Source organism: Ascidia mentula, chromosome 1 (assembly GCF_947561715.1).
Source record: "Ascidia mentula chromosome 1, kaAscMent1.1, whole genome shotgun sequence".
Classification (NCBI taxonomy): Eukaryota; Metazoa; Chordata; class Ascidiacea; order Phlebobranchia; family Ascidiidae; genus Ascidia; species Ascidia mentula.
The window spans coordinates 12,219,300-12,287,234 of NC_138566.1; the positions used below are offsets into that span (position 1 = coordinate 12,219,300).

Here is a 67,935-nt window from a genome sequence, read left to right on the forward strand (position 1 = left end):
TTTAAAATTTGTGCAATAATATGGCTTTTTTGCACATATATTACGTTGGTGTTTTTGCCTTTTGCACTATCGGTTACCAAGCAGTTCTGTTTGGCCATAGTGCGCTCCACAGTGGTTCGTCGTCTCTGTTGTTCGGTACCTAGTATTGGGTACCCTGCAGATCGACGTTGACCGAAAGGTATCACAAAGTGGAGATTAGTGTGCCTGCTAGTGTGAAAGCTAGCACAGTGCCACTCAACAGCTGCACTGATGAGACCTTGCAGGTTGAAACAGTGCGTGTACACACTCTGTCTGCAGCTTTGAAATTCAAAAATTATTAATTTTGATCTACTAATAACATGAATTATTTGACGTGAAATATTAGCACTACTAAAGAATTCTCACATTGATTTCATTATTTTGTGAAAGGCCTAGTTATTATTTTGTTGTATAATACTACGTGTTTCTTTTAGTTGGGTTCATTCTCGGCTCATTTATTAAAAGGTAGGCCTATTTCCGTTCCAAACGTTCAACGCCAACTCCATTATTGTTTACAGAGTGTTTGCGGTTTTCCCAAAATGAGTGCTCCTTAAATAATGAATTAGATCTGTTGTAACTTCTATAAAATGAGGCTAGCTTTAAATCCTGGTCTGTCGTTCTTGGCTTCTTGTGTTGTACATTTTGTATCTTGAGGTATGTTACTTCACAGCAGAAACTCGCGGACGATAAATTGGAAAAATTCTGTTTTCAAGGTATGTTAGTTCTTGAGGTATGTTAGTTCACAGCACCTGAAGGACCTATATGGGTAATAAATTGGAGAAATCCTGTTTTTAAGGCCCTCTGCTATAATGCATCTGGAGACTGTTCTGCTTGTTAGGGACCTAATATTCTTAAAAGTTGAAAAAAAATTGCCACTGGCTGGGACTGTACAGAGCAAGGACTTCTTCTCCTCCTGGAAGATCTTATGACCAACAGGGGGTATAACCAGCCTTGGGGGATTGCTTAGGCACATTTTCAGCAACTAACTTTGATGCCATTGCATAGAGAAGAGTTGGAACTTACACAAAAACGCAAATGAGTGGGGAGTTAAACGACTTATTTTTTTCTGCAAAATTCAGTTTTATTTTTTGTTGCTCTTTTTACCTAAATATTGACTAACCAGGGGGGTGGTTAAACCATTTTTACTTTGATCAAAATTTGTAGATCTGGATGGATCTTTCATAAAATCACGAATGATTGGCCACTTAAACGATTCATTTGTCGACAAATAGGCCTACAGCCTGAATTTTGTGCTCCATTTTCACCATAATTTTTAGCAGCACCCACCATTGAAATAGCCCCAAATCCCACAAGACTGCCCCAAAACACCCTAAAATTCGCCTTGACAACAACACACGCATGTGCGCTCTTTCAACCGTGACATCGGTCGCGTGACTGGTGCAAACACTTTGCTGAGTAAAGTTTGGTGAAGCCAACTCACCAAGTGAAGTTGTGGTTCGTCTCCGATAATCGGTACCAGCTTTCAACTCTCTTAGTTAACTCTTAGTAACACTTTTTGAGACAAAAACTACTTACATCCGCACTTGCTGTCGCCATCGAGAGTTAGACACCGGATAAAGGAGTAGATGCAGCAAGTTGGACAGACCACCCACACACCAAATATTTAAACTGACATCCATTAAGACAAGCTTGAATTTCTGACAAAAAAATTTGTCTGTAACGAACTCACGCATGTCTACACGGACATTATTGGCATGATTAGCTTCGCGTTATTTAAACTGTTTCAAATTTAAATGTATTACAACGTTTTTCACCATTTTTTAGTATCGTAATTATCTTGATTTTAAAACGTCGAGAAATGTTTAATATTCGTTTGTGTATTCTCAACTTCTGTACGCCATTAATGCTTGGGGGTGGAGAATCAAACCTCTCATTAAAATACTAAACACTATTCATAATAACATACTCCTTGCTTGAAAGAGGATTAGATTTCATAAAAATAAGATACATTATACTCGTACTGACCAAAGTAATGCACGATTTCCATACTAATACTCTACAAACCACTGACAACACCTTATTTGCGACAGTGCATGATTATTTCACAAGAAATGCATCAAGAAAAAACTTATTTCACCCAAGGGTAAGCACCACCCGCGGTTTTGCATGTGCTAAAATTAATGGGCCTAAAATTACGTTTAATAGAAAACTGTGCTTACATTTTACATCCCATCATATTAATACCATACGCAGTTTCCAGTTTCCTCGTCGTATAGTGCGTTTCCATTGTTCTATTTATTATTTGCGTGTTTTATATCTGTGAATTTTGTCAACACCTCTGTGTTTAATACGCCTACATGAACAATATAATGGCGCAGGATCCGTTTCTTGGAACCGTTTGTTTCCGAACTGATGATTTTCTGTCCCTGGTATGAAATTTACTTTTGCAATCTTAGAAAAAAAGTTATACTGGTGCGGTAATTTGCAGTAAAAAACTGCATTTTTACACACACAACTCAAAATTAACGTGTAGGCTAATTGAAATAACATTTAAAATTTCGTATTTGAAGAAAATAGTGGAGAATCATGAGAAACAAAATAAGTTTCGAGATACTTTCACACACTACGCAAATGCAACCTTTTTCTAATTTTTACTCACTATTAGTTGCTCAAATACAATGCCCTAATATTTTTATTAGAGCACACTTAAATACATTTTACAACTACAAACCTAATACTCGGCAAAAAGGATATAGATGGCTGCAAAGTGTCCTGTACATGGAATTTATTCGCATTCGACCTTTGCACAAATACAATTTTATGTAGACATGCGATAAGTACAGAGATCAAATCGAAAAAAGGGAAAAGGAAATGTTACAAAATAGTTCAACTAACTTTATTCTTTCCAGCGAAATTTTACATAGACAATGCGAAACATCAGCACAAATCGTCATAAAGCACTTGTGTCATGCCGCAGGTTTGAGTTATCGTGAGTTTTACGTTCAGCGATTATTGATACGTCATTCTTTTTGAAAAGCATCTTTCCATTGCTTGCTGTGGAACTTTTCGGACGCACTGCTTGCTTTGTCTTTGACAAACTCGATTCTACCGCCGTTTGTGGTCTTTGATTTAAAGTTATTGTCTGGCTTTCATGTTGCTTGATGGTAGAAACATTACGAAATAAGAATGCGCGTTCTTGTGTTTTTGCCGAGTCCAGGGAAGAAATGTTACTGTTACTGTTATTTGCATTGACAGGCGAAAGAGAAGGAGTCTTTCCTACGCTGCCAGTATTTGTAGACGTTGTATCAGACCTTGCCGGCAAATATGAATTGGACCTAATTTCGGTTTGTTTTTGATCGTTTGGTAATGAAAAAAATCTTTTGTTTTTTTCGCTTGTAATGCTTCCGCCTTTAGGTTGCAGAGTCGATCCTGTCACTCCCACAGCGTTGTATTGTTCGTTGTTTTCAATGGATTTGTTTTGTTGTACATGTACTTCTTTTTTATCTAAAATGAATAGAAAAAAAAGACAATAATTCAACGTTATATAAAAATACTTTTTTTACAACTTGCCATTGTGCTTTTCCAACTTTAACTCGCCCAAAATATTTTGCTCAGCTGAAGAATTTGTTTTTAAATGCTGACGTGAGGCCAACTGAGATTCGCCACTTTCGATATTTACTGCCAGCTCTATGGAGTGTTGGCGATAGGTAGCATTTTGGCTGGCATCGAGCTTAGTCTCTCCATGTACATCCATTTCTGTTTGTTGTCTGGTTATTCCCTTCATGCCGTTTACTTTAATCATTTCATCAACTGCACATATATTCATGGGCGATTCTGTGGCGGGTGTTTCATGTAGTTTGTCTAAATCTGCTTCAATACCTTCTTTCCGCTTTTTGCTTGAAAAAGCTTTCCACGCATCCTGTTCGACATAACAATGTATTCTAAATGCAACGCTACCAAAGAAAGGTGTTTCAATACCTGAATAACTTTAGCTGCCCGAATTTGCTGCCTTAAGACTAAGGTCGTGGTATCCGCCTTGAGAGTTTTACGGTTGGGAAAAGATTTCAGAAGCCGTTCCTCCGCTTCAAGTCTCATTTCCTCCGATATTTCAACTTCTCCCAGTATTCTCTTTACCAACGCAAATAACACATCCAAACAATGTACTTTATCTCCATAAAGAACAGGTAGGTCCAAAGCACCAATTTTTACCTACACAAAATTAGAAACGAAATATACTATCGTGATTAAACCGAAACTAGCAAAGTAGCTAGCAAATAAACAAAAACAACAATAGATACCAAGTTTGGCTTCGGTAGTTGAAAAGGTGGATGCAAATCATGAAGAAGGTTTGAAAGTTCTGTAAGCGTTACAAACTGCGTTGCTTTTGGGTCATATCTTCCCCAAACCATATAGAAGGTTTCAAAATCTCCTTGGGAAACTCCACATTCATCTTGTTGAAATATTTCATCAAAATTCTCCAAAATGATTGCAATGTACATGTTTACAATCACTAAACATAAGTTTGCATTAAAAGTAATTATGAAAGAAACTGTACATACCGACAAATTTGTCGTTATATGCTATTTTCTGATCAGTAACGTATAGTTTTCATACCAAGAAACACAACAAAAATGAAAACGACGAAGTAGATGACAGCGCCAACAGGGTCACCGCAATCTGATATTGTCGCATCCGGATTGCAGTTCCTGACATTCATTAATGGTTCAAGTACATCGTTCCAACCAGCGGAAGTTACAAGTCGAAAAAGAACCATCAGTGCGTTGCCGAATGTTTGAAAATTGACTTGGTCATTAAGTGCACCACCTAGCTTAACATGCATAAACATTGTCATTCCTGCAAAAAGTGTGCATATTTTGTTATGGATGTTGTTCATACATTCTAGCTTCAATTTCTACCTTACCTAGTATAGCAAAAATAACCATAAAAACACTTAGCAGCACTGCAATATTGAACAGTGCCGGGATAGATATCATCAGTGTCAGAATGAGCCTGCGAATACCCCTGGCAGCTCGAACGACTCGCAAGACACGAAATACACGAAACACTCGCACAACTCGCAGCAAGGTTGGTGACACGATCAAGGCGATGAGGTTTTCCAAAATAAATCCTAAAGTTAAATACTAGGAGGTCACTTTTCAAAGCTATCATGTTTTGACAACGTCAAATTAATACGTAAATCTTGATTTTATTTTGTCACTTTGAGACAAACCTAAAAAACATTTATCATGTGAGATTTTTATTAGCTAAAACAACGTATGGTTTTGCCTGGTAAGCTGAACAAAAAATGTACTCGAGAAAACATGCATTTTGAGGCGCAAGAATCTACTGGTCATTATCTTAGTGTCACGCAAGAGATGTTTTTTACATTTTATTTTTCCTGTGACGGAATTATGGAAAACTTGCATCTTAAAGTGTCGCTTGGTCGCCTTTTACGTATCATCTAGTCTTTTACAAAAGATACCCACCTGTGATAGACACGACAACCACAAGGAAGTCGAACACGTTGAAGACGTCTCGGAAGTAGTAGTAGCGCATGCCGGTTAGTTTCAAAGCAGCTTCCAATGCAAAAAGTGACGTGAAAGTGATGTCACAAATGCGCAATGAATCTCTCCATAAATCACTCATTTGATAATGTTCCATGCTTAATGTTACCATGTTCAGTACAATGAGCATAAATACGCTCAACTCAAAACGGCTGTTGGTGACCAAGTAAAAGATTCGCAATTGAACACCGTTCTGAACAAAATTAATTAAGTTTTGATTATAGAAAGATAAATTTTGGGAAAAGATACCGTCGGTGGAGGTATAGTTTTTTTCGGTTTTCTGTTTAGCATTGTGCGCATAGTTTTGTAAAACTGCTTCTGAGAATCCGTAAGAAGGGTTTCCACAGCAGAAGAAGACTCAGTCTAGAAGATTCACAGAAGCTAAAGTCACAGGTATATAACAACAAGTGCTTGTAAACAAGATTTAAAATTACCTCTTTGCTAAGTGTATTGAAACTCTCAATGATAACTCCAACGATGAGATTTAATATGAAAAATGACCCGATTAAAACAAAGACCACGTAAAATATCGTGTTGTATTGTGAAGCATCGCGCACTGGCTGGATGTCTTCACCGGTAACATCAGCCGAATCTGCCATTATTTCGATCCAGCCCTCAAATGTTGCCTGAAATGCAAATTAAGGATGAGTACAGCAAGTGACCAAGCTTTCTCAGTTGCCTAAAATACCACTTGGAACAAGGCCACCATTGCATTTCCAACATTGTCAAAATTTATGTTTCTGTTAACCCAGCTGTAGTTGCCAGGACTTGAAAGACACGTGGTTTTATTCACAACGTTCAGGTCGTGCACCATGTTGTCACCGGCATCAACGCACCTGAAAGATTTGTGAAAATATCTGTATACAAACGCAACAAACAATTGCCGAAAAGCAAAAGTCAGCTACATACCTGTAAAATTGACCTTTAAAAAATTGAACCCCAATTATTCCAAAAACAAACCAAATAAGCAGGCACACACATAGGACGTTTGCAATTGACGGAATACAGTGTATTAACGCGTTTACCACAACCTGCGAAAAGGAGTCTTGCTTTTTAAATACAAAATCATTTTTAAAAAACTCTTCACCTTCATTCCTTGCCAACGTGATACAGCTCGAAGTGGTCGGAATGCTCTCAGTGCTCTTAACACACGAAACTGTGCGGCTTGAGCTTTAAGCAATATGCCTGCCCAGGATGCCTGAGGTACAAAGGACCAAGAAAGCAGTTATGATAAATTCAGCAACGATCAGGTCCGAGTTATACATCACAAATAATAGTAACTCACTCTTATGACCATAAAACAAGTTTTCGTTGGCAATAACAGGCTATGTTTGACTTATTTGCAAAAAATAAGATGGAGGGGATTGATATTATTGATTTTTAGTGCCTCTACAGTCTTATAAATGATTTCGCACCTCACACGTTTCTTCCCCGTGTACCAAAGAACACATGAACACGATCTACTGACCAAACACAGTACATTACAAGACATCGAGAAATAGGGTCATTTGGAGTTTTTATTTAGTACCGTGCACAGTTTTTTATAACGTGGCGATGAAAACTGGACTAATGTTTTGTGGAGCTTAAAAAATGTTCTTTGAGTTGTGGAATAGCATTTTCAAAACCAAAAAGGCCCAAGACGGATTAGTCACGGTTTTTGTAAATTATCATTGACCATTCTCAATGCAAAGAAAAACTGGCAGCCCGTAGATTTATTTTCGCCCGCTCTCTCAGTTTCACTTATAGCTTTTTTTTTGTCTTTTCGATGTCGGAAATACTTGAGTACCGTCGCGTATTTAGCGCGTGCGCAATAGTACGTGTGAGCGGAGAAGTGAAAAAAACAGGCCTTTATTTGGACTACTTACTGCAACAATTGCACAATCCAAAATGCACCAAACAGTGGTAAAGTATCTTGTAAGTCCAATTCCTATCCATTTTAGTAACATTTCCATTGTAAACAGTGCTGTAAATACATACTCTAATTTTTGAAGTATGTCTTTTTTTACTTGGTCATCTTCTAAATAAACATCTTCCAAAGTCTGAAACGTATAAAGTATGTTATTATTTTTAATACAAATTATAGAAAAATAACAACTCAGCCTACCAAACAAACTGTACTTCCCAGAATAAGAAACAGTATAAACCACTCAAAGAAGGGATGTTCTACAAGTGCAAAGCATGCTTTTCTCAATGCGTGCCAGTATAAGAAAATCTGGCCTGTTGATGCATGTTGTATGCTGGGAAATCTACAACAATTATTACCGTCCAGTTTACACCACCAACAGAATTAAAATAACATAGTAAAAAAATCACACTTTTCACCTCTGCAGAAAAGGACTTGGTAAACACGGGGGTGGTTCATCATAATTTTCTTCTTCTTTTTCATCATTCGGGTCACCTCTATTTTCCGATTGCTCGCCAATTTCTCCGCGTGCTTCACGGCACAAACAAGAGTCAGGTGGATGATAACAAACTGTAGACTTAGTTTCGTCTTTGGGAGTCAAACATTCTATATGAGTTTGAGATGAAACGTTCATGTCAGAACTATATTGACGATTGTCACAAGGATTTTCTTGTCCAGCGTAAGTAAGTTCAATTTGTTCTTCGACATTTTCAGGAATAGTTTCTACTGCTGAAAGGGCTTTTCGGTTGTGTGACAAGTCTTCATGTGGTCTAAAACGAAAAGTAAGGTTTTTGTTTTTCGCTGCTCTATAACTCAAAGCAAGGAAAATGAACTACATCGTAAACAATCACGTAACACACACATCCGTAACATAACCCACATAAATTCCATAACATAAAAGTTGCATTGTTATGTTCATGAAAACATAGCTGGCTAGGTTTTGTTTAAATTACGTGTCAAAGTTAGAAACAACAAAAACACAAAAAAAATATTTAACTTTTCGCAGCTAGCAAATCGTGTAGAACAGTTGAAACAAAAGCGTGTATTGTCCCGTTTTTTTTGTTGAAGAAATAACATCGTATTTGGCAAAAGACCCATATTATTTTCTCTTTGCCAACGAAAACCCTATGCACCAGATTCCAAATTAATATAAACATATATGTGGTTGTTAATTTCGATTGTGTCGGACGAAGTCCCGAAATATCGTATATTTTAGACGGGAAAAGAATAACACATTAGACCTTTCAGACAAAAACTTTCTTGATTTTAATAGATCAAGAATGTGTCAAAAAGTTATCTCAACGAATTTCAGAAGAAGGATGCGACTATTGCTTACTGTTGGTGTTGTAACGTAATCGCATTGAAAACACTATTTATTACGCATACAAATATAGATCAGAGGGAAATCAAGTACGTGGTCCCACTACATTTATATATGGTAAAGGTGAAGGCACGTAATATTTCGCTTTCATCCACTTCAAACTTTGATATACGCAAGGCAACAACTTTTTGTTGCAAATCAGGGACCTGTTTTTCTCAGATGTTGGGACATAACTGGTTTATTGCTAGCGATAAGGTAAGAGCGGTTAAGATATAATTCCACTTTACTATTTTGAACTTTGAAACGTAAATGCCATGTTCCTGGATAATTACGCAATTACCAAGTACCTGAATGAAGTCACCTGGGCCGTGCGAAATTCGGTTTCTATTTTCTTTCAAAAAATTTTGCATACAGTGTGTCATTTTGATGAGGAAACGTGTATGGATTTGTACATTATTTAATAAAAAGTATTGCACTGACTTATCCATGCTCGTCTGCCTCCTAAGGGGATGTTTTCTGGTTGCGTTCTCCTTTTCAACAGAGAATTCACTTGATGTAGAAACGTCTTCGTCTTTATCTGGTTTTGTCTGCAACTGCTTATCATTGCGTTGCAAGCCAAGTATTTGTGACACGGAAACTGATTCCCTGCGACCACTTTTAGCGACATCAGGTTGTAGATTTGTAGAATTGTTTTGAGAATAACCTGAAATGCGGTAACGACAGTTGTATATTTCTTTAGAATCCAAAAAATTAATAATACTATACCTGTAACTTCGGATTCTACATTTATTTTGTCATTTATTTGTTGAATGCTTGCTACTGAAGAATTCCTCTTTTCTCCAATTTTTGATTCCTTTTGTATGACAAGTTATTAATGTATATGATCAGGCATAACTTTTTAAAGCGCATTGTTCAACACCTACCGGCGAAACAGAACTTTTGTGCGTCTTTTTTGCATTTAAGGTGTCGACACTGAACGAATCGAGAAGAATTGCCGTAAATAGGTTTAAAATCTAAAACATGGTGTTGAATTAAAATGGCGTATTTAGCTCATATAGAAATAATTACCATGAAGTTTGCAAAAAAGGTGATCGAAAGAAAAAGAACAATACACCGACCATCGCCATTGTTAATGTACAAACAGTCATACAAAGGTTCGATCCATTCACCGCACATAACTCTCCAAACCAATAAAAAAGAGTGATAAAAGTCACCAAAATGCCATCTTGGTATTTCGTTGTCCTCAAACAATGATGCACTTTCATTATACTTTTTACTGTACCACTGCTTTCCTGTAGGCATAGTGGACATTTTAAAATTTGATGTTTTTTTCAACAAACAAGTGTAAATCTTACCTATCACAGCAAAAATATACAGCACCAAGAATAGGACGATGGTGAGATAACTAACAGCACTAATGCTTTTCCAAATAATTGTCACCAGCTTGTTCATTGTGTTCCACATTCTTGCCAGCCGAAAAACTCTTAGCTTCAAAGACAAAAAAATCAAATATTACAAAGCTAATGATGCAAGTATCAGTGTTATATTCGCTTGTGTGTGCAGCAACTTTGTCACAAACAAATCATTCTAATGAATGGAGAATAAAAGTAAGATATGTGATAGTACGGATAAAACCACTGTGATGAAAACTTTGGCTGCGCAAATAATTAGGAATAGTACCATATCTAATCTACTTTGGTGCAAATAAGGTTTAATAGTTAGGTGTTACGGAACAATCAAAACAATTCTTACCAATCGTAACGTTCGAAGAACAGTCAAGCCAGTACCGGAGGAAACCGTGTCCAACAAAAATTCTATAATGCTTATCACCACAATAGTAAAATCAAAAACATTCCACAGGTTCTGCATGTAGGTAAAAGGGCTCATGGCAATAATCTTCAAAATAGCTTCAGCCAGAAAAACAAAAGTAAAGACCTAGCAAATAAATAAACAAAGATTTAAATAAAAGTTTGTCAACATGTGTTTGCATTCATACCTTGTTTCCTATATTTAGGGCATTTTCCAAATCTACTGAGATACCATGGTGGTCTATAGCCAAAAATACGGTGTTGATGAGGATACAAACTATTATAAAGACCTCAAAAACCTTGTGATCAACGACCTGCCAAATTTAACATTTTTTCATCAAATTCGCCGGCAAATGAATTAATCGTTTTTCACGTGACCCACTTACGCAAAAAAGTGTTTTTTGAAATTTCGTGAATTTCGGGTGACATTGCCAGCTGCAGAACGTTGACATGTACCATGACTTCATTGTTTGAAATCGCCTTTCCCACTTTCCCAAACTTCCATTTGCTAAGAAATGTATAGAAGTTTTCTAATATGTGCAAATGCTAAACAGTTTTGTTCAAAATCTTACACGACTCCGCACTTTCCACAGAAACATTTTTTCGGCTGTTAGAGAATGACTCCTGCTTGTTCCTGGGGGCTCCGTTTTTAGCAACAGACGTATTGTGGTGAGATTGTGATGAATTTGGTGTGTATATGTCAGGCCTGGTTGAGTCCATTGCATTAAAGGAATCGCTTTGAGAAGTTGCTTTCAAGCTATCAACCACGTCAAGCAAGGACGAAATCACGGGTGGAGAATTTTTTTCTGTCGGGCCAACAGCATTTGGGCGTTTTGTAATCTTATGTTCCTGAAGCTTTTTTCTTCGCAACTGCTTTCTTTTTGCCCTTTCCTTAGCAAGTGTACGCTCATGTTCTAAACCGGCCTGTTTTGAATTTTATAAACCAATAGTCAAAAACAATGAATCAAATAATTCATATCAGTTTCAAGCAAGCAGCACATAAAGTTTATACCTGTTTTTCGTGCTCTTTTTTGTAGGCTAATGTCACCACGGCAAGTAAAAGGTTTAGTAAATAAAATGGTCCAAGAAAAACAGACATCAGAAAAAACAATACATTCCAAGGGCCTTCGGCTCTAATTATCTGGGTATATATGATTTAGAACAGAAAACTACAAAAATAATGCTAAAAACTACCATGTTGTATACATTTTCCCAAAAATCCAATGTAAGGAGTTGAAGTGATGTCAACAAAGCGTATCCCATGTTATCAAAGTTGGTGTTGCCAAAATTGGGATTTTCTCCCACATCAGGCAGACAAACATAATCTTCCGGACAATACCTAAACAGACAGTTACGTAACATCGCTATTACATAAAACGTATCAATTTGTTACCCGCTGCCTGTTCCATTACCGCAAATAACTTTTTCTCCTTCTACAGGATTCCAATTGTCTGAAAAAAATAGTTCTTGTTGTGGTTTACCAATCGTAAAATATTTGCAAGAGTCTTGAGTTTTTCACCAACTTTAACGTATAAGCTTTTCGGCAATAACAAATGGCGATCATCAGTCCGTGACGCAGCGCATAAATTATTTAATGGGAATAAATTAAAGCGAGCGTGGAAGCCCTGCCCTTCAAGTGATATCAGCACTGTAATTGGCAGTGACCTACATTTTAGAGACCAGCGGAAATGAAGCAAACAACGACATTCCTAAGCAAACGGACTTATTTCAAAGACTGTACTACACATACTTGGATTTCTTGTATAGTTTGTGTCGCTGAGCAAATACTGTCCACTTAGATTTCCTAGTGGTGCAGGATACCGCACACAACGTCTTCGCAAAACTCCTTGATAAGCCTGTAGAGCGATTAGAGACACAACAATAAGAAGAAACCCCATAATAAGAAGAACTTCGGCAAGTGGCTTCATCGAGTGAAAGAGAGCATTTACTATTGTTTTCAGACCTGTAAAATATGGGTATTTAGATCACTTCATTTACATAAGATAACAGATAAGAAGCATACCAGGGACAATGGAGACTGATTTCAGAGCACGAAGCACACGAAAAGTGCGCAAACTAGAAACGCTTTCGGTTCCTGCTATACTTGCATATCTAATAAAAAACAAAACATGTTTCAATTAGTTTTGACAAAAAATAAACATCTGTTTAAAACACATACGCCACAACGAGAACTATCAAATCCAACCAATTCCAGAGATCTCGCAAATATGTAAATCGTTCCATGATAAAGCCTCTTGCAGTTACTTTTATCAACATTTCCAACGTGTAAAAGGCTGTAAAAAAGTACCTGCAATCAAGCAAACAATGTTTGTTTTGTACCGAGAACGTCGTCTAGCAATTTTTTACAGCATTTTTTGCTGTGTTTTGCCTTTGTTCTACTTACTCGGCATTTGGGATTTCATTGTCTAACCCGAGAAACACACAGTTCACAAGAATAGTTAGCATGATGATGGCATCGAACAATCTACGAAACAAAATTACGCAAAACTTTAAGAGTTGTCATGGAAGAAAATTAACTAACTCACGGATGTAATGTAATCGCTATTGCAAACCGACGAATCCATTGAAAGGGTGAAAAAATAAAACAAGAGTTTGCTGCGGAAAATCTGTAAACTTTGTTTTTACCGAAGCGCCGAGCAATGACACAAAAAGTCTGTGGAATAAACAAACACACTGATTTAAATTTGGAATATGGTTTCTGTATCACAAAGTTTTATCATACACAAAGTGATTCGAGACATTAACTATTTTTAATGTGGGTTATTGTAAAAAAATGGCGTGGTAAACGTTTTTCACCGCCGTTTATACTAACTTACAAAACATCTTACGAAACATTGTAATCTTACAAAACATCAAATTTTGAACAAAACGGAACCAATCATGTGACAATCATCAGTTTCTAAAGTGAGCCGAAGTGATGTCAAAAAAGCTGGTTCGGATTTCGTATGAAACGTAATCAGAGGTTTAGCGAAACGTAAGATGGCTATTGTTCATTATTGTGTTTCGGCCTTTGTAGAGCTTTGTTGTAGCAATATCACACAATCTTGTGTGTATACAGTCGATACAGACTTGACATGCGCGAGGCTTTTCTTTTTGGGTGATTGATTACTAACGCAGGTTACCAAAAACTGTTTTGTCATTTCCTTCGGTTTTATTTTTTATACGGCGTGCTTCCATGCGCTATAAATGTTCAGTTGTGATATGTGTGTTACCTCCTCGCCGCGTTCCTTGTAATAAGCGTCAACATCCTCCAAAGGTTGATTATACAGGCTCTTAGGAAATTTTCCGTAGTACTGGGGCAACTCTTGGCCGTCAGAAAGCGAGGCGTCTGGTTGTAAATCTTCGCAAGATAAGTCATCTATTTCAACGGGGGTGAATGATTCATCAACACCTACGTCAAAACCATGCCCAACTCAGTAAATTTCTTTTAGATATACAACAGGTTTCGCTTAAATGTTTTAACACTGACCCTTAAATATGGCTTGTTTGGCAGCAGAATTTTTTACTGCATTTTTGTTGCTCTTCAAATATACAGCTCGGCTTTGAAGCCCTTTTAAACTGTCTTTAGTAAAGAGCTTGTAATCTTCCGTCTCATCACCTATGTCGGGCTCCGGGGTCATCCTTACATAGCGAACAATCAGAATTCACTTTGTTATGTTTCCAAAATGATTACTTATCTGTTAAGGTCAGAAATATTGTGTTATACTCACTTTACGTTACAACGGCAATATTGTTTAGAATTGGTGTTTGCTTATCTCAATTTCTATATTGTGCTCATCTTCAAATATCGTGAGGTTAGTTCAATGTTACGATGTGCTTAGTTCAATGTTCCAATCGATAAATACAATAACACTAACATGACTATGTTGATGTCAATAATTTGAGCCCTTGAGAATTTTGTAAGTTTTACGAAGAGGGTCATGTGTTTGAATCTAACAAATATTTCATTCAGCTGCTTGGGCATGAAATAGCTTTGCATAATTTATAACTATTCTACAGGGGCTCTTTAGTGATTATCACGCTTGACTTGGGGAACTTGCCTGTTTGCTTTAATCCTTTTAAGAGTCGTTTTGTTACCACTTATTTTTTAGTTTAATGACCAACACCATCAACAAAACCAGTACAAATAAGTTGTGAGACCATACTGCCGCTGGCCCAGACACCTGGGATATTTTTGGAGACATATTGTTTGGCAATTAAAGAACCCGTGTTTTTAAATCGTTAGCTGCACTGTCTTAGCAGCCAAGGCATTGCAGTCAAGCAGGACCAAAGCCACTATTTTCTAGCGTTTTCATCCTGTTATAACGTTCTAGATTTAAACGTGACTCCTCGTCAACCATTCAGTGGCGTCAATTACCATAACTCATGTAGCATCTTTAATGCATTTACCTTGCTAGTTAATAGCTATTGTACAACTAACTGCATGTCCGCAGGCAACACAACAAATCGAGCAAGTTAGCATTTAGGATCTGAATAAAATCCTGCAAAATGTCACACAATTTTAGCTAACAGTGTATAACTACATTAGAGATAAAGTTCTTTTCAAAGAACTTTCCCTAAGTAAAAAATGTACACGCGCAAAAGCAGCTCGCACAAGTTCACTTCTGCTGAAATGTTCAACACACCAACTGAAACTGACATTTCTGTTTTATCTCATGTGGCATTAGGTATATCCATAGGAAATGTCAATCAGATTTGCACATTTCTGTGGCAATTCCTTTTCATTTCCCAGATGATGAGCTTGCGTATTACAGTAACGTTCCCCAAAGCAAATCCAAACCCACTGGTCAACTTTACAGTCGCATTTCAACAAATGAGTTTTCAAACAAGACAGAGTTTTCGAAAATTACCTTTTCCATTTGACCACAAACCCGTGTGGGTTGTAAGGTATGATACATACGCCCTTGTTTCAAACAGGACGCACGAAAGAGTAAACTGGCCGAGGAGCAAGACTACTGACATTCGAGATGTACATTTTTAACAATGGCTGAATTGTCTGCGCAATAATAGACGCTAAGCTTGTATACAACCTGTATTGAGCATTCGTTTTTGTCCCTCTTTGTTGAACAATGGTAATACTGCGTAATTATATCTCGACTTGCGTTCGTGTTCCTAACAACTAAAAACTGTACGAAAATTGCTAGTACTGCAGTAATCGAGCGTTATACTACAACTTACCACATAAAATTGTATCCGTAACTAATAACTATTCTAGCCATCACTTCCAGAGCATGTATCTCATTACTTTCAAACACATGCACTGGGGTTGAAAAACTAAATAGATATTGATTGAATGACATGATTGCTGCGATCTTGTTTGCGTTCTTCTGCAATCGATTAGTGTCCAATTAAACCGGTACAGCCTTGTGCGAAGAAAAAGGAAAAAGGAATGATTGATTGATTGATGCAACCTTCACGACGTCTGGCACTCAGGCGCTGAGTCCAAAGGAATGTTCAAATATAGTGCTGCGAAACACTTCGACTACCTTCGGATAAACAAAACAGCTTTGTCAGTGATTTACATGTATCATACATTGCACAAGTGGGCAGGGATTTACAATGGTACATCTCTCATAATCCGAAAGTACGATTCAATGTCACCGTCTATCTATAAGTCTCTGGTTGACTGACGTGTTGACATGTGTGTCGTTGGCTGCTCAAAGCCTATTTTATTGTAATGTTCAATTGTAATTCGTGGTACTGTAAACGTTTCAGAGTCCTTTCGACTCTCTGTGGCATGGAAAATTGAAGTTGTTTGTCCTGTTTACCGGTAAGAAAGTTACAAAGTATTTATAAATATTGTCAGGAACAGTGTACCCTCGGCAAGCAATGTTCCTCCCGTCCCCGAAATTGTTTCCAAGTGCGGTTTAAAAAGTTATAGACGAAATGTCTCTCTTCGAAATTGACCACATGTAAAGATGTAACATATCGTTGAAAATGTTCCAAATGGCTTTTGTCACGGATATAAACGTGTCATTCCTACTGACCTGCGGTGAAAGTTATTGACAAATAATAACATATTATAATATTTAATGTTAAAAAAGAGTTTATTGAAAATTTTTTAATGACAGACAATTAAGTATGCGGCGAAATTGAACGCGTTTAAGTTTTTTTGACTATAGTGTCTCTCCACTACGTTTATATGTGAATAAGCCCCAAATTGTTTGTCCATGTCTTACGTTTTTGTTCGAACAAACCTCATAGTGTTTTGCATTTCGTGGGTCGTTTTCCGGGTTTGCAAATGCGCGCAAAAGTAAATACAGTAAGTTGGATTGGAAACGCATGAGAGTTTTTCAATGTTCCTCAAGCTGTGTTCTGGACGATTTTCATAATTTTCTCCACACCAGAAAATCAAATTTTCCAACACGTTTTGGGACTGTCGTTCTTTGTCGCACTACAACCCAGAAAATCGAGCATGCACGGATTGTCTTCCCTCAGACAACCCACTCATGTATATACTCTGCGAATTTTCACGTTGATGCAATGCAATGACGACGCATCGATTTTTCTGTGAAAACCACAAAACAATTCGCACATGGCAAATTGCTAAACTACATACGGTAGGTTCAAGCTTTCACTAAATCACTAAATGTCAAAGGTTTTTATATATCTCGTTTAATCAGGTCATTGACAACCACGATTACCAAAACCAATTTCTTAAATTACATGAACATAAATGTTGCACCAATGGGAACAAAACATATCAGCTGTTGGGTCCAGAAGTTAATGGTTCCATAATGTACATTTCCAGTGTCGTCGAACAAAATCTATGAATATTCTGATGGCGACGTAACCTGTCGCCCTATATCAAAAGTAGGTGGTTCGATATCAGCGGCTCTTATCGGATGAATCAAGATTGATAGGAGTGAGAGTCCTCGAATTCAAAATGAGCTTGACCTCCACAAGCAGCATATGCTTTTTAATGTGTGTTAGATGCCATTCACGATTTCAGTACATTTGTCCAGAGATTCTCACAAAACACGCACCGTCCACACAAGATTTGTGCCATTGTCCCTGACAACGTGTTTGGTCCTTCCGCGTTGTCCAATAAACCCGAAAGCGTCAATATAAGAGTATGTAGAGAGCGAGTGCCCAGCAATCTCCAAACCTTCACGGCGCGAACACAAAACACACACGTGACGCTTCCGATCCTTCTTCAATTTTCTTTAATTTGTTGGCGGCAAAGGTATACGAACGTTTACTCACATTGCTTGTGCTTTGCAGAAAGGAAGTGGGGTCGGCCAGGAAAACACTTCGCCCAATATTCAATTCAAACTCCTGCCTTAAATTTTGATCCTTCTGATCGCGAGGGTGGCTGCCGTTAATTTGAATAATTTCAATCATCATCAAATCAGTTATGATGTTCTCAAACGGCGCGTCGCGACTTCCTTGTCCAAGTTTCCAAAGGAGTTGCGTAACAATTTAAATTTTAGTTTATCGGAAAAATGAAGACAAGCAACAATAGCAAATGGAGAAAAGTGCAGACAGTCTCTGGTGATGTTTAATGCGGAAAAAATATATTTCGCATAACAAGACACCTTCAGTGTCTGCAATTGCCACAGATGAAAATCAGAAACGTTAATTAACTTAACGCAAAAGAGTTTACCTTTTAACATTTGTACTTCACACACTGTTACAGAAGGCAAACAACAAGTTAAGCCACCCTTCTGCGAATAAAAATTGTAAACAGGAACAAATCGTCCAGATAGATTTCTAATTGGAGCGTCGCGCAAGTGCGGTAAATCTTTCTACGAAAAAGTTTGAGAACCACTGTGGTGTGGAAACTGTCTTTAAAGGTGCAAGCGGGGCCTTCCCAGCAACAAAAGCACAATGCACATTTCCTCGCTTTTCAACTGTTCGCAAATATGGGAACTGCTCCATACCCATTGGAAAACGCATCTGCAAATAGATGCAGTTTAGACTTCTTATCTGTTTGTCTGGAAGCTTAATCGACGATAGCGTGGAAGTTTAGAGGTCCATGCATTCCACCCCTTTTCTGCCTCCGGTGGAACTTCCTGATCTTTTTGCAATAGCTTTCGCGCATGCAGTATTACCGGTGCAATAAATTCTGAAGGATCATACAAGGAACAGACCATGAAAAGCATTCCTCTCCTCATTACAGGCTTCTTGACTTTGACATTAAATTCGAAAATGTCGGAGAATATTCTAGAGTTCGGGGAGTTTGTGTTTGCCAGGGATACTTTATCTTACGTGGACTGGAGATTTTCATATCTAAATGGCATTTACGACCCCACAGCCTTTCTTTCACAATATCGCGTATTACGTGATTGTCTGTTTACACGGTGACGATTTCCCACTTCTAACCATTGTAATCCTAAATTTCAGTCTATTTCGATTCTATTGTATTTGGTTTTAAATTCTATTCGATTCTTTTGAAAGCTCGATTCTATTTGATTGCATTCTATTCTAAACAATAATTCAGATTATTGCCACATATCGGCCTTGTGCACAGGACAATTTAGTGGCAACCAACCAGCAGGTCAGCCGACCATCATTGAGAATCATTGCGCCAGCATCAGCGAGATCGTGGCGTCCTCAACGAGAAATCGAACAAGCGATCAAAAAATCTGTTTAGGAAATCTGGGCCTTGCAAACGGTGATCGCTTGGCGACGAAATCTTACTTCTTGTTTGATCTGTAGAGACCTATAAATTACCTTGTACCGTTCGATGTCGTTGCGTAGTTTTTTGTGCCTTTGTGATTGACTTCGCTCCAAATTATAGGCCTTTTGTGAATCTAGGACTTGGGAATTTATAACCCCCGGGAAAAAGTGTAGCTTCGACTCTCTTATTATTTACATAAGCCACGATTATATATTTAATTGAAACACAAAAACGTTATAAAAAGTCTGTTTGTCCGTAACACAAAACAAAGAAAGGCATTTTGGCACCGAACATTAGTAACCGGGAAGCCATCGAGGAAGACAACATAGATTTAGACTGCGTTTTACTCAAGTAATTCTTAAATTGTTGTTCCGAATTTTTATAACATACAATCATTGCTATATGAATAACAAGTCATCCATATCAGTACACAAAAAGTTAACGAGATATGTATTTAGGTGTGGTACAAGAAGCAAGAAGCAAAGTGACAACAGTATCGTTGTGAAATGAATTTACGATTTACACTAAAAAATGCAAAAAATTGCAATGTACCACATAAAAAAAGAAAACCAGGTTACCAAACATACGCATTTCTAAAAATTTACATATGTGGGCAAAAAAATCTTCTTGAATTAGCGGTGACTAGCTAGTCTGGCGGTTACTTGGCTTTGGTTTGCGCACACAAATTGAGCGCGGCATCGCACGGTTGTTGCGTCACCAGCATATTTTGGGGATGAGAAGTCTTCACTGAAGTAAGCAAAATGTGACGCTTGTATCCTTCACGTTTATATTCTTTACCTAGTGTAAGTTTCACAAATAGGCCAGCATACTGAGAAATGTATTGCGTAAAGTTCAAGAAATGCCTACAGGGTGCCTTGTTTTGCGCTTCGACAAAAAAGCGCACGTTGCCTGATAGGAAACAATATGTTTAGTTGAAAAACATGTAAAATAAATTTAAAATGTTCACTAATGTGCATAATTTTCGGCAACAGTAGAGAATGTAGTTTTTGCGATAGGTGCTCACACCGGGCGTCATAAATTCAGGCATCCAAATCACAACAACCATATAAAGTTGCATAACACTGTTAAGGAGCCTGAGTCACGCTGTTGATGTTGTTGTTATATGAGGGGCAAAAGGTACAATGTAACACATCACATCCGCTGCGCTATAAATCACGCCTTGGCAAAAGGGTCTGGCAATCTCCATACATTACATGACGCGAAAAAGGACAGTGTAGTCACTTCTTAGCTTAGAATCAATATGAACGAAAGTTTTCATAGAAAAAAACGAACAGTTTCTGGCAGAAAACAGACAAATAATTCATTAAAGGTATAGATGGTTTGTTGTCGACAATTCAATTTAAAAATTGTGTAAAAACTTTTCTAGTCAAAACTTCGACAGTTCGTTGCAAAAAGTGATGGAATAAACAAGCATTCGTTCGGAGAAATACAATTTACTCAGTTTGGCAGGAAAAATACCTTTTCTCCTGTAAGTAATGCAAGTTGCAAATTTTCTTCAATAAACTTAACATTATTATTTGTTACTATAATTGGGGTGTAGTATGTGACCGTATCACCACATGCCAATCCGTCTGTGATATGGAATTTGCTGGTTGATGAATGGCGGTTGCAAGTACCCAGTATTGTGATATCAGTAATTGGACAACTTCAACCATACACTTTGGGATTTCAGCAAGTGTCATTTGGATCTTGGATATTTACAACAGGATCCTCTCCGTTTCGGAAACTTGTGGATTCGTCCACAATCGCTGTGATAGAAATGGAAAAACTTTGTAACAAAGAAGTACTTTATTCTACCAAAACTGCGGTAACTATGTATATAGGAAACTGTAGGCTACCGGTTGACTGAAGTATAAAGATGTAACATTCGGTTGAACGCGTCACTGCAGTTATTTTTACTTACAGAACATAAAAGCAACACCTTAATATAAAACATATTAAATTTGACTTATGCTTTTTGCACTAACCAGACAACCTTCTTTTATGTGGAACGCACAGGGATCCTTTCCTGCAGTCTATAACATTCATTACCGTGGAGCATGTCTTGACCCAAACCACTCGAATTTTATTTTTGTGGAGGGGTCAGAATCAGAAGTGTTGCATTTTCGATGTAATTTGTTTAAATACCTGGGAACTATACCGATTGACATTGATTCCAGTTATACTGCCTGTAAGTCTGGGTATATTTTCGAAAAATGGTTTGACATTGGATAAAAAATTCGAAATTTCATTTTTCAGTTTCCACAATCCCAATGGTGGTTACCGTTCTTTCAGATGAACCTGGTTCACTGAATGTATTGGGTAAGAGCACAGAACAAAATCACCTTGTTCTCGTCAGCAAAACAGCATCACTTATCTCTTGCGTGGTCCAAACAATAATATCGAAGTATAAAACATCTAGTTTAAGTTCAGTGTTCTTGAAAAAAATTCATTATTTTTTCAGATCTTCATGTCTTACTAAGGAAGAATTAAAACATTTGCAATATAACATAAGTGATTTTGAAAACGTATCAATGTCACAGGAAGAATTAAAATGTTTACCATTTTTTATCAATGCTGTTATTAATCACAAGGTAAAATCCTGAATGGCGAAAAATGCAAAAATAACGTTTGTTATCATAGATTCCAATAGTGTTTTCGACAACGCATTTGCAAAACTTTGACGACTTTCTTTTGGAGGCTGTCATATCAGGTATTTAGTAGATGTTTGTTCGTATTTTTATGAATTTAACAGTTTGTTTTGTATTGTGGACAGAAGGTAAAGTTTCTATGCGCTCGACGCTGCGCTTGGCTTTATCTTGGAAGAAAATGGACATAATTGCTGATCAAATCAGTTCCAGACAAGTGTTTTTAGCAGTGAGTCACTGATTTATCTAAGTTGGAACTCCAATATATCCTTATTGGAGTGTTTTAGCCGCAGGCAGAGTTTCTTCGCTACTGTTTGTTCTTAAGTTTAACATTCAATGCCCCTGTGTTCTTGGAGATCCTTATCAATCACGGTCTTGATATTTATGCAATATTAACGATAAACACGTTGTCACAGATGTACACTCAGGTAAAGTCGACAAACGTGTTTGTTTTTGTGATGCTGTATTTGTCAGTTTTACTTTGTAAAGGCGCTCGAACGAATTGATCTCATAACACCCTGCTCAGCTTATCTTGGTTTGCTTATCGGTTCTAACGAAGAAAGTATTCTTCGTAAGATCAGTAAAGTGATTGGTATGTTTACTACCAAAGAAATTCAGGATTTGTATCTCGATCTTCCTTGTGCACCAATGCATCAGTGTAAGTTCGCCAGGAGTTTTACCTGAATTCCTTCATTTTGAACTTAACAAACACGAAACACCAACAGTACATCGTGGTCAATAAGTTGGTGTATTGTATTGTTTAGATGCGACAACCGCTCTGCGAGATAACAATGATTTAGCTTCGTCCGATGATTCCTCCAGGCTGTTGGAAAATCCAAACTATGATATTTTCTTGTGGTGTGTACTCACCGGAAGAAACGATTTAGCTCAAGTGGTTTGGGAACATGGAAGAGACCATATTGGTACAAGACATTTGAAACAAACACTGTGACTAAGTTTTGAAGGGCAGTATATGTTTTCTCACAGCCAGGGCGCTGTTGGCCAGTGTTATTTACGCAAACATGTCCAGGGCAATGGAGGCAGGAAACCAGGACATTAACGTTACCGAACAATTGCGGGATTTTTCCTGGTAATAAAGTTAAATGTTTTTTTTTCTTTTTTTAATGTCCTAATGTGGCATATAAGTTGATGAAAATTCTATTTTTCAGCCAATGGGAGGAAAGGGCAATTAAAATGCTGGGGAAATTGTACAGGCACAACGAGAATGTGACACTTTCGGTTCTTGCGTCGAATCAAATGGTAAACATATACATTCTGGCACGTTTTCTGCAATGTTGCCATAACTTTTTTCTGATACTTTGCGTAGCATTTGGGAGGTTATTCCTGTTTAACTTTGGCAAGAAAAGGTAACCGACGCAATTTCATGTCCCAACCAGCTGTGCAAAAATGTCTTGATCAAATTTGGTTTGGTAATATTAGCATCGACCAACCTAATTACAAGGTAATTTATTTCTTAACTTATACAAAAGCAGTATTATTTACGTTTTAATGACTTTTTAGACATTTTTGGGAATTGTATGCCCCATTTCAATTCCTTGGTTGAACATTATCGATAGAACAAAATTTAAAACGGAAGATAAGGTAAACAAAGAAATTTTCCGATTTAAAATTACTGTTTGTCTTTATTCTAAAAATATATAACCTAAATCAATAAATTTTAGCTCTTTCGTCCAAAGTTTTCGAGAGATATTCTGGACGAGCCCCTGAGGAATAACGGTAAGAAAAAATCATGCCAGGGTGTAAATAATGTTAAATATTTGCGGCAAAATGATATTTACAAACATATTTTACGTGTACCTTTTCACTTATACAATGTTAACCATAAAGTTAGACAACGCGCAATGAATATCAAGGTAATTGCTCCCACTTCGAAGGTCTCGGCGATCCCGTTTTCAGATATAGTGTTGCAGCCGAACTGGATCGTTGGGACGTACATTAAACTGCAAGAAACTCGCTCATTGCAAAGTTTGAACTAACAACCCTGTACATTTCGTCCCCTTCCGGCATTTTTAAATGTCTTTAGTGCCTTGTCGGAGTGGGCTACATTTACACACTGATCTATATGTATATAATTTAAGGTTTACCGAGGCGTTTTCTTTCATGTGATAATCTCTTATGGCTTTATCGGTGTCCATGCCATTTAACTTTTATATATTGTTCAATTAAGTCTTTAGCGCAAATTAAACATGGTTTAATTTGTAAATTTAACCGATTTACCAAAACTTCATATGTTTTTGTATTTAAATAAAACCAATGTCACAATGAACGCAAACTTAAAATAAAATATTCCAACAAAAAATGGGTAGTATTATATCTTTAAAACAAAGACTAGCTTTGGGCCTTTTTGTGTCGCAAAATGTTGCATTAAAAAACATAAAAAATATTTTAATACCAGAAGAAACTTCTGCAATAGCAGTTTTATTCGGCCGTGAATTAAATCGGTCTGCTACATCTGAAACATTGACAAGCTCGCCGAGACTGTGGTGTCAAAAATTTGCAGCAGCAGCAAAGGATATTTATGACTTCTACAGGTCTGCAAAGGTGACCTATGTGACCCATACGGTAAGACTGTAAACAAAACTATCGCTTTGGATCAAGGCTATTCATAAAATACAAAATAAAATTTACAATACCAAGGATCCCGTAGAAAAATATTTGATTGCAACTCAGATATTTCTACTGATGGCCGTTGGATTGTTGAGTTACACTTTATTCGAGGTCAATAAGAAGAACTTGGTATTTTTTTCGCCAACAATCCAATTGGTATTCTGGTATATGGTTGGAATTTTGACTGACGAAATAAGACAGGTAAGTTATATGATTTATTAAAAAATTTTTTTTTATTTAATTGTGAACAGATAGCCTGTGTGGAGAGAAAACAAATTTGGAAACGGTTTGCAGTTTGGATAAATGACAAATGGAACATTTTAGATGCATTAATGCTTTTATCTTATGCAGCGGGTAAGAAATGCCAGGAACGGTTTTTCTTTAGTGTTGAATGTAAATGTTGAAACATATTTTAAGGAGTGTCAATATTAACAAGTCAACAATCAAACAAACAAGTTTGGTTTCTCGGCAAAATATTTCTTTGTGCGAGTTTAACTGGTCTTTATTTACGGATAGCACAAACGTACGTGGTATTGAAATTCTTCGGGCCGAAGGTGTATATGATTGGACAAATGGTTAGACAGCATATCATTGGTAAAGCTAATTTAAATGTAAAACTATTGTATTGTTTTAGTTAAATGATACCATGGTCTTCGTTGGTTTGTTGTTTTTAATAGTGTTTTGTTACGGAGTGCAATCCCGGTCACTTTCAGTGGACGACATGCCTCCAAGGTAACACAATTATTCTATTGCAAATGCATTCATTTCACAATATTTTAAATCCACTTTCTATTAAGGTCCGCAGCAATACATGATATCAGTCCTACTTCTTGTGGTAATGCAATATTAATAAATTCAACTACAAACGCAACACTTACGCCATTGCTTCAAATCGAAAAGTTGGTGGTATCTGTTTTCAATAATTTTCTTCTTGACGCTTATTGGCAAATATATGGAAACAACTTGGACTGCGTGTCATTACAACAAACAAGTAAGCAATACTTCTTTGTAGTGTAGAAGAAAAACGCATTTTTCTTGCAGATATTAATGGAGTGATACGTGTTATCGGCAGTGGCTGCTACGTGTTTTTTACGAACATTTTAATGATCAACTTGTTAATAGCTATGTACAGGTATAACAATCTTGACTTAAATGTATCTTCAATTCCACACTTACCGTTGTGTTTAAAGCTATACGTTTGAAAACGTCCAAGAACATAACAATACAATCTGGTGTTTTTACCGCTATGATGTTGTGCGAGAGTTTGCTGGAAGGCCTTTTCTGCCATCTCCTTTAATACTTGTGCATCATCTTGTTTCTGCATTCATCTGGTCATTTGGAACAAAACAAAAGATTCCATGCTATTTTAGTATGGTCCTTACGTGTTAATTGCTTTTATATTCTAACGCTAACCAATAAAACACTTCGTTTAAAGAAAAAACTATTCAAACTGACCAGATGAACCATAACAATGAAACTGAACATGACATTTTAATGGAAAGCACGCTTTCATCAGAAGACACGTCTTGTGTTGGAAAAGTTTTACAGCAGTTGTCCACAAGGTAATTCAAAATATGCTCGTTATTATATAACATAACTTTGTTTTTGTGATAGACAGGAGAGCATGGAGAACAAGATTAATCGTGTCATAAATGAGTTGCAAGCTATAAAAAACAAAACATAATCAACAGGATAACACAGTGACTCCTCCAATAAACAACTTGCTTATTAATAGCTTTGTCCTCTCACAGTATTGACGTTTTCATTTTGCTGACATGTTTATTTTAGCTAAATTCAATGATAGATTATGCTAACAATCGTGCTGTACTCAAAATGTTTAGATAAATAATATCGTCCGAGATATCGGACGTAAAAAGATGAGGCACTGTGACGTAACAATTCCTCAAATTATACAGTGGAATATAAGAGAATTGGTATTATTTACAAAGCATGTAGCAAACAGGCTTTTGATTATTGGGTCTATAATAGAAACAACTGATATATTGTGATGGTAAATATAATCTACTTGACCCAAACTCATTATACTGCGGGCACTTAAAGCATCCCTGAGTTAAAGCAACAATTTGCTGCCGCAAAAAAAACATACTTCGCAATATATGTAGTTGGGTAACTATATTGAAATAAAATTAAACTGACCTGAAAGTTATTATTCCGTGTAGTGGATGTTTTTTTAATAGTTTGAAAACAGAACACATTTGAAAATAGCTTTGTTGCAAAGAAACATGGGGAAAGCAAGTGTGCCGTGATCCTACAAAGTGTGTGACCACTAGGCTCCCCGCACTGATACAGCGTCAAGGGAAGTTGTAACTCACATCGATACTTATTATGCTGTGTTTACCTGTCGCACATCGAAAGCCGTGCATAAAAGTTTACTTGCGTAAATCGGATCCCTTGCAAGAAGGGTTTGGGGCCTCAACAAGTATGCAATCCTTACGTAAAACAGGCGAATTTCAGTCAGTGGGCTAGTTTCATGTTTAAGCACGTCTATTCGACTATTTTGGCCAGTAATCATGAAATATTTCTGTCAACTTACTTCAAAACGCTATTTGTTGCCAGGCTCTAAACCATGTTATTTTCTTTTTACAATTTAGAACATCGTTCACGTGATGTCGTGTGTGCAGTGCCAGGACAAAATAAAAGTGTTTTTGCGACTAACTTCAAAGAGAACTTGTTATTCTACAAGTGTTGCCTACAAATTATAGGCAAAGCGTTTTATTGCTATTATACTTTTGCAGTAGTGAATATTTTGCTACCGCATGACAAAGTAGGATTTACAAAAGTAATTGAAAAATTATTTACATTTGCATTCTCAATTTTAATTTCCTTACCCGGAAAAGGTTTAACTATCATAACTGTTAGTTTAAAATTCTGTCGATATTTACGTATATTTGCCAAATTAAGACAAACTTCGACGACGACTACATTATAAGGTTAAAATTCGAAGCCTTCCCCAGGACAGCGATATATGGGCGACAAGTTTTGTAAATGTAATGAAATCAACATTCAAAGAGAATATCAAAAATCTACACACTTTAGTAAATAAGCGCCTACCCACTCTCGCTGGCATTCTTAGAGTAGAGCAAACATCGACTTTGGGTTACCAAAATTGCCGCAAAGAGCATAATGTCAGCAAAGTACTGAGCTAGATAGCACACTATCTGGAAAATAATTGAAAGTTGACGCAAGAAAGTTCAATTAGAACTTTGTGGTCGTTATACTCTCTGCGACAATTTTGGTAACCACGAGTTGATAGTTGCTCCAACAAACAAACTCATGCGAACCCACTACACTTTGACAGACCATTCTGCGCAATTACAGAATTTATATGACCACCTGCGTTTTGTGCGGCTCCCAATACGTCGGGCAATCACGGGGTTTTGATAAGATATGGAACTATCACCCAGCCGCTTTGAACTCAAAAAAGAACCATGGTAGTCCTAAACGAACCGCGCCACTTCTGACCTGTTATTTCGGTTAATCCTTTTGCAGTCTGCAGCAACCGACAGGATGTATACGAATGTGCAGTCCTTCGATCTGTATGTCAGCTTGTGTGTTTTTACTTATTTCTTACTTACCTTTGTTTCAAATTGCGTTGTTTTCAACGATACTTCCGACGATGCCTGCCGACGAAATATTTAATTTATATCAGTGACAACCAAGATCTTGGCATATTTTTTGGAAAATTAGTTTTTACCCCTTTTGAAAAATATTGATAGCCTTGCGCCACCATTTTTACACAACAAACTTGCTGGTGATCGAGTAGGCCTTTTTAGCCTTTCTTGTCACAGGCAGTATGGTGAGTATAATAATACTAAATCTATCTAACAAAATCTGCATTTTACACTGCTTCTATTTAAACGTCATTGTGTATGCACATTGTACACAATGTCGAAGACTTAAAATTCGCTAATTTGAGTTCAAATTGCACAAGTTCATCCTGTCTTTGCCAGTGATATGGATAATGTGAAAATTGGGCTCTACAAAAGTGTTGGAATTTGCCAAAACTTAAAATTAAATAATTTTTTTAGGGTCGTGTCAGGACAAAAACCGTGAAAAAGGCTGCTCGGGTCATCATCGAAAAATATTACATGAAACTTACTCTTGATTTTCACACAAATAAGAGAGTTTGTGAAGAAATAGCTATAATACCAAGCAAAAAATTAAGGAATCAAATAGCTGGGTAAGTTAATGGAATATAATGACATTTTGAAAATGTTGTAAAGCTTTCTTAGGTAGGCTATATCAGTTACAAATTCCATTTCATAAAACTAAATGTAGGGGTGATGATAAAAAAAATGATAAAAACATTGCAGCAAAACAATCAAGGGCTGTTTATGTTTCACAACTTAATTGTCTAATTGTATGTGGCATCCAGAAACCTCTGTTGTTGTATTCATGGTTTGGAATTTGCGCTTAACTGATGTGTATGACCTCACAATACTACAGGTAAAGATTGGCTGAAAATGCATTAGTTTATATTCTTCATTAAAACTGGTGTCCATTTCTTAAGTCTGCAGAATATGGCACTTCCCGAGATCTTGGGCGTTCAGAACTAAATCTTTTCGTGTGCGTGCATGCACAACCCCTAAGCCTGCGTGCAACGAAAACGATAATACGTCTTTGTGTAAATTGTTTTATGTTTAGACCAGTGGTTCTCATCCGGGGGGGGCGTCGACTAATTCTCATGGGACGCAAGCTCTATACCAAAACTTAGTTTTTGTAGTGACTTTAATGTCCTATGTCATATTTTTCTTACAGTTTCGGAACAAAAATCTTGTACATTAAATGAAAAATCCGCTTGTGCAGTTAAGTTCTGTTATGTCACAAAGAAACCATTGCATCACAAAATACCTTTTGTGATGATTCATCTGTTTCGTCACAAACCGTTTATTGGTCCCGTAATATTTTAGTTAAAGTAAGCAAACTTAAATTGATACATATTATGTTTTTATCGTGTTGCAGAGTTTAGACAGCTAGCTTATTTATGCAGATCGACAAGAACACAATTGCATTTGGTATGAAACCTCTTGGGGGCGGTGTGATGGGAAAAAGGTTAAGAACCACTGGTTTAGACATTCACGAGCAGTCAAAAGAATTTGACAGGCAAAAAAAATTGTTGAATAAAACTTACGCATGCAGTTGCCATACTCCGCAGACTTGTCCATTTCAGGGGAAAAATTATGTTTATGTTGCAATACAAATATTCAGGATTTTTTAAAGTTGGGGTCAAAAATACCACTAGTTTTTTTTCCTTCTATATTCCTGTTACTTGTGGTTGAGCTTAACAACTCAAATAGGAGTTTTTTCAGTAGTACCTGCGTCATTGTTTTCTTTGCTTTGTCTGTAGATTGTTTAAGGGGTAATGTAATGCAATATACTTTTTTGTTTTATTTCTCATATCTTGATAAAAAAAAACCTTTCACAACTGGGTAATGTGGATGAATTCCGGTTGTTAATTTGCCAAGCTTAGGCGATGTTATCAGTGCAAGCCATACACATTTAATCAGTGGTGCTTAGTTTTTGCTCAAATAATAAATTGCCTACCTATGACAATATACATCTTTCTCTTTTGGTTGTCTGATTTGTCTCAGAGCAGATGTACATCACTTCCTGTTTTTTTGTTTTTTATGTATTTTCTGATTTTGCAATCATCACTGGCAAACAAAAACATCTTATGAGTGGTTTGCCAGTGATGATTGCAAAATCAGAAAATAGAAATATATCTATGTTGAAACTTTTGTCACTACCTCCACTGAGGTATACAACCAAAAGTACAAGTTGCAATATATTAGTTAACCAGTGTGCCATATACTCGAGGATTTGTTTAGATTTGTCACACACTTAATGAAGAGAATTCGGGCTGGTCCTGTGCGAGGTATTTCCATCAAATTACAGGAAGAGGAACGTGAGAGAAGAGATAATTATGTACCAGACGTGTCAGCACTTGATCAAGATATTATTGAAGTTGATCCTACTACAAAAGAAATGCTGAAAGTCCTTGTATGCATTGTTTTTTATTTATCTAATTATATTATAATTTGTTCTGCTGACTTGTTTATAAATTAGTGATGAAACTAGTTCCTTAACAAATAATATACAGCACTTCAGTTTAAAGTGAAAATTTAATTTGCATTTGCTTAAAAGGGTCGTGCAGGTAAATAGTGATTATTTTTCATTTTAAAGTTAAGTTTGAGGAGACAATAATCACTCAAGACTATCATCCAACAATGCACTATTCTGTGGAGTGTTGTTATTACACTGAAAAGAAAGTTTATTTCATATAAAAGCAAAAAATCTTTCAAATAGATTTATACTTGGTTTGATGCAAGTGTGGTGCTTATTCTTAAATGCGTCACACAAAAAAAAAGGATGGACCACTGTCGTGCTTTTTGCTAATTGTGTTTTTAACTGTTGCACTTCAGGATTTTGGAAATATTCAGGGCATTCAGTTGACTCAGTCTGTGAACAATTTCGGCGGGCAGGGTCGGAATCCTGGTTATGCAGGGCGATAAAGTAAGTGATATATTTGTGTATTGTACCTATAATAAGTAACTATATGTTTATGTTTTTCTTTTCAGATCAACATCTAATCGTCAGTGTATGTGCTATTTTCAGTTGCATTTGTTTAAATACATACAAACATGCACTGATGGTGATCAAGTACAAAACAAGCAGTAAAATTTGTTTTGAAGTGCAGTGTGCTGATGCTTGTAATAAATTAAAAAAATTAGTCAGGTTTAAGAAGGTTTTGTAACGAACGACCTTAAGATACAGTTTTTGTTGCTGTTAACTAAAAACATTCCGGAGGAAAAAAATGTTGGCCGCTAGGTGACGTTAAAGTGGCGTTTCATTTCAAGCTGTTGTGCTCGCTTACAAGCTTGTGGAAAGGTCCTCAAATGCAGCGAAAGTAGGTCTTGAGAATGTGTGTTTGAATTTGGGGATCGAAAGGAAATAAAATTCGTTTGTTAGCCGTCGTCCCGTTTTTTCTTCAGAAATTGAGCAGAGAAGGGACAAATACCAACCTGAATTTAATTGTGGAATGATTACGACATTTAAATTTACATTAAATCATGCTGACCTACAAAGCATTGGAACTGTATGTTTGTGTTGTTTATCTTATTTTATTTCCATCCACACTTGCATGCTATCCCGGAGGATCAAGGAATGGTCACAGATATAATGCTGCTAAAATTAAGCCACTACGAAGAGGCGAAACAGTGCCTGATATTTCAGAAGTGACAATTGCCGCCAGTGGCCCCAGCAAAGGTCCAATAGTTCCGGCGAGTCCAAGATATAATAAACTCGTCGAAAATTTTAATTCTGACATAGTATTTGCCAACGGTCATAGAGATGTAAACGTTCGCCGAATGACCAAGGTACGTTTTCTGAAAGAATTTGGTGCAAACACTAGCTAACAAGGATACAATTTATTATGTACCAGTAAACTGGTTTCCAGGATAACGACATGTATGCTAATGCTTGGCGTCCCTGTACAAATACTGCATTCTCAAATATTTGCATAAAACCATACTTAGCCATGTTTCCTGGATGGAATAAACGCAATATTTTGCAGTGGCGTCATATCTCCTTATTGTCAAAGATTGATCTAGGCAGCAACGAGTTAATGTTTAACACTTGACCAAACCGGAAATTTAACGATACCGATCTTTGCACAAAATCGTAACCAAACTTACGTTGCTTGCATAGATTGTTGTGCGTTAGTGAATTTTTGCTCTGTTCAATTAGATTTGCTGATTTGTATTTGTTGTTACGAATGTTAAGTTCGATTTTAAACAGAGATTTTCGCGTCGTTAAATTTCCTGTTTTTGTATTTATTAGGTTTAAACTGTTCAGGGAGTACAATCACCACAAAATAAATTCCTATATGTATGTGTTGTCAAAGAGCAATTAACAAATCCATACCGTATTTTATTACAATGTTGCCCATATGATCGACGTTTGGAGATCACCATTCTATGTTTGTCCCAATATTTTGTTTCCAAACAACCCGAATGTATTTACAAAACGTCGTTGCTTCTTTGTCAAATTTGGCACAATGCTTTTGTAATTTAGTGGACTGTTATGGTAATTTTGTTACACGTATAAGTTACCCTGCAGTGATTTAAAATCACTCCAACCAATATGGTACGTGAGGAATAGTGGCTGGTAAAAAGCACCCTTCATGATGTTTTTTCTTATTTTCGAAGTGGAAGTATGTGAGAAAGGACGAAGTGCTTGAAAAGCCCTTGAAAGTCCCTATTTTTTCAAGGAAAAACAAATTGCGAAGCCCTTTTTCTGAACATAAAGCAAGTTTAACCCTTAACAAGTTTAACCCCTCGGTCGCTGTACAGGAATGTCAAGATCGTTTAAAGATGTTGTCAATTTACGTGAGGAGTACTTGGCCATCAGTAAGATTGCTGGTTTTCCGTTCATTCCAAGTCAAACCATTTTGCAAACCTGGCTCCCTCCATTGTGAAGGTAAAGATTGCATTGTAAAGTTTTACAAATATATTTTTTTTTGTAAATACATTTATAAACGGTGTATCTAAGAATGAACATTTTACACAATGACAGTGAAACTACTGTATTATTTTCCCAATTATGCGTCAGTTAGCGAGTGCCAATGTCCAGCAAGGCTAGTAAACCGAACCCGATCACGAGTTTAAAATTATTTTGTCCAAGGTAGAGCAGTGGATTTTACAACTGATGATAATGATAACTGCAAAAATGGCTACCTTGCAAGACTAGCTGTCAACGCGGGATTTAATTGGGTTCATTATGATTTGAACCATATTCATGCAAGCGTCCGTGACGGTTAGTTTTATAGTTTTAAATCAATAGCTGCAAACAGTTGTAAATTACAATGTTTCGTCGGGTTTACTAACATTTAAGTATTTTCAATGCCTCAGGAAAAGATTTTTGCTATTCAGGCCCGAGAATAGTAGATATGTGTTGTTACACCATACACAAAAACTATCGAACTACTTAAGAACAAAACTATTTTGATTTTCGGTGACGTATCCATCCGTGTTGATTTAAGGTATTAGTCGTTTTGTCGCAAGTGCCCAATGTTTAAATAGGCGTTGACATTTTAAAGAGCTAACTTCACAGCACACGTGAGAAATGTCCTTTTCCTCTGTATTATGATCGATGTTCAAATCAAATACGCCTAATAGAAATCAGACTAAACTTCCACTACTATTTGGCGTGCACATTTTAAGTGATTTGCTGTACAGTGCGTTTAATTGGCATATGTAATGTAACTCATAGCTCAACGGAGTCAATTTGTGTATTACTTTGGTTACTGATTTTAACACTTTCGCATTTAGGAAACGAAATAATTTTTTTTCTTAATTATCCACTGTATCGCAGAAGAGTCTAATGCCGCGGTTAATGGAGGATGTTTTCCTGGCAGTAGCACTGTTCTTCTTCAAAATGGAACCACGCTTCATATGAATACTCTGTCTGTGGGGGACAAAATTCTCGCCGTCGACCGGACAACTGGAAAGTTGGTTTACAGCGAAGTGCTTAGCTTTTTAGATAAACAACCCAAAAAAATGTCATTTTTTTTACAAATCAAAACTAAAACCACCTCCTTTACCTTAACCAGCAACCACATGTTGTTTGCGAGTAATCCTACGACAGAATTAAACAACACATTTCAGACTATAAGCCTGGATGTATGGGGTATGGCCAAACCTGTTCATGCCTCGAATGTCAAGTTGGGGTTAAATATTTTTATAATGCCACAAATTGCTGAACTTTCAAACACAACCATTTTATCGCGAATTGTTGATATTCAGTACCTTACCATGGCCGGTGCGTTTGCTCCCTTGACTCAACATGGTACTCTTGTGGTAGATGGCACGGTTGCCTCGTGCTATGCGGTAGTGAAAAGTGAACCTTTGGCGCATGCTGCGTTATATCCAATGAGGACCATAAGATTTCTCTCAAAAGCCAGTAAATATCAGGGCGTACATTGGTATGCTCAAAAGTTACTGTTTGCAGTGCGTGCAATTTTACCACCATCATTGTTCTGTTTAATATAAACTCATGTTCGCGTGCTTCTTGCGCACATGGTTGTTTATGTGCAAACTACATGTTACATAATAAGTAGTATACATGAAGTGTATTGTTGTTTGGAATAGTATGCGGACCAACAGTGATGTTTTGTGCCACAATGTAACAGGTAACAGTGAACAGAGTATTTTCACAACCAGTTCCAACGATCGGTTATTGTAGAAGTCGGTTGAGGTCATTTATCTATGATGAATTGTCTGTGTGAAATGTTAAAAGCATCCATGAAAATTTATAAATGACGTATTATTCATGTCTTACATCCATATGGCTATAAAGTTTGGATTTTATTTTTCTACTGACAGCGTTTGGTCGTTCTGGCAACGGCTTTTTTTACAAGAAACATACATTGAAGCAAAATATGCAGTCCAAGCAATTTTTATCATTTTCATACGCAGTCATATCGACAATGACGTGTTGGGGCAATAATTCGAACATGATTCTCATGAGGGGAGATATTTCTTTTACACTCTTCATTTTCATCACAAAATATAAGTTACAGCTCTGTGCATCACTGGATCGGTTGGCAGCAACTTCACATGTTTGGCTTTTTTAGATTTTCTTTGCCGTTGAAGATTTGTCGGATGTAAATTGTACTGTTTTTGTGTTATCACAATAAGCGTTATAACACTTGCCAGCAAGCTTAAAATGGACACAACAGCACCAGTTATAAATAAAACATAGTTATGATTCCAGCCGAATACCAACATAAATGTTCCGCAACCGATGAAAATAATGTTTAAAATAAAAGAACACATAGCTGGTCGAAGTGAAGGGTTGGCTTCAAGAATGTTGATCTGTCACATTCATGGGAAAAAAACGATTGAAGTAGATTTCTTATGCATTAACCACTTGAATACTGCACATATTTAGAATTAACAGCTGCAAACTATGCACTCTTTTTCAGCCTATCGGTGCCAAATTTATCGACGTCGACTGCAAAGTATACCATGCAGGTTCACTGATTGTAAACCTGGAGGGTCAAAGCAGAGTGCAATGTCTGCTTTTCACTATTCTTATGCAATATAGTTATACTTTATTATATGACACAACAATTTAGTATAATGCAATAGCTCCCTTTTTAGTAATTGCATTTTAACTGTTATAATAGTTGTAATAACGGATTATTACATTTGAAACAAAAATAATGCAATAATTCAAAAAAATATGTTTTTTCAGAATTTAATTTTATAGCAAATCAAACCACGTTATATATATATAAACAAAATAAATACTAAATTAGTTTTGGGTTTTACCGTAAACATCGGTCGTACTTCTCTTTTTCGACCATTCTCATGTTTCTTGAATTTGCAAGCGGCTCCATTATCCACAACACTGTGTTTTTTTGCGTTTTGGTACTTTCTTATATTTGATATCATCTAGATACTATGCCCGAAACATTCCTCTACATGCGTGTTTTGTCTAGTGTTGCATTTCTCTGAATGTATCCGCTCTGTCTTAGCCTCTATTTTATACAGACCGAAATTTTCAAGTAATCATTCTTAAATCCCCTTGTTTATAATCAATATTTAATTCATGACAGAAGATGATCTTTATATTATTTATGATTTCACAAGAATTGTTGCAGTCGATTTATTGATTTCGGACTTGGGGTTTTACGTGATTTTCGGCTGTTGTGTTGCGGAAGATCCGTTTAAACTGGGGTTCCTATGATTAAACACTATTTAGTCGGTGGTTATTGAAGTTGTTCTGTATCTTATAACATTTCTCGACTGATGGCTGTTACATCCATTCAACAAAATTTTTACCAATAGAGATGTGAAGGTATTTTTGCCCTTATACAGTTTTCCGAAACACTAATTTGTTAAAATCATCATCAAGCGTCCACGTAAAGAATAATTAAATGGAAATTTCAAATAATGTGCGATATTTTTGATGAGGTAAAAGTTTATTTTAATCTTTACTTAAACAATACGCCCAACAAAACCACAGTTTTTCATTATCTTCACAAAACGACGTATATTATAAATGCAAAATAACTGTTTCATTTGTAATAGGAATTACAGATTTTTACAGGAAGTGACGATCTCATAACTACAGCTCCGAGTCAAAACAAAAACTGTCTTTTTCTCAGTCACATGAATTTTAAAATCATGTTTTCTCGTACAATTTCTAATCCAGTTTTCGCCACATGAATGAAATTTGATATTGGTTATTGCCTTCAACGTTGTTGGATCTGTAGGACGAAGAACATTTTTTTTTTCTTTTTTTTTCTCGACCTTTAACCGATTGTCTTTTTTATGCTGGCGCATTAGTTTCCGCCTCTTTGTAATGAAATAAATCATCGAGCAAACAAACGTAATCATACCAAATGGTAAAATCATTACACCAGCCAATAAACTTCTATGGTGACTGTAGGCAACAGTTAAAAGAATGAAGCCCATTGCAGTGAATAAGCATCCAATTAGGGAACCGCATATTGACCGCCGTAAACTGGGATATGCAAATGCATGTATCTAAAGAAGACAAATGGCAAATACATTGTACTGTATTGGAAATAGTTTTTGTATAAAAAAGGTTGGAAATACCGTATAGCAACAACCGCCATTGGTTTTCTTTTCTTGCACTTGGGCAGATCTTTTCTCACTTTTGAATAACGGGTGCGTACTAACTGCCGTATTTGCTGTCTTTCGTGTTCCAGTTGACACTGACAAAGCCACCTTTGAAAAGTTTGAAAGCATGTTGCATCTTTTCCTAGCGTCTGTCGTATTTGCTTTCGCTATTAATCTAATCGCGTTTATAAACTGCAACACACATTTTCATTTGACAATGGTCTCTGTAAAGGACCATACGGGAGCTATGTGTAAAATATAGGCCCTTTCATCGATTTCCAAGTGTTCATTAGAGCATTATAGGCCCCATTAACGCCGACTTAATTTGAATTGCAAACTGTGTTTCGTTAATCAATATTCTTTATGAACTACATTACCATTTTATCAGCTCCTTCGCTTTAACTCAGTCGCCACGGGTGCTCTGTATCCCAAATTTATTCTCAGATTTAGATAATGTGCAGGATATAGCAAACAGTGATTATGAGCTTCGATAATGATTACGATGTGAATATTATAAGCTGCTTTGCTTTAACACGATATGTAACAATAATGGGAATAATTGAAAACTGAAGCATTGTTTTGACCATCACAGGGAAATATGACAATCAAACCGTTCGATGTGGCTTTGTTCCACCGTCTCTCTGGCTAGTCTGGTAAATTATATTGAGGAAGAAATACTGGTAAATTTAGATGCGAGCATGCACAAAGCAGATAGTGGTATAGTCGCTTGATATGGGCGAACATTTAAAACCTCTCCCGTCTATAGGATTTTTAAAAGTTTTGCACAGAGGTTGTCTAGAGCAGTGTTTCCCAACCTTTTTCAGTTCGCGACCCACTTTTAATGCAAGTTTTATTGTGCGACCCACAATGAGATATGACCAAACGAATGAAAAACATTGTTGCATAAATGTTACATAATGATAATGCAATAATTTCGTAATCTAACAGAAAACAGTAACATTTAGAAATGCTTCGCGACCCACCTAAAATTGCTTCGCACTGGTTGGGAAGCACTGGTCTAGAACATGCAGGTAAACGTGGTAGAGGTTAAAATACCAACGCAATTCAAATTTCCGCAGGACACCGGCTATGACGGCATAGAGTATAGCAAGAGACCTTGTCGCCAAGGTGACCTGCGATTTAGTTCATTCCGCTGGGACATTTGAAATACTACGCCACCATCTGCTTTGTGCATGCTCACATCCAAATTTACCAGTATTGCTGCCTCAATATATACCTTGTGTGAACAAAATGTCAGAATTGATAACATAGGGATGCTAAAGTTACATTGGATGTTTTTGGATAGTCGTTATGTTCTAATTGAGGGGTATACTTGTGTTTTGCTTTTGATAGATCCTTCGAAGTTGTGTTCACTCCTGCGTGAAATTTATTTCGCCGAAATGACAGTATTGTGTAGTTGGACTGATGGAAACCCATGTGGTGTGGCACAAATCTTGGTTTTTGTACGATATTTACGATGTTTTTCCGTGGAAAGAGTTTTGATCTGATTAACGACATCGTCCAAGAATTTCGCCACTTTAGAAATTGCGTACAAATGCCGAGATGTTATTGTTTCCTAAGGCATCGTTCCAACAAGGTATAAAATGTAAAAACTTCTTGTCAATTATAAATGTGTCCAAAAACTTGCTGTAGTATCCATCATAAAGAATCACATTTTGAGGTGGATTTTGCAGTGCTACAGATTGGGGAAAAAATAGGATTAACTGAATTTTTCATATTAAGGCTGTGACGCTTTTGCTAACATGGGATGAGTAACACTAGTTTATGGAATAAGGAACCTAAGAAAAATCACAAACACTAATTTACAGAGCTAAGGAACGAAAACAGTCTAAGGAAAATACATACTGCTTACGGAACTGGCCAAGGGCGTCTAAAGAAAATAGATAAAGCTCACAGAACCGGCCAAGGGCGCCTGAGGAAAATAGATAGGGCTTACGGAACTGGCCAAGGGCGTCTAAGGAAAGTAGATAGAGCTTACGGAACTGGCCAATGGCGTCTAAGGAACATATACAGAGCTTACGGAACTGGCCAAGGGCGTCTAAGGAAAGTACGAATAAGAGCTTACGAAACTGGCCAAAGGCGTCCAAGGAAAGCAGATAGAGTTTACGAAACTGGTCAGGTGCCTCTAAGGAAAGTAGATAGAGCTTACTGAACAGGCCAAGGGCGTCGAAGGAAAGTACAGATAGGGATAACGATAATGGCCAACGGCGTCTAAGGAAAATAGATAGGGTTTACGGAACTGGCCAAGGGTGCCTAAAGAAAGTAAATAGACCTTACGGAACTGAGCTAAACTCCATAGTAAGTTAGTGTTTACCCCATAGGTTATCGTGCAACAGTTGTCTGGACCAAATCGGTTGCCTAAAAAAACTGAATATTTGCCCAAGCAACCCCCTCCCCCCTCCCAGGGTTGCCCCTGTAGGTCACAGGATGTTCCAGGAGGCTCTACAAATCCTTGTCGTATATTGTCCCATTCAGGAGCAACAATTTTTTTCAACTTTGAGGAGTATTAGGTCACCTTGGAAATCACAAAACCCAGCAACGGTTATTATGCACGTATTGGTTGATAATGGTGAAAATGACGTTTTGTAAATTGTAAAGCGCAAATTGAGCTAACAAGACAAAGCGGTTAGCACAATATTTCGCTTTAAAGGGTCAATTTGATACGAACTGCTAGATTGTGTTGTTTATTTATGTAGATGGATGCGGCGATATGTACACCAGATGGAAAGGCAAATGTTGACAGAGTTACCTTGCAACTATTTCCCAAACTATCTTTTTCTTTTTCTTTTTTGGACTGCGATGATTTTTAAGATTTCTGTAATGTGCAACTTGATTTTTGTATCGCTCATGCGGAATGGGTTGTGACTTCCGGGCATCGCTTTTGGGTTGAGTTTTGAAGGAGGTTTCTTGACAGAAATTAATAGTTTTGTAACCGTTGTGTTGATCGTAGTTTTCAGATAACTGCAACCGAATGTACCAGGTTAGATAATATGTTGAGGACATGGTACGATTCGGCAATAGACCTGATATAAAAGAAAAAAAATTTTTTAAGTTTATTTAAAGAGGATGGCAAATTGTTAAACCTACTTATTTTACTGACAGATAAATGTCCTCGTAACAAGTACAATTAAGGTTGTTAAATAATATTATGATTAAAATAGTGCATGTCATATTTATTTGTTTAATCTGACTTTTGTGCAGCTGTTTATGTAGGCTAATTAATATGACCACATACTTGACTTTCATTCGGTGAATATTGAATCAATTTATAGTTACGTAACTAATTACTGTAGGCCTGCCCTAAAGAAGCCAGATAGTAAAGTGACACATTTTTCTATCTGACCTTTACATTTAAAAACATTATAGGTTTTTAAACATATCTCATTATTCTGAGAAATTGTAGAATAATTCTGGGGATCCTAGTAGGGTTGCGGAGTTGCGAACAAATTAGTCCACTTTGCAAAATATTTTTGTCTGACTCTTTTGCCATTGAGTGCTAATGATAACTTGAATATTATGGTCATGGTTATGATCTCACAAATATTCAGATTTGGCCTTATACCTGGGTGAGAGTAAGTATGGTTTGCAACTCCCTACCAATTTTACACCAAAGTTTGCAGCAGGTAGTTAAAGGACCAGATTGCTGTTGTATTTTTGGTGAAGTTCTTATATGGCAATATTCATTCAGATCCCTGTGTTTAGGGATGGTCAATACAGAATACCACACTATTCTAGAACATAATTTTGCGGCTGTCAAACATGCGTCACAACCGTAGCAGAAGATTGACGAAAAATATACGCACCTTATTTACTGGATTGTAAGCCACGGCTTATCAAGTTGTTTAACCTACCGTTTGTGATGCTTACAATTGAGGGCGGCGAGTTTCAATGAAATTCACCTTTAACTCGCTCTGCGGTACCAATACGTTTTATCAAACACAGTTATCAGTGTACCCGACAATTTTAAACGACAGATTAGTTGACAATTATAGTAGGGCACCAAAGTTTGCCATAATTACGTGCGGCTTGCATTCGAGGGCAGCTTACATTAATTTTTTAACACCGCCGCATGCACTAATACGGAAAGTTACTGACATAGAAGGTATTTAACGAAACCTATCATTCGGTTTGAAGACAGTTTGGATTCGGATAGTTTAAGATTCGAATCCTCCAGGTTCGCTATTCTGAATTGCCCATCCCTACCTGTGTTTCATTTAGAACTGTGTATACAAATAATTGTTACAACAATGTTATTAGAATTTCTTTAAGGAATTTTAAAGTGACAAAAATCATAAAATGGCTGAAGATGCAGGTGATGATTCACTCTATCCAATAGCAGTGCTTATTGATGAACTAAGAAATGAAGATGTTCAACTTCAGCTCAATAGCATGAGGAAACTGTCAACTATTGCTTTGGCCCTTGGAGTGGAAAGAACTCGGTCAGAGTTGATTCCCTTCCTAACTGATTCAATGTGTGATGAAGATGAAGTTTTGCTTGCACTTGCTGAACAGCTTGGTTCTTTTACACCTTTAGTTGGCGGAAGTAGTTACGCACATTGTTTGCTTCCTCCTCTGGAAAGTTTGTCTACAGTCGAAGAAACAGTGGTATGGTAGCTATATATACTGGTTTTAATAAAGTAAATTTTCTTTTTTCTCTCTGTATAGTTATAGCTTACATAAAACAAAATATTTGTAATGAGCTTAACCGTGGCAAATGTAGAAAAAATAAGAAGTGTCTGGGTCTGGCCACATATCAACCCAACCAAAGTTTTCTTTTCAGTCTCACACTGAAAAATGTGTAAAACAAAAAGCTTCGGATTACTGTCAGATAGTTTTTAAAACCCAAAACATTGATTTCGTATGGACACATCCTGTTATGCAAATATACACAAAAATGCATACAAACCACAAAAGCTTTAAATATTAAATATGACAAAATTTGAAAGCACAATGCAGGATTCAAATTAGCCGTTCACAATTCGCAAATTGCGACCCGTTTTGGGAGTTGTTGCGACCCGTTTTTGGAATTATTGCGACGCAACATGAAGCAGATTATAAGGCGTTGTATCCTTCTTTATCTATTCAATTGTACGCGCAACAAGCGCTGATGCAAACAACGTTGTTAACTTTTCTTGGCAATGTCAACAACTATTTTCTTTCAATCCTCGTGTTTTGTCAAGTCTATTGCACAATGAATACTTACTGAAGTCAATGAAACGATGGCGATGTATTTCTAAACAAAATTGATTCATAGAGTATAAAACCGCAGGTTTTAAGTGTAATGCACAATTACAAACTACGCAAAATTTAAGTATTGGAATTTAGGTTGTAACGTTTTTGCAATACGTTTTTTAACCGCTAATGTGAACCTTGCAATGTCACATAAAACTGCAGTGCAATCGACTGTGAATCTTTTTTGAGTTGGCACATCCCTCATGTTTTGACGCATACTGCACATGAATTCTGTGACCATGGCCGATAATGAAGCAATTGCAAAAATGAACACTTGACCAGACTGTTCATTTGATTTCTGTAAAGTAGGAGAAATTTTCCCACATCTCTTAGAAAACTATGCCAAAATGCTTTTTACACCTGAACATCACCACAAATCTGCCAGTGATGCTCAATATTATTTTGAACGTTAACTATGTAAATGGCGGTTGTTACAAATAACATTTTACATTTTGTGTACCCATGTTACTGGTTGGCATCATTTCCTGTCATTATATTATATGTGTAGGCATACGCGTATCCAGGATTTTTTAAAGGAGGGGGTCCAAATTTTTTTGGGATTTTCCAGTGTAAACCAAGGTTGATTGTGGTCAAGCATTGCAAAATACGAACGCTAGTGTTGGTGCAAATGGGCACATAAACGGTGACTTCCTGGTTTGCGCAATTGCGTAACACTCGATGCGAGTTTTTGCTTTAGTGCTTGCGGACCCCCCTGGATACGCCCATGTGTGTAGGATACCCAACCTGTAAATTCTACAAAAATATATTGGCTATTATTAAAAAAATTTTCCACCTGTATTAGGTTCGGGATAAGGCTGTCGAATCCCTTCGATCCGTTGCAAATGACCACAGTGCAAGTGATTTAGAGACATACATGATGCCTCTCATAAAACGTTTATCAACTGGAGACTGGTTTACATCACGCACATCAGCTTGTGGTTTATTCAGGTTTGACAAAACCCAATGTTTGTGTTTAAAAAGTTATTAACAGATAACAAAACAATTAAGATACTCTAAATATTTAACACTTTTTGATGCAGTGTAGTTTACTCGCGTGTCTCAAATACACTTAAACAAGAACTGTGTACATTATTCCGAAATCTTTGTGGTGATGACACACCTATGGTGAGAAGAGCCGCTGCAGCAAAGCTAGGAGAATTTGCAAAGGTAAAAAATAAAACAAGTCTCTTCTTAAATGGGTTAACTACTGTCAAGCTGGTTGAAAGTACATGTGTCCACACCGTTTAAACTTCTATCAAACTTATTCCATTTAGGTTTACGCATGTAGGGTGGTTGTTAATATCTTTGTTGTGTGAGATTAATTAATTTATATGTTTTTTTTATTTAAGTTTTGAAAATGAGTACAATACACATCTTCACATAGTTTCAAGAAGTAACCGAAGTATATACATTTTGTATTACTATGTAAAGGTTGCAGAGAGAGAACATGTTATATCAGATTTAATTCCTCTGCTACATAACTTGGCTAACGATGAACAAGATTCAGTGAGACTGCTGTCTGTTGATGGCTGTGTCGCAATGGCTGGTATGCTTATTAAACAACTTATTCATGAACCAGACAATAACAGCTGTGTGTTATAGAACTTTTAAATGAAAGTGAATGTGAACAGTTCCTGCTCACAACTATTAAAGAGGCTGCTGCTGACAAATCCTGGAGAGTTCGTTACATGTTATCAGATAAATTTTCTTTACTTCAGAAGGCTATTGGTCCACAACTTTCTACACAACATCTTGTGCCAGCATTTCAGGTGACATATATAGATTAAAAATATTTTAATAGATTTAAAAAAATAACTTTTGCTGCAGTCATTACTCAAAGATTGTGAGGCAGAAGTGCGTGCAGCAGTGGCTCACAAAGTCAAAGAATTTTGTGAGCAACTTCCAACTGACAAAAGGGAGCAAATCATTATGCAAAACATACTACCACATGTTAAAGAGCTTGTCACAGATGCAAATCAACATGTTAAATCTGCATTGGCATCTGTAATTATGGGACTTTCCCCTGTTTTGGGAAAAGATAATACAATAGAGCATTTGCTTCCACTATTCCTTACCCAACTTAGAGATGAATGCCCTGATGTCCGACTCAACATTATTTCCAACATAGACTGTGTGAATGAGGTTAGTTCCAAATGGTTGCAGATTGTATGTTTCCATTTTTTTTGTAAGTTTACTGTAATTTAATGGGATTTACTGTAAATTTTTTTACATTTATATCTGTGAAAATATAAAACTTTTCATAACCAACTGCACTTGGTGTTTAAAAGGATAAATGTTGATTTTTAAGGTTATTGGAATTGATCAGCTATCCCAGTCATTACTACCTGCAATTGTTGAATTGGCAGAAGATGGCAAATGGAGAGTTAGATTGGCTATTATTGAACATATGCCCCTATTGGCTGCTCAACTGGGGCAACAATTTTTTGATGATAAACTTAACGAATTGTGTATGCAGGTTAGTAGTTGTAAATATTTGGAGTTGAATGAAACAAACATTTTTGTAGATGCAAGTAATAGACCTGTAATCTGCTATTTGAGTGTGTGTTGTTTTACAGTGGTTGGTTGATCATGTATATGCTATTCGTGAAGCAGCCACAACAAACTTACGGAAGTTGGTAGAAACCTTTGGTGTTGAGTGGGCCAAGGAAGCTGTTGTTCCCAAAATAATAAACCTAGCCCAAGACCAAAATTACTTAAGAAGGATGACAACCATATTTTGTGTGAATGAACTTGCATCTATTTTGTCTGGAGATCATCTTACTAAGTTGATTCTTCCCACACTAATTAGACTTTCAACAGATAATGTAAGTATGCTGTGCAAATTACCATGCGTTTAGATATAATTGCAAAGTAACTAATGCAGGTAGCAAATGTCCGCTTCAACGTTTGCAAGTGTATGGAGAAGGTTGGCTTGCGTCTAGATGGCACAAGCATCAGTACAGATGTTAAACCCATGTTGCAGCGGTTGTCTCGTGATCAAGATATCGATGTGCAATATTTTGCACAAAGGGCGCTGCAGTCTCTTGCTTAGATGCTAAATTTGTAAATGTTCATTTAAGATTGTTTCAATTGAATCGGTCCATAACAGATTCTGTTTTTCTGTTGTTTATTTTTTATCAGCTTTTCAATCGGCTAATTCATACCACTTGTACCTTCAACCTACACAATTTGTGTGAAAATAAAAGTAGTTCTCTTGTAGGTTTAAAGAATAGGTGAACGCTTTTATATCAAGCTAATTGACCATTTGTCCAAGATGCAAACTATACCCACATGGTGGTGCAACGGTTCCTAAACTTTTTAACTCGCCGAACCGATGTTATACACAGTGAGACTAGACCAGAGGGAACTAGACAAAAAAGGTCGTCAGGTAACAAAACTTTGAACGCGGATTACTCGGCCACCTCACGAGGTGGTTTTTTACAAGTTTATAGGATAACCTTTTTAACGATACCACAATTATTAAAAAAAACTTTTCATTTTCGGTTATGAATGTCATATGCGTAATATGACATAAGTTGCGAAAACAAGGTTCGCTTTGGCAAATTTTAGAGAAGTGCATTTTACGTGTTCAAGCAATATCAAAATATCCGAAAAATTCGATCGGGCAAGTGCAGAAAAATGAATTTATATTTTTGAAACATGAAAAAATATCTTTTTTTTATAAATAACTTTTTTATCGTTATGGCCCAACTTTCAATTTACAACCAAACGAAGGCACGAAAATCAAGCTTTCCAAAAATATTATACATGTCTAAAAACACGTTGAGTTCAACCCTATATGTACATTATTATACAACAACAGAATTATTAGCAGCATAATAGTCCCCTATTAAATTTCGGCTAAAAAAATTTAAATATAACGACAAAATTTTACTTTTTTTACAAGTTTGCATTTTTACGTCACAATTTAGTTAATTTCCAGTTGAATGCAGTAAAACCTCCTGTTGCAAATTCTTTTTGGGGTTGATTGACATTGGGAATATTTTTGTAGGTCGCGCAAAAAAGTATTTGCGGACCCCAGGTCTAGACTAACAACAAAAGTAAATGGCGCAAACTACAGATATCCACTAGATCGATACAGGAGTTATATTTGCAAAAAATGGCAACTGAGCATATATCGCCGCCCATAAACTGTGACTTGAAGCTAACTATTTCTTGTTTGAAATGAAAAAAGTACGATCACGGTATTAGTAAGTTTACCCAAGATTATGACACTGTCAGTCAACTTAACATGAGCGCACGTTACTAAGTTGCGAGCACGACAATGGGTTGCATGTTCGTTAATTAGGTTCGCGCACATAAGTTTGACTCATGTCACGGTTGGCTATGAAATGTATCTTATAAAGGTGCATGTACACTAATAGCAAACGTGCTGCTTATTAACGTGCGTGTACCTTATTATTCCACTTGATGTCGCTCTTATTCGGAGTTAAATAGCATACATGTCCGTTAATAGAGTACATGCTCGTTATCTAAAGTACGCGTACAATATGACGAACTATGACGCCGATGGCCAACTATAGAAAGTATGCCAACTTACATGTTCCAGCATGCATGTGTTGACGCAATGGAATTGTGATGTAAAACAGTTTCTCACTTAGTTAGTTTAGTATTTCTCGTTATCGCGTTCTTCTTTTGGCAATTCAGTCACATGTTTTAATTCTTTTACATAACACAGTTTTTTGATTCACGCTAACTGATATTGCAACGTGTCTTTCAATTAATAGATAAGTCTGCTCACAGAGTCCATTTAGTTGTCCACAGCAAGAACACGCAAAGCAGACTTTAGTTTCAATTATAGCAGGCGAGCAAATTCATTTAAAAGCTGCAGTAAAAAGATATTCAAGGCAAAAACGTACCCTGACTTAAGTAAACTAACTTAAATTTATCTTACTGGATCTTGCGGCGTGCGTAAAACTTCCTTAATTCAAACAATTCTGCTCAGCGTTGTGGTAATAGGTGCCAATATTGACCAATATCAAGAGAACGGTAATTTAATGCTCTACAAAATGCAATTAACAGATTTGAAATTAAGATGGCTGTCGACATTTGAATCACCCATTGAACTTCACCCTCTTTTCGCGATTCAGCATAAAAGCGGCATGCGAAAAACTTCCCTAATTCAAACAATAAGCCTCTTTCAAAACAAAATCCGCATGGTGTCGCCAGAGCGGATGTCTGGCAAGCTGGATCGGATCCCGGTGTGGTCATAAAAAAGGAATTTGCCAAGAAGAAAACCATGTAATTCAGTCTCTGCGATATTGTTATTTCTTTGAGCTGTCCAGAATGCAAATGCAGAAATGCAACCGTCTAAATTCAAATCAACACGTTGTTGGGGCTGTTCGAAAGAATGGTCTGTGAAGGTACAATGCTGCAGGGATGTATTGTTTTTTGTGAAAGTGGGGAGCAAAGTCTGTAAATGTCCGACGCGTTGCGAAGTGCACGCGGCTTATTATGCCATATTGCCAGGGCATCCACCCGAAACTCTACGATATAGAATATAAAACATCCCTATTTACATACGATACCATTGTTTTTACAAAAGGTTCGATTTCACTAAAATTTTAGAGGACTTTGGTGAAATGAAAGGCTGCAACGTGAATATGGAAAAGTCTTCGTATAGGCCCCAATCGCTCAAACCAACATAAACCTTTTTAACAAGGTGGGCTTCAATGGGCTTCGGACTGTGGTGATAATACCACTCAGAAAATACAAGGATGATGAGTTAATTGAACTGAACTTTTACTCTTTCCTAAGAAAGCCAACATAGTTCTACACTTCTCAAATTAATCGAGCCTGATTTAAATTTGTATGGGGCCCATTATGGGAAAGAAATAAAAAAGTTACCCTATCTAAAAACGACCGGGCAGGTATGATAGATATTGAGAATTATATGTGGGCCCAAAAAGGAAAAGTGCTAAAGGAAATTTTCTGCAAGGAAACAAGTAATATAACCAATCTCCAAACACTATTCCTGCACCAAAACAGATTGGAGGTACTCTTAAATACGTCGGTTGGCCCATGTAGCAAAACAAATATAATTTCCTTAGCATATTTTATCAAAACAGGACGAAAACAAAAATCTCCAAAGTTTACCCGCATAAAACAACCCGAAATACTACCCAAAAATTTTCTTCCATAATCGGATCTACATTATGCATGACAGAACATTGCTAATACCCTACAATTAACGGCACTCCTCAATTTTTTCTACACTAAGCATAATAAATCCTGCCAATCATGCCCTTGCATAAAACATTACTATTAGAGTGGTAAGGCCCCTACGTATATGTGAAGGTTGCCTGACAAGTTGTGTACCTTGGCCACAATATACCCGCCGAGCTCCTGTAGCTCAGTTGATAGAGCGTAGGGCCTGGTGAGCCCATGGTCGTGAGTTCAAACTTCACCGGGAGCTTGATTTTTCAGATCTCGCTTCGACTTGCCTGGAAAAAGTGGCTGGTCCAGCTAGGCTGCAATGCCTGGGCTGCGAAGCCTGTAACCCTCATGATCTTGATACGATAGCTGTGGTCGCTAAAAAAGGACTTACGCAGTTGGTCGATCATGGCCTTGCATTAAACATTACTGCAAAGCAAAATATAGAGAAAAATAAAATCCATCCTTATGTAAGAAATTTGTTGCGTACTTTTTTCGCATGCCGCCCTTTTGCTGACTCGCGAAAAGAGGGTGATGTTCCATGGGCAATTTGGATGTCGTCCGCCATCTTAATTTCACATCAGTTAATTGCATTTTGTAGAGCATTAAACTTCCGTTCTCTTGATATTGGTCAATATCGGCATCTATTACCACAACGCTGAGCAGAAATGTTTAAAGTTAGGAAGTTTTTCGCATGTCGCCAGTATGCTGAATCGCGAAAAGAGGGTAAAGTTCAAAGGGCGATTTGGATGTCGACCGCCATCTTAATTTCACATCTGTTAATTGCATTTTGTAGAGCATTAAATTTCCGTTCTTTAGTTATTGGTCAATATTGGCACCTTTATCACAACGCTGAGCAGAATTGTTCAAATTATGCATGTATTTTTGCATGTCGTCATTGTGCTGAATCGAAATGAGAGTCATGTTAATTGGGTGAGTTTTTTATTGAAGTATTGGCGAAAAAGTTTGTTTAATATTATTGTTTGAACTGTTTGCTGGTACCTTGTAAGTTTTAAGGTATTGTAGCGTACAAATAGAATTCCCAGTCGCTGCTTTGCTGAAGCTAAAGTCTGCTTGCGTGTTCTTGCTGATATAGACTACTGAATTTTAAACTCCGTGAACAGACTTATTTATTATTTGAAAGACACGTTTGCAATACCAAGTGGCGTAACTTTAAATTGTTCCAAGCGCGCTTAACAAGAGTTTATCACGTGACTAAATTGCAGCGAATTAACTAATACAAGAACGTGCAAACGTAACAGCGCGAATGGCAAGAATAATGGCAGACCGAAAGAGACTGAGAGAGCGAACGATTACTACGACGGCGTTTTATAACAAAAAATACAGGAAAAACATGGTTGTCCAGCAGGATGCCAGAAAGCTTGTGGGAGCTCCTGCAGGAGAGCTTAACACCGTCTGCAGCCTTCGGTCCGTCTGTGTTCCAAATGTGTGAAGAATTAAGTAGATTGATAGTTTCTATCCGAAATCCAATATCGTCTTCATCTTTGTCTGTTGCGAATTGAGTTGCATTAATTCGGTGACTAATGGTGGTTTAGTCCACGTTATCGTCTTGGTTTTGCTGTCACGGTGATTTTTTTCTGTCTACAAAAGAAAATCAGCAGTAAAATGCTCAAACAATTTAAAATATCAAGCGTTTATGGAAATTGCGTGCTGCATGACAAATTAAAAAGGTTATTAAATAGCAATATGCAACAACAAACGTAGTATAGGCATAACCAATTATCCTCAATGCCATTTTTTTGGAATAATGCCAAATTTTAGGACACGTCACACTTAATACTTCCAAACTGGAGATGATCTTCCTAAAAATAATTGACTTACAAGAGCGTCCCCTCGTAAAATTTACGCTACAAGAAAATGTCAAAAGTAGTCGAGGGCCAAAACTTAAAATCATACGTGAGTTAGGTTAACCAACAGTCACATGCTTCAACCAGCCATAACAACCCTAGCTAAAAATAGTGCAAGGATTTCTCCTATAAGGGACGTTAGTCGTGCTTGACTAAATGCAATACGCATAGAATTCATGTCGTCAAGACCAGGGAAGGTCTATAAGGTATTCCGACATAATGACTGGAAATTTTATCAGTGTGACCTTGCTACACGAAAGGCGTCAGGTCCCTTAACCGCGCCACGCCTTTGCTGTGCATATGGAGGAGTTTCTAAGCAGACAAAATGTTTAGGCTAGGTTCCACAATTACCATTAAGTAACGTCAAACACGTATGCAAAAATAAAACTATCGTTTTAGTTACAGGAGTTACTTTAAACTAAAGAACCCTCTTGTTGAAACAAAAAGAATATAATACACACATGCATACTGGCATAACCAGAAAGGATAGGCGTTTTACTTTCATAGCATACTGTTATAGACAAAACATGCTTTATAGCAATTTGGCTTTAAACGTAGTGAATTATTAATATTGCGTTGAGACTTATTAATCACAATTACAGTACCGAGTTATAAACGGTGTTCAGTCATTACGTCCAGCTCTTTTCTTGCGTCCGTCGTGCTCATATAGCGAAGATTCATTCTCTATAATCCACCACGAAATTAACTCCTGTACAAGTAAAATTTCGTTCTCCCTGCAAACAAATCCTAAATCAATATCTGGTCAGCGACTGTCGAGTTCTAATAGGATAAAACGGCTGTCAAAAACAAAATCGTCGAAACACGCTGGATTACATTTTTACATTTTCACCAACATTATTTCCGAAATGTCGATTTTACAATTTTTACGCGATAGGTCAGTGGCATAAGTTTTTTTCAATAAAGCCAACGCTTACTACGATAATCTTTAGTCGCCACTGCCTGTGGTGCTTGTCAATATGCACATGTGGTTTTCCACAGGACCTACAAAGTCTGTGTGAATGCGTTGCCATGGTTTAATACAGGTTTGCCACGGATGATATTTCACTGTGGGTGGTGCGTTTCTGTTTTGTAAACACCCTGAACAGTTTTTAGAAAATACCCCGATGTGGTTATATCAATGGTTGTATAATTTCGCGCGATTTGTTTTCTTTTTACAACACCCAGATGTCCACTGCGTAATTCCTGCGAATTCGAAGACTTGAATCGGTTCGCAAAGTGACCCATGTAGTGATATTGGATTAACATAGTTTCTATGAAATACTACACTTGTGCACCTAACAAGACGTTGGACACTATAGCCTTCTGTGCTCTCAGTTGGCTCTTCTATGGAAGGTCCCTTCAACAGCCATCCCAACTGGAGCGAAGCGACTCTCCAGGAATCTGTGTGCAATCGTGTTGTCGTTTACAATCAGCAGCACCACTGAACCTCCATCGATCCTCGGCAGGTCGACTTCACGGAAGAGCTCGTAGCTTTGCAGCCCTCCCTGCTGGCTACCTCGCATTGTGCTGCTGGGACCCTGTCCACCAGCACAACCTCTGACAGATGTAACCCTTGCCCTCTTTTTAATGTTAGTACGTCGAGTAACACTGAACCTACATCGACATACACCTGCTTCCGGTGTTGCATGTATTTGCTCGGCAGGCTGCTGTTCACAAAACATGACAAGCAAACGTTTCCACTACGCATGAACATGGGAACAATATTGAGTTAAGGCCGGTGCACGTTTCCATAGTAATTTTAAAATCATTGGTTAGTTGTTAAGTCATACATCGATTTTCCCCTAAATACACAAATACCCTTACGCTTCTAATACTTTTTCAACCAGAGTTTAACAACACGCACCACCAATAAACTAGCTGACTAAAAACCCAGAAAGCCACGCTAAAACTGCCAAAAACGCGCTCAAATCGCCTTAGCAATAGCCCGTTTATCCACAGAATTACAAAATGCACTGTTTTTCATGCATTGTGTAGATGATACAAAATACATTTTAAGCAATAAAGTAAACATGAATACAGACCACCCTTAACATTTATAGAATGAAGTTAATATAAATACAGTACATATACTAGTTCAGGTCTTTAAGAGCACAACCAAATATTAATGTTCTTGTGGTGCATGAAAAGATTGTTCACTTTCTTCATCACCTTGTTTCTTTGTAACAATTTTCGTTCCTGAAGGAGTTACGTTTGGCCTGGGCTTGAATACAGATTTTAAAGCTGGAGCTACCAAACAGTTTCGTCCAGCTAATTGAGAAGAACTGACAGAGGATACCAATGATGGAACCTCAAAGTTTTCCTGCACAGAGCTTATTTGTATTAATGCTTTAATGGTAGTGGCTATGCATAGGAACAGTCAATGGTGAAAAAAATGCATCACTTACAGATTTACTAGAAGAGATTTTATCATCTAATACATCCAATGTTGGTTTGCCTTCCCCCAACACAGATTTTTTGGTTGCCACCACCTGCCTTTGGCTTGGAGCAGCAATGGGGATAGTTGGTTTAAGTACGAGCTAAAGCGATCAAATGCAGTAAAACAGTGATAAAACTTACACATAAGCAATAATATTAAACCTGTTGCATTTTTCCTTTGGTAATCACTTTGTGAAAATTAGTGGTAACAACAGGTTTTCCAGCAACTGTTCGAACATTAGTGGTTACACTAACGACCTACACAAAATGGAAGGTTATGCAATTACTGAACAAATAAATGTATAATCAAAACAAGTACATTTAATATTTGCACCAAGATTTTGTAGTTGATAAAACTATTGCCTGATATAAAATCTGCTACCACGCATAAGTGAAAAGCTAAATTAATATACTTAAACTTTTGCAAAACTATAAAGGCAATAAACAATTTAATCAAATCAAGAATGCAGGAGTAGAGTACCTTTGTTGGAACTGGTTTTACCAAAGTTGTTGTTCCACTAATGGGAACAGATACTTTTGATAGTGGTTTGGTTACAGCCTTATTGCTCATTTCCAGAAACTTTGCCTAAAATAATGTGATTTATTTAAAGGCCCAAATGGCAGCCTAATGAAAAGTATTTAGCATTTACGTACAGGTGTTGATTGTGAAGGTTTTCCTCCAGGGTGTCGATGTACAACAATGATGCTTGGCTTGCTGTTTCCAAGACTTTGTACTTGTGCAACTTTGAAAATATGAGTTAAAAGTATTTAACATTAAGTAAATAATAGCAAACCACCTTTTGATTGCATCGGTCTGGAAGCAACTTTAATAATACCACTTCCAGCAAATGGGTGTGGTTTGGGTTCAGAAATATATTTTTCCTTGTACAGGTTTTGGGATGTTTTACTGTCGCAGCCATTTCCTATTATAGGAGCAGCTGCTAAAGCACATAGTCCTGAAACAGCTAGATTGACACTTTTGCCAGTGTTGGATTGCACAATGTCAAGATTTCCTAAACCATGAATGTATGCAAGAAGGAAATATGTTAATATTAATGCAAAAAAAACACAAGGACTTAACTGCTTTTCTCATTTCCAATGGAAGAACTGGTCATATTTCGAGAAGAATCTGACTTCCATGGATTAAGATTGCTATTGCTCGACAGTGATGAATTTGGCAATGATTTAATTTCAAATGTTACATTATCGCCAGTTTTTGAAACCAGCTCTCTCTCCCGACACATCTTAAATAGCGTTTCTGTTGGAAGGCTCTTAGACATGGTACTACCTGTAGTTTTTGAGGCAAATGTTTAAAAAAATAAAAATAGAATTCTCTGTAAAACTTAAAAATTAAGGTTTGTTTGTAACAGAATTTACAGCTTGTACTTAATTAGTTTACTATTATGACAAATACCATAGTTTATAGTAGTAAGAATTATATGGTTACGAACCCAATGAAGGTGAATGTGGAAATTGTTGTTCCATTATATTTACACCTGACACATGTTCAATCAAGGGTTCTGCTGGAGATGACACTCTTGATACAATAGAACTCACTGAAGCCAAACCTTGAACAGTCACATTAATATTGTTGGGACATTTCAAAACAGGCTAATATTTACAATATTGAATTATGTATGGTACCTGTTTCGACAGAAGAACATAGGTTTTGCTGTGTTTCAGTATTTAATCCGGTTGTCAGAGATTTATGGGTTTTCAGAGAAAATCCTGCTTAAAAAAACTTTTTGTATTTCACAAAACAAAATTGGTTGTTATGTCATAATGTTGTATGATATCATTGTTTTTTTGACTCCCCCAAATAATTCTAAAAACCTATGACCCATGATAAAGACAGAAATATTTTTTGTTGACATACCACACATAGTTGCGTTGATTTTTACACAATTCCTAGACACCAAACAAAGTCAAATACCTGACATGCCAATTGATGGTCTAAAAACTTTCTGTGGAGGATTATCTTTGTTGGTTGAAAACAAAGAATCACTGATGTGAAGACTGGTGTTTGAAAGAGATTCATTGCCCACTTTTAAAGACAAAACTTTGGAGCTGGAATTCGTCTTTAATTCTAATTTGTTTGATCCAGCCATGCTCTTTTCCTTCTCATGTCCAAATGAAATAGAGCTTGAAAACCAATTTAATCTGGTAAAAAAAAAAAATTTAAAATACATTCAACAGAAACTTTTTTGGTAAAAAAGTAAATCTAATAGGCTTTGACCTTGAACATGCTGATGAATTGCCTTTTTTCTGAACATATTGCATAGGTGGTTTATGAAATCTTTTTTTAACTTTAGTTGCATTGGTTGTCGTATTATTTTTTGTAGCCCAGCTTGCTGCATTTGTCCTTGCAGTTGCTTTGGTTCTGAAAAAATGAAATTTAAAAAATGTCTGTTTAAATTTACTTTTAATAAAAGCAAGATGTTGAACTTGTCACATTAGTCAACACAAAAGCAAAAGCTATAATAAATGGTGGATCATAGTTACTTGGATTAGCCAGATATTGCCAAGTAGTTATATCCTAACCTTATCTGTGATTCATGGCCTGTTTGATGTGTAATGTGTTATTTTTTCACAATGTACATCGCACTATTGTTTTAAAGTTGCAACTTGGATAACAAAGCAATAATAAAATTGGGCAGCTATGTAGTTTGCAGCCAACTTATGCAGGTATGGTTGCATTGGTGCTATACCAAAGTTACAATAGATTGTATTGTGATGAAAAGTGTTCATCAAACCAACCTAATTGAAAGGGTTGAAAAATAAGCACACTGCTTATTGATGCTGCAGTATATAAAATAAGTGATTTATTTCATAAATATGGCTGATTTTGAAGGCTATTAATAATTATGTCAAGATGATGACCCTATTTGTTAGTTTCTCAATATAGGTACCCAAAACACAGTAAAAATTCTCCCACAGTGCACCATATATCATCTAGAAAAAAAAAACTAACCACATTTCTAAGAAATAAGCACAATTCTATTTTTTAAGGCACGAGTATTACACATTAGCACGGTCAGGCAACTCTGCCCATATACAACTAATGTTATATCCAATACCTGCTTGCACCTACAGCGTACAGATGCTCAGGTGGCACTGGAGCTTGAGGAATGATTGAACCAACTTTTTCACAAACTGAATATTGATCAGTGTGATCTCTAACAAGCGATGTTTTTAATTGATAAAGATTTGTGCTGGAAGTGTGCCTTGTTGAAAATTCCGTTTCTTGAACTACATCTTGTGCATGTTTTGTTAATGGGTACTGAGTAACAACATCGCTTTGATTTTCAGCAATATTTTCAGATTCAACTAATGCAGACACAGAATGGTCTTTGGTCACCGTCTGTTTGTTATTTATAAGCAATTTAGACTGCTGTATTGCTTGAACATCACTTGGTCTATACACTTCTTTGATAACAAATGGGGTATCCTCTGTTTTTACATTATTCATTAGTGATTTTCTGTCAAAATTTGGGGAGTTTGCGTACATAGTTGGGTTAATCTGGGAATTTTCAAACTTTTTTTGTGGTCTCTTGTCAAAATTTTTTTCCATGTGAACTATAGTTCCATAAGGAAGATAAACAAATGAACCAGAGGGTTTGGATAAAGTTGAATCAGTTTGCTCCACATCTCCTAAAATGTCAATGGATGTTACATGATATTTGGCAAAATTGAATATATTTAGATGAATGTTAATTTAAAATATTGATTCGTTTTGTTCTTGTTACATTAGTCATACCAAGCAGATCATCAGTAGAAGTTGAAGCATCAGCAGTCATTAACTCCTTTGTAGGAATATTCGTAGTAATTATTGTATCACTTGATATAGATGTTGCATGCTTGTTGTTGCTTCTTCTTTGTTCTTCTACAATAAATGCAACAAACTACAGACAAATCAGATACGTACTAGATAAATATGTAATACATGTGACAGATTAATTGAAGATAAAAATAACAAAAAAATTTGCAATGACATCCATATAACAAAACAAATACCTAAACTGAACTTTCTGACTTCATCATTTTCTTTTGCAGTTATTTTGGAGATTTTATTGGCAATTTCTGTAAATGCAGTCTGTGGAGCTGCTCGTTTAAGAACGTTCATTAAGCGACGACCTTCTTTTTGCCAACTTGTTTCGCAAAGTGTCCCATTTTGCAATAAACATATAGTTGACAACTTTTCATCATTGACCGCTCGCCTTATCTGTCAATTAAACATAATATTATTGTCTAAATTGCTTAATTCTGGTGACAGCTTTCACTTACAATTTCCACCATTAACTAAAACAATACAGACTTTTTGATAAATGATGTTAATTTGAGAATTTTGCAAATGTTTGATATTGGGATGCTAAGGTTCATAAATACTGTTTTAATTGGATGATTCACAATACTGTTACAATGAAGTTTATGGCATAAATCTTCAACTTAGTCCACTCTGGACATTTTTTAAAAACTGGCTCTACAATCTAGCATTCGGAGGTAAAAACCGCAATTTTTAAAACAAATTCTATAAACACATAAACCTGTCTATGAATAAAGGAGTGTTAATATCTCTGTTTAAACTCTTGTTGTCTGACTTTGTGACATTGAAAGAGTTGAAAAACATTGACTACCACTACCAGAAACACAATTAAGTTCCTTCAAAGTTCACGAAACAAAGCCTGCTTGTTTCATCGTTACTTTCCACAAGCACCATATTTTTTCTGTGATTTAACAAAGTATCAATATTTGATATACCGGTAAACTACCATATCAACTCCGATAAAAAAAAAAAATCTATATACTCAGTCAACCATATTAAACCAAAACCCAGCACAGCCACATGCTAATTGTGTTACCTCTGCTTTATGTCTTTCTACTGAAATTCCAAGAATTTGTTGTAACAGTTTAAGAATGTTTTTTTTTTCTTCCACCAACGATCCCTGTGCACGAAAAGCTGAAACTATTCCAACATAAGCCTCCAACTCCAAGTACCGCAATGTAAGTAATCCATCTTCTTCACTAAAGTTTAAAATATCTGACAAGGTACACATAATGCCACCATCCTTAAAACAACATGTTTCATGAAACAGCAATAATAATATTTGAATTATTAACCAGAATGGGAATACTGACAACAATTAATTTAAATGATTTTAAGTTTATGAAACTGGAATACAAATTGTGTAACTTCAAAGCATTTTTTTGCAACTCAAATATATGAAACAGAAATATTCAGACTTTTTTTACATTAAACATAAAGTAGTTGGCATAAAATGAGTTGCTTAAAACTGGGCCTATGCATCAAATGACAGAATGAAGTTGGCGCTCAAGACTTTTTAAATTTGAAAAGCGTTTTAACGTCTTGTCACAAATTCTGTCGTAATAATCTGGTTCATTAATTACCAGCATGTTTGAGGAACTAAAAGCCAATTTCAATATTTCCTCATAATTTGCCTCACTTAAATCTGTTAGATATTTTTGACTCATGTCCTCTATGTCATAAAGTGATTTTATATCACTGGGTGAACAGCTTAAACGAGCACTCTCAAGCCAAGAAGGAAACACTTTTTTTTTCACATTTACATGCTTTTCTCTATACTTAGAAAGTGTAACATGTCGAGGTACAAATTCATCATGTTGTTTTGCAGGAGAATTTTTGTTATCATAGATGGCTATAAAAACAGTTTGGTCTGTTCCACTTGTTTTAGATGACAACACGCCATCAGTATCAAAACCAATAAGAGGATTGGCTAGTTTTGAATTAGGCAATGTAATTTTGTTTTCCCAAGTTGGTGAATCTAATAAAGTTGTATCATCATCCGAAAATACATTTGCACTACTATCTTCATCGAATGTTTTTTCCAACAAACTTTCTTCAATATTAAGATGGTTTTCAGCATGATTTGCATCAGAGCAAAGGTCATGCAGGCTGGCTTTTTTTTCCAATAGTGACTCATCCTTTTCCATACAACAAAATCTTTTATTTGTCAAAACAGTGTTTTGTAACTCCTCCACCGGAGAAATGTCCTGGAACAACTTATGAATGAATCGCTTTGATGAGGGCAAATAATCACTTGGCAAAGCATCACAGTGCCTTTTATATAAACTGCTTGGTTTTTGTATTTGAATGTTTTGCACCAATTGACTTGCTTGTGGCTGAAGTTGAGATCTCTGATCTTTTAGGGCTTTGTTTATATTTGCAATTGTAGATTGTGATTGAGGAGTGCTACATGAAGCTGGTTCATACTGACTAAAGGAAGTAGAACTTTCTTCTCCAATTACACTGTGCTCAATTGCTTGATCAACAACAGATTCAGAAAAATCTGATTCACTTGAATTTTCCATGGCAGACAAATTCACATCATCACAAATCAAAAACTTGTAGGTTGCTCGGTCGGTTGTACTTTTTGTACCACACCCAAAAATATATGTGTAATCTATTCGGTCCCAAACGTTCCGAATTTTAGCCACATGTTCTGAAATTTAGTGGACCAAGAGACGCTAAGTAAACTATTGTCATTCTGGCAGAATCCGAATATGTTTTTTCGCGAAAAGAGTTCCGCACTGGTGAATACAGTTACCCGAGAATGTTCATCGGGTACATATGTGTTTATTCTGAATTTAAATTACAAAAAGCTTCAAAAGTTCAACACGAATTCTTCTGGAAGTTCAATACATATAAGTGCTCACCGCAAATTCTCAAGTTTTTGCTTAGAATCATTTGGATTTTGCATGTTTTGCTAGGGGGAGGGGTACGTCACATTCAACCGCGTGCCAAAATACTTTCCGCCCCCTATAATTTTTTAAAAATCTCTGTATCTGTCAAGAATCTAATGCTGATTAACGGGAAAACAATTAAAATCGGTACAAATCCCAGGTATTTTATCAGAATGACTCTAAACACAAGCGATTTTGCATGTTTTGCTAGGGGGAGGGGTACGTCACATTCAACCGCGTGCCAAAATACTTTCCGCCCCCTATAATTTTTTTAAAATCTCTGTATCTGTCAAGAATGCAGTGCTGATTAACAGGAAAACAATTAAAATCGGAAAAATAAAAAGCTATATCTACTTTCCTTAGACGCCCTTTGCCATTTCCGTAAGCTCTATCTACTTTGATTAGACGCCCTTGGCCATTTCCGTAAGCTCCATATATTTTCCTTAGACGCCCTTTGCCAGTTCCGTAAGCTCTATCTACTTTCATTAGACGCCCTTGGCCATTTCCGTAAGCTCAATATATTTTCCTTAGACGCCCTTTGCCATTTCCGTAAGCTCTATATATTTTCCTTAGACGCCTTTTGCCAGTTCCGTAAGCACTATCTACTTTCCTTAGACGCCCTTTGCCAGTTCCGTAAGCTCTATCTACTTTCCTTAGACGCCCTTGGTCAGTTCGTAAGCCCTATATATTTTCCTTAGACGCCCTTTGCCAGTTCCGTAAGCTCTATCTACTTTCCTTAGACGCCCTTGGTCAGTTCCGTAAGCTCAATATATTTTCCTTAGACGCCCTTTGCCATTTCCGTAAGCTTTATATATTTTCCTTAGACGCCTTTTGCCAGTTCCGTAAGCTCTATCTACTTTCCTTAGACGCCCTTTGCCAGTTCCGTAAGCTCTATCTACTTTCCTTAGACGCCCTTGGTCAGTTCGTAAGCCCTATATATTTTCCTTAGACGCCCTTTGCCAGTTCCGTAAGCTCTATCTACTTTCCTTAGACGCCCTTGGTCAGTTCCGTAAGCTCAATATATTTTCCTTAGACGCCCTTTGCCATTTCCGTAAGCTTTATATATTTTCCTTAGACGCCCTTTGCCAGTTCCGTGAGCTCTATCTACTTTCCTTAGACGCCCTTGGTCAGTTCTGTAAGCTCTATCTACTTTACTAGACGCCCTTGGCCAGTTCCGTAAGCAGTATGTATTTCCTCCGACTATTTCCGTTCCTTAGCTCCGTAAATTAGTGTCTGTGAATTTCCTTAGGTTCCTTAGTTCCTTAGCTCCCTAAATTAGTGTGAATTTCCTTAGATTCCTTAGGTTCCTTTTTCCGTAAATTAGTGTCACCCCTATATGCACCACACTCATTCTGGCAGAATTCTGGCAGAATAATTTTGCAAATTTGCCACATTTTGCAAGGTACAACAGGCATTTACTCAAAGTTTTTTTTTTTTTTGATTAGAATCAAATTACAGAGATGAGCAAGCAGTTCAAACCTCAAAAAACATTTAAACAACATTTTCCGCAGCTGTATCAATCAAAAAAATCGCGAATAAAAAAAATCGCCTGGTTTTGCGATTCAGCATAATGGCGGCATGCAAAAAACTACCCTAACACAAAGAATTCTGCTCGGCGTTCTTGCAATAGGTGCCAATATTGACCAATATCAAGGGAACGGAAATTTAATGCTCTACAACATGCAATTAACAAATTTGAAATTAAGGTGCCGGATGACCTTCAAATCGCCCATTGAAGACGACCCGCTTTTAGCGAATCAGCAGCATAATGGCGTAATGTCGGCATGCGAAAAACTTCCTTATTAAAACAATTCTGCTCGGCGTTCTTGCAATAGGTGCCAATATTGACCAATATCAAGGGAACGGAAATTTAATGCTCTACAACATGCAATTTTTTTTGTCAAAATCCGCGTGAAAACCAGAAATTTTCTTTGACGTTGACCTGAAAACCGCATCGTGCTTGCATTCGCCATTGTTTCCAAACAGGGAGCATCGTTACCGAACACTTGGCATTGTTACATAGCGCCCTCTATAACAGGCCTGGACACCGGTCGCGCTCGTTTCAAAACTGGAGGCGGATGTGTTTCAAGTGGTTTCTGCGGTCGTGCGAGACTTGTAGACAGTTTTTGGCGTGTTATTGCTTGGATAATCACATGAAATAGTGAAATAGGGCGCTATGCATTGTTACCAAACATGTTGCATTGTTACGAAACAAAGGTCATTTTTCGTCAGTTTACGGACGAAACGTCGTTTCTCAGTGGCCGTTGTAATGACAAGCGGTTTACTTGCGTGAAAGTAAATTAGTTTAGTTGTTAAACTTTGAAAGCAGTAGTAATAAAACTACGGTGCAAGCACTATACGGCAAAACCTCGCATCGAGTGTCCCATAGCGTTACGCAATTGCGCAAGCCAGAAAGCCACCGTTTATATGACGATTGGCGCGAACACCGGCGTTCGTATTTTGCGATTCTCTCCCATAATTAACCTTACTTTATACCTGAAAATCGGGGAATTCCCTAAAAAATTTGGACCCCCCCTTTAAAAATTCCTGGATACGCCCCTGTATATAACGCTAAATACTATTTTTTCCAATACACACAAACATATTTATTTACTGTTTATCCTGTGACATCTGTTGCATAATTTATTTCTGTGACAAAATACTGTAAAAAAAATATGCTCTATTTTCTGTGCAGGTCGTGATTCATTTCTTCACTGTTCAGTTCGAAAAAAAAGGAAAAGTTGAATTGTGATGGTTACTTTTGAGGGAAAAGAAAATTGAAAATGTAGTGTAGTTCATACTACACCTGACAAATTCCTGCAAATGTGTCATTGATAGGGGAGTCTGGAGATAATAGGAGGGAGGTTAATAAAAAATTTTCATGTTAGGTACCACGAATGCATACGGGTTGATAAACTTTTCGGTATCTGAGATCAAATCCTAATAGAATGCAACAGTACAGTCAAACGATAACGCGTGAAATATGTCCTCATCAACGTCAATGCGTCATAAGGGACAAACAAAAAGAAAGGCAATCTTCGACCAAAACGAATTTCAATGCCAGGACCAAACTTTATTTTATGAAAATAGGACTAAAGACCGCATATCAGCAACTCTATTAAAATAGTTTTGCCCGCGAGGATTGCCCGTCTTGTACTCCTGCGTCATAGAGATTCTCAGTTTCGTCACAAGGCAACCGGTGATGCATTGGGGTCAATTTTCTGGTTGAATGAGCAAGAAGTCACGTGGTGTAGCCGGGGCGATTTTCAGCGTGTTTGGTGCAGTTTTAGTGCATTTTTTGTTTTAATAGGGAAGTTTTTCGCATGCCGACATTACGCCATTATGCTGCTGATTCGCTAAAAGCGGGTCGTCTTCAATGGGCGATTCGAAGGTCATCCGGCACCTTAATTTCAAAATTGTTAATTGCATGTTGTAGAGCATTAAATTTCCGTTCCCTTGATATTGGTCAATATTGGCACCTATTGCAAGAACGCCGAGCAGAATTCTTTGTATTAGGGAAGTTTTTCGCATGCCGCCATTATGCTGAATCGCAAAACCAGGCGATTTTTTTTATTCGCGATTTTTTTGATTGATACAGCTGCGGAAAATGTTGTTTAAGTGTTTTTTGAGGTTTGAACTGCTTGCTCATCTCTGTAATTTGATTCTAATCACAAAAAATTTTTTTTGAGTAAATGCCTGTTGTACCTTGCAAAATGTGGCAAATTTGCAAAATTATTCTGCCAGAATGAGGGTGGTCTATATGCACATAGGAAGAAGGAAATAATCCAAGAGCATAAATAAACATAGAATAGATTATATGTTGCTCTACCACATGAATGTACTTTGCCTGTGAATACAGTCTAACATATGTTAGGGAAGCAGAAAAAATAAACGATATGTAGGACAGTATTTAAACAATTGGCTCTTTTCTGGTTCCTTCAAAAGTAGTTTTGGCGTTTTTTGTCGTGGTGTTTGGCTCTAAACAAAAAAAAATATTTTGGCAAACATGTTACGGAGTTACCTAGTCGCGTCGAGTCGGTTGCTGAGACTTGGTCATTCATTTAGGTACCCGGATCTGGTTCAGCACATAACCAACTATTGTACGTGACTTTTGTAGTTATGGTAGCCTATTAGAGGAAAGTTTGTATGTGAATTAGGTATGTAAAAAAATCATTCTGCTTCGTGCTATTTTCAAAAAACAAAGTTATCTGCATTAAAAGTTTTAAAAGAAGCCCCTTGGTTAGAAGTTTGTTGGTTTTATGGAGGAACTGGAGCAGTTTGATACAGATGATAGCAGTAGCCAAGATGAAGGTTTATATCAGACTGCAAAAAAGCACAATGACCTGTTCAGTCAAAGCATAAACAAAAACGAAAACAGTCCTTCATCTTGCGAAGATGAACAACTACATCTTAAATTTGAAGATTTAGAAGAAAGTGACAATTTGGACCCTATTGGAATCTCCACAGGAAACAGCCAACATGAGCATTCCAAGTCAGGTATATTGTTGTGGATTTTTATATTATAACACTTTGGTCGCCACGGGGCCAACTGATTAATATGTCACTAAATTTTGTGCAGGCTGCACTTTTCAGCTGCTTTAAAAACTGCGACTGAATGTTTCGCCAGACAATGTGCATGTGCTCACTGCATTGTCACCTAGTAAGTTTGGGAGCATTTGCAAGCATTAAGGCATATCAAGGCAGTGAAAGAAAAAAAGTTTCATTTGCATGTATACCACTCCCATGGTAATCGATATCTGCACACTGCTTCAGTATGGGGCAGATTTAGTTTTTCCATTGATTGATGTGCAAAATAACCTATTTTTAAATTGAATGAAATATGGTAGATAGACAATATAGTTCTTCAAAAAAATATAGCAAATTCTTTAGTCACGGTTGACACATGGTAATATTCGGTAGAACTTGGTTAATCCGAGTGTGATTTGTCCAAAAAAAATTTTCCACAGTAGGCGAAGTCCTTTAAAGAAAGTTTATTGTCACTGTGTAGTTTGTTTAGGATATCAGCAAAACTCACCTTAATTTAACACAAGACATTTTCGTAACTTGACTATCAAAAAGCCCTCAACATCTGTGTTTTAAACTTTTTGATTTCCCAGAAAGCTTCAGCGATTAACGTGATAATTTGCTATGAACACATAAATAGTGATAATCATTACAGCACAGTGCAGTTAGGCAAATATCTAACTGTAAGATAGTAAACATGCAACTGAAATGTGGTTCAGTATACGAATGCAAGGTTGAAGCCAAAAAATTCACTTAAATCCTGATTACATACAAAAAATATAAAATATTAAAAAAGTGAACTTTTATCCGTAGTTGGCGAAGATCCAAATTAAATAATCAAAAATATAAGACATTTTCCTCAATTTATAGTTAAACCGAATCTGGATTTAAAACCGAGTTCTACTGTAGTCTAATTTGAAACAATATATGTTGTTTAAATATAAAATTACCAAATGCTACCTGTTTTTACAGCCGAATTTGAATGGTAAGTGTCAGGTAAAACTGAAAAATTGAAACCACAAATAACGACTTCCATGTGTATTTGCCCTTCACGCAAGAATTAGTGTACCCAAACCGGACACCCCCTCATGTGTTTTCTGGATCCACCACTGAATGTTGTTGATGGGATAATTTTTCAAAAAGTTTATTGTGCTTTTATTTTATAGGCAAAGCTGAAAATTTATTTGGTGATGCAGATGATATTTCCTCATCTGATGAAGAAAAGTTAAAGTCAGGTAAGTAAACTATTGCATTACAAGACTAATTAAAACCAAATACTTCTTGTATTACCAGAAATAGGTTTTTGAATAAATTTACCATACTTTTCAATGTGGTCTTCAATCAAAAGATGATATGTTGCAAGGGTTAATTTTTACTTTTATCTAAGCCCACTTTTTATAGTTTGACACAAGTAAACATTGCAAAAAAAACATTATAGAAAAGTAAGTAGTGTATTTCCCATGTCTTCAAGATTTTGTTATATGTTAAAAAAATAGTCCAGATTGAAGTCAGATTTTATGTTTTAGTGTAAATTTACTGTTATGTTTGACTGATGAAATCTTAAACTTTAAATTTTACTGTTACATATATGTCCACCTGATGGTGTTAAATATTTTAAAATGAGATATTAAAAGTAATATATAAGGCGCAGTGGAAATATGTTAATGGTGTAAAAACTGTCCTTATTGTTTATATTTAATTTACCTATTTTAAGATTCAGAAAAAGAAACATTAAAGGAAAGTGATGAAATGTCTGAAGGAGAAAACACTGTTGCAGATGAGATTTCTAAAGAACAATCGGTTTGCAAAATTATTTAAAAAAATGCCAAACCACAGCAATTAAATGTTTAGGAGACACGCATTGAAGTCGAAATACCAAAAATTGGGACAGATCTTGGTACTGGAATACATTTTGTCAGATTTCCAAACTTTATTAGTGTGGAAGCAAGACCATTTGATGCAACTGTTTATGAAGATGAAATTGAAGAAGATGAACTTCTTGATGAGGAAGGAAGGACAAGATTAAAGCTAAAAGTATGCAATACATATACACAGACTTTTAAGCACAGACATTTGTATAACTAATTTTAAAATGCTTATGTTAGTACAAAGCCATACTTTATCAACAGCAAAACATAGAAAAAAATTTGCCCCTTTTCAATTTGACATACAGTGTAAGGGTTCTGAGAATTTGAATTTAACTTTTTCCTTGGAGAAAAGGCATTATGTACAATTTGCTAGGTAGAAAACACTATAAGATGGAGAAAGTATATCGATGTTAATGGAATTGAACTGACTGATTCAAATGCAAGAATTGTACGGTGGTCGGATGGAAGTATGTCCCTGTATCTTGGTTCAGAAATTTTTGATGTGCACCGAATGTCTTTGCAGGTTCTTTTTTCTTGATAATATGTCTAAAATTGTGCATATCAATTGAAATTGTTTTTAGCTAAAAACCAAGTTTTGTAGGGGGACCACAACCACTTGTTTATTCGGCAAGGTACTGGTCTTCAGGGACAAGCTGTTTTTAAGACCAAACTAACCTTTCGCCCACACAGCACTAAATCTGCAACTCATAAGAAAATGACAAACCGTCTTGCCATGAGACATAACCAAAACCAACAAAAGGTTTGTACAAAAAAGTAACATTACCAAAAAAAATCATCTTGTTATATCTATGATATTTCAAAGGTTAGAGTCCTTCCTATTGCTGGACAAGATCCGGAATCCAGAAAAGCTGATCTTATGAAAAAAGAAGAAGACCAGCTCAAAGCACATGTGCGCCGTGAAGCACAAAAACGTAGAATGAGAGAGAAATCTCATGCAAGGGGTTTGTCAAACAACTACCTGGAAGAAGATGGGGATGATGAAGAAAGTGTTTCTGCAATAAAAAACAAATTTCGAACCGGTAATGTTGTAATATGTTTGCTGATATCTGAAGTGTAGCAAATTGCATAACCTAATTCTGCATTTTGCTACAGTGCAAAAATCCTCCATATAATCCTGCAAATAAAATGTCTGATTTTTTTCTTTCATAGTTCTGTGGTTGTTCTTGTAAAATAGAGATATACTTGCATTAAGGCATAACATTATTTCACACTTCTTTTCAAGAAAAGATATTGGTGAAATTTTCAAAATTAAAGTATGTGTTTGAATTTAGGTGTTCATGGCTTACAGCGTGAATACACAAAAATATATACATCTGACTCCGAGTCAGAAGTGGATAGAAAACTAATGAAATCGAAACGATTTGAGTCTGAGGATGATGATGATGATGATGAAGAGGAGGGCAATTTGGCAATTGGTACTGGCATTTTCACATGATTCTTTAAATTTTAATTCACACTTTGATTTAAGGTGCTAAACGCAAAAGGGAAGATGACAGTGAAAATAGGAGGAAGACATATATTGAAAGTGACGAGGAAGAAGATGAAAGTGGTAAAAGTACTTTGGAGGATGGTAATGGCAGCGATCATTCCAGTTTGGCATAAACCAATTGTTACTTTAATTGGTTCCTAGTTTTATGCTATTTGATGCGCCTTTCGGTATGCACAATACACCAAAGCAAAAAATAGTAACTAAAAGAAGCAGTTTTATATGTGGTGCTGATGTTGGTACGTAAAGAAGGCTCTTCTGGGTGTCCTGCCGTTTCTGATGTTTTTTAGCCAGCTCACTAACTGCAAGACCGGGGTGACCAACGCGTCGATCGAGATCGTGTAACTTTTATTGGTTGGTCGCATTTGATTTTGTGTTGTTGTCACGAAATAGGGAAATAAACCTATTTTTTTCCAAAA

The 67,935-nt window shown here is 36.6% G+C and overlaps 7 protein-coding genes across 8 annotated transcripts in view; 5 read left to right on the top strand and 2 right to left on the bottom strand.

Moving 5' to 3' along the window:
• Positions 1-2,747: 2,747 nt before the first annotated feature.
• On the bottom strand, positions 2,748-14,268 carry LOC145899124 (sodium channel protein 1 brain-like). The gene is made up of 34 exons (XM_082987845.1): positions 14,066-14,268; positions 13,809-13,987; positions 13,122-13,249; positions 12,980-13,060; positions 12,755-12,883; positions 12,599-12,687; positions 12,326-12,538; positions 11,969-12,026; positions 11,770-11,914; positions 11,588-11,716; positions 11,148-11,499; positions 10,962-11,083; positions 10,764-10,889; positions 10,520-10,702; positions 10,123-10,255; positions 9,836-10,059; positions 9,691-9,780; positions 9,533-9,620; positions 9,248-9,470; positions 7,866-8,216; positions 7,648-7,789; positions 7,409-7,582; positions 6,631-6,741; positions 6,453-6,574; positions 6,232-6,379; positions 5,978-6,169; positions 5,793-5,906; positions 5,466-5,736; positions 4,901-5,107; positions 4,594-4,833; positions 4,278-4,489; positions 3,958-4,188; positions 3,550-3,898; positions 2,748-3,483 (listed from the first exon to the last, which is right to left on the bottom strand). Exons 1-34 carry the CDS (start codon positions 14,214-14,216, stop codon positions 2,930-2,932), a joined length of 6,261 nt encoding a protein of 2,086 aa, XP_082843971.1. The 5' UTR covers positions 14,217-14,268; the 3' UTR covers positions 2,748-2,929.
• A 6,161-nt stretch (positions 14,269-20,429) lies between these two features.
• On the top strand, positions 20,430-26,402 carry LOC145917767 (transient receptor potential cation channel subfamily M member-like 2). Its single transcript, XM_083003049.1, has 26 exons — positions 20,430-20,549; positions 20,607-20,708; positions 20,781-21,047; positions 21,239-21,410; positions 21,479-21,626; positions 21,684-21,813; positions 21,863-21,932; positions 21,996-22,096; positions 22,155-22,295; positions 22,357-22,525; positions 22,632-22,790; positions 22,855-22,957; positions 23,037-23,127; positions 23,195-23,329; positions 23,389-23,469; positions 23,550-23,605; positions 24,279-24,450; positions 24,559-24,700; positions 24,751-24,849; positions 24,913-25,070; positions 25,130-25,227; positions 25,293-25,486; positions 25,537-25,627; positions 25,686-25,864; positions 25,931-26,057; positions 26,110-26,402. Exons 1-26 carry the CDS (start codon positions 20,481-20,483, stop codon positions 26,177-26,179), a joined length of 3,324 nt encoding a protein of 1,107 aa, XP_082859175.1. The 5' UTR covers positions 20,430-20,480; the 3' UTR covers positions 26,180-26,402.
• A 1,863-nt stretch (positions 26,403-28,265) lies between these two features.
• Positions 28,266-31,167, top strand: LOC145899165 (small ribosomal subunit protein eS17-like). Its single transcript, XM_082987894.1, has 5 exons — positions 28,266-28,312; positions 28,545-28,696; positions 30,345-30,516; positions 30,939-31,029; positions 31,095-31,167. Exons 1-4 carry the CDS (start codon positions 28,310-28,312, stop codon positions 31,026-31,028), a joined length of 417 nt encoding a protein of 138 aa, XP_082844020.1. The 5' UTR covers positions 28,266-28,309; the 3' UTR covers position 31,029; positions 31,095-31,167.
• A 259-nt stretch (positions 31,168-31,426) lies between these two features.
• On the top strand, positions 31,427-35,024 carry LOC145902695 (tiggy-winkle hedgehog protein-like). Its single transcript, XM_082990773.1, has 4 exons — positions 31,427-31,892; positions 32,868-32,994; positions 33,199-33,330; positions 33,889-35,024. The coding sequence occupies exons 1-4, from the start codon at positions 31,587-31,589 to the stop codon at positions 34,563-34,565; spliced, it is 1,242 nt and encodes a 413-aa protein (XP_082846899.1). The 5' UTR covers positions 31,427-31,586; the 3' UTR covers positions 34,566-35,024.
• A 6,375-nt stretch (positions 35,025-41,399) lies between these two features.
• On the top strand, positions 41,400-45,638 carry LOC145914187 (serine/threonine-protein phosphatase 2A 65 kDa regulatory subunit A beta isoform-like). The gene is made up of 9 exons (XM_083001980.1): positions 41,400-41,792; positions 43,222-43,367; positions 43,460-43,586; positions 43,851-43,965; positions 44,022-44,188; positions 44,247-44,561; positions 44,728-44,895; positions 44,996-45,244; positions 45,304-45,638. The coding sequence occupies exons 1-9, from the start codon at positions 41,484-41,486 to the stop codon at positions 45,469-45,471; spliced, it is 1,764 nt and encodes a 587-aa protein (XP_082858106.1). The 5' UTR covers positions 41,400-41,483; the 3' UTR covers positions 45,472-45,638.
• A 6,755-nt stretch (positions 45,639-52,393) lies between these two features.
• On the bottom strand, positions 52,394-57,961 carry LOC145896288 (uncharacterized). Its single transcript, XM_082985090.1, has 15 exons — positions 57,757-57,961; positions 56,912-57,119; positions 56,655-56,780; positions 55,975-56,548; positions 55,134-55,277; positions 54,831-55,057; positions 54,542-54,625; positions 54,349-54,465; positions 53,979-54,185; positions 53,695-53,910; positions 53,552-53,640; positions 53,379-53,483; positions 53,060-53,155; positions 52,867-52,998; positions 52,394-52,781 (listed from the first exon to the last, which is right to left on the bottom strand). Exons 1-15 carry the CDS (start codon positions 57,949-57,951, stop codon positions 52,584-52,586), a joined length of 2,718 nt encoding a protein of 905 aa, XP_082841216.1. The 5' UTR covers positions 57,952-57,961; the 3' UTR covers positions 52,394-52,583.
• Positions 57,962-63,497: 5,536 nt separating this feature from the next.
• The window catches only part of LOC145902353 (RNA polymerase-associated protein LEO1-like), a 9,373-nt gene continuing 4,935 nt past the window's right edge, over positions 63,498-67,935 (top strand). The window contains exons 1-9 of one of the 2 annotated variants that reach the window (XR_014402597.1): positions 63,498-64,114; positions 65,308-65,376; positions 65,856-65,941; positions 65,993-66,175; positions 66,383-66,532; positions 66,611-66,769; positions 66,833-67,049; positions 67,302-67,445; positions 67,499-67,870. Coding sequence is in view for 1 of the 2 variants with exons in the window: in XM_082990292.1 (XP_082846418.1) it covers positions 63,877-64,114; positions 65,308-65,376; positions 65,856-65,941; positions 65,993-66,175; positions 66,383-66,532; positions 66,611-66,769; positions 66,833-67,049; positions 67,302-67,445; positions 67,499-67,632 (1,380 nt within the window). In the remaining variant the exon portion in view is untranslated. Of the gene's footprint in view, positions 64,115-65,307; positions 65,377-65,855; positions 65,942-65,992; positions 66,176-66,382; positions 66,533-66,610; positions 66,770-66,832; positions 67,050-67,301; positions 67,446-67,498 lie in introns of both variants that reach the window. The other variant, XM_082990292.1, reaches the window with a different exon arrangement.

Coding starts and splice junctions, on each gene's coding strand:
- LOC145899124 (XM_082987845.1), bottom strand. CDS start 14,216: ATGACCCCGGAGCCCGACATAGGTGATGAGACGGAAGATTACAAGCTC. Junction 12,027..12,325: donor AAACTATACAAGAAATCCAA/GTATGTGTAGTA, acceptor TATTTTTTTCAG/ACAATTGGAATCCTGTAGAA. Junction 5,108..5,465: donor GGTTGTCGTGTCTATCACAG/GTGGGTATCTTT, acceptor ATTTAACTTTAG/GATTTATTTTGGAAAACCTC.
- LOC145917767 (XM_083003049.1), top strand. CDS start 20,481: ATGAACGAAAGTTTTCATAGAAAAAAACGAACAGTTTCTGGCAGAAAA. Junction 23,128..23,194: donor TTCTTGCGTCGAATCAAATG/GTAAACATATAC, acceptor TACTTTGCGTAG/CATTTGGGAGGTTATTCCTG. Junction 25,628..25,685: donor TTGTTAATAGCTATGTACAG/GTATAACAATCT, acceptor TTGTGTTTAAAG/CTATACGTTTGAAAACGTCC.
- LOC145899165 (XM_082987894.1), top strand. Junction 28,697..30,344: donor TTAAGGAATCAAATAGCTGG/GTAAGTTAATGG, acceptor GGATTTGTTTAG/ATTTGTCACACACTTAATGA. Junction 30,517..30,938: donor AAGAAATGCTGAAAGTCCTT/GTATGCATTGTT, acceptor GTTGCACTTCAG/GATTTTGGAAATATTCAGGG.
- LOC145902695 (XM_082990773.1), top strand. CDS start 31,587: ATGCTGACCTACAAAGCATTGGAACTGTATGTTTGTGTTGTTTATCTT. Junction 31,893..32,867: donor ACGTTCGCCGAATGACCAAG/GTACGTTTTCTG, acceptor GTCGCTGTACAG/GAATGTCAAGATCGTTTAAA. Junction 33,331..33,888: donor TCATGCAAGCGTCCGTGACG/GTTAGTTTTATA, acceptor ACTGTATCGCAG/AAGAGTCTAATGCCGCGGTT.
- LOC145914187 (XM_083001980.1), top strand. CDS start 41,484: ATGGCTGAAGATGCAGGTGATGATTCACTCTATCCAATAGCAGTGCTT. Junction 41,793..43,221: donor CTACAGTCGAAGAAACAGTG/GTATGGTAGCTA, acceptor CACCTGTATTAG/GTTCGGGATAAGGCTGTCGA. Junction 45,245..45,303: donor TTAGACTTTCAACAGATAAT/GTAAGTATGCTG, acceptor TAACTAATGCAG/GTAGCAAATGTCCGCTTCAA.
- LOC145896288 (XM_082985090.1), bottom strand. CDS start 57,951: ATGTGTACCTTGTCAGATATTTTAAACTTTAGTGAAGAAGATGGATTA. Junction 54,626..54,830: donor ACCATCAATTGGCATGTCAG/GTATTTGACTTT, acceptor TTTTTTAAGCAG/GATTTTCTCTGAAAACCCAT. Junction 54,466..54,541: donor ATGTTCTTCTGTCGAAACAG/GTACCATACATA, acceptor TGACTGTTCAAG/GTTTGGCTTCAGTGAGTTCT.